Below are 72,089 nucleotides of genomic sequence, written 5' to 3'. Positions count from 1 at the left end.
AACTCTCCCAGAAGAGAGAGCAGCAGGGGAGTGGAGCTGAAGCCAATTCCCCGCCCAGATCCGTGAGAACTGCTCCGAGGTATTGCATGCAGCCCCGCCACAGTCCATGGGTGCTCCTGTGGGCAGCCCCCGAGCTGAAGGAGGCTGGGTGGTGCAGAAGCCCACGTGAAAGCAGCGAAAGGGGGGCAGCGGGAGGAGATGCCAGGTCCAGGTGGGGAAGCAGGAAGACAGGCGATGAAAGGGGACGGGACTATTACAGCCTCGGGGTAGAAGGCAGAAAGCTCCCATTTCTCACAAGATTGCGTCACTTACCCCAGAATGAACAATGTCCTAAACACACAAATAAGGAGGAGCAGTTAATATCCAATTTCATAAATAATTATTGAGCACCTTTGACATGCCAGACGCTGCCTGAGGTACTGGGGTAGAGGGAGTTACGGGGGAAATGTGAAGATAAATAAGTCATAATCCTTATCCTAAAGGAGCCCTCCGCTGCACACATGTATAATTCAAGGCAGACGTGCCAAGTCTTAAAAGAGGAAGCAATGTTTATCCCCAGCTGGGATACATCAGGGAGAACAAGGCATTTCATCTGCATCTTGAAGACAGAGGAAGATTTCAGCTTGCAGAACAGCGGGGAGAGAGTAGAGACTTTGCAGACACAAAGAACAGCTCAGCAAAGGCAGGAATCAGGGGACCGGGGTGGGTTCCTGGGACAGCAAGCAAGCTGGTTAGTGCGGCGGGAACGGAGAGGGCAGGCAAGAGAAGGGGAGAGGCACGGCCTGTCTCTGACTCCCCACCATGCTACATGCACACACACATGTGCACACACATGCACACACGTACACATGCACACACACACACGCTCTCACACACATTCACCCATGCACATTCACACACACATACACATGCAAACACACACGTGCTGTGACATTCACCCATGCACACTCACACACACATACACATGCAAACGCACACGTGCTCTCACACACATTCACCCATGCACATTCACACACACATACACATGCACACACGTGCTGTGACACACATTCACCCATGCACTCACACACATACACATGCAAACGCACACGTGCTCTCACACACATTCACCCATGCACACTCACACACATGTACACATGCAAGCACACAACACTCACATGCTCTTGCATGGACACTCCCACATGTGCACATTTTCCGACATGCACACTCACACTCTCACACACGCATTTACTTGATCACACACACTGATCACAATGCACATACACACTTGCATGCACACATGTACATACTCTCACACTCACACAGCACACTCACTCAATACACTTGCTCACATTGACACATGTACATACACACACAGGCATGTACTCACAGGCACACACCCTTGTTCACACACACGTGCAAAGACTTACATTTGCACTCACACACACATGCACACACTCATTCACACACTGACCACTCCTGCATCTGGGGAGCGTCCAGGCTAGACTGGCACCTGCAAGCTGAGTCCTACAGCGCAGGTGAAAAGGCACAAGCTCTGTGGACACACTAAGGAAATCCCTTGTTAGGAGGCATGAAGATGAAAATCTTAGGTCTTGGGCCAGTGTGACACATGCCTGTCTTTGTTGATACCTGGGAAGGAAACAAACAGCACGGAACATGAACAATCCCCTTCCACAGACAGCACTTCTCCTCCAGGTAGGGGCCTTAGAACTCCCCTGCCCTTTCACTACCGAGCCCTGGGTCTGAGGAGCTCACAACAGATAGCAGAGATCGGCTGAATGACAGACACGAGGGGACATGCAGTGTGACAGCACCTGAAACACAGGGCCTTCCAGGTCCGGACTGTGAACTCCTGAGCTAGACCACCCTGAGGGGCTAGGTACCCCAAGGGGCTAGGCGACCCCCAGGGGACAGGTGACCCCCAGGGGCAAGATCTGATTCCCACGACTCTGCTTCCTTCACCCACCTGGGCTCTGTGAGGTCTGGACCTGCCACTGGAGGGTCTCTCGGCATTACAGGCACCCACCTTACAAAGTCCTAGACACGTGAGTGGAGATGCATCCACAAAGAAATGTCATGTCACTCCTCCCCATGACACACTGCACACAAAACAGGCCCAGCTTACATAAACATGCTTTTCCATACATTCAAGAGCAGACGCACAAAATACTGAAACACAAATGAGTTCAAACAATTAGACAATGTAAAGCAGAGAAATATGACCCAGGAAGAACAGAAGCAGTCTCATGTACACATGCCAAAAGGCTGCACAAAATATTGTCAGATTAAGTGCAGAATATAGTAAATATATTAAATAAGGGTTATACCAATAATGCAGGCATGATTCCCATGCAGAAGACATTATTGTGATTTACCTCATTAACATATTAAAGGAGAAAAAACATATAATCATCTTAACAAGTGCAAAACAAAGTGTTTGATACAATTCAAACTCTATTAGGGATTAAAAAACAAAACTCAGGGATTTAAAAAAACGAGACCTTCTTTAATGGAGGAAAGTACAGCAACTAATAACCCAGAACAAACATCATAGTTAATGTTGAAACTTCAAAATTCGGAAGGAGAAAATAATGCTTTTTGTAAATGTTTTCTTTTTTTTTTTTTTTTTTTAAAGATTTTATTTATTTATTTGACAGAGATAGAGACAGCCAGCGAGAGAGGGAACACAAACAGGGGGAGTGGGAGAGGAAGAAGCAGGCTCACAGCGGAGGAGCCTGATGTGGGGCTCGATCCCATAACGCCGGGATCACGCCCTGAGCCGAAGGCAGACGCCCAACCGCTGTGCCACCCAGGCGCCCCTGTAAATGTTTTCTTATATAGTATTAGCCTTGTCTAGAAGGTTCTAGCCAGCTCAGTAACAAAAGAAATAAAAAGATAATTGGAAATAATTAAACTATCATTGTGCATAGGGTTATGATTATCAATATATAAAATCAAAAGAATTTCCAGACACCGTATTAGAAGTGAAGAGTTAAGCCAGGTTGCTGAAAGCAAGACTAGTATAGCAAAACCAGGTGCGCAGGCAACAAACAAATAGAAAGATGCGGTTTTTACCAGACACTACTTATTTCTCAAACATTGATTGGGACACCTACAGAGACCAGATGCCGGCTTAAAGAGGGTTCCACTGGCTGAATTTGGGATGACCTGAACAGCGAAATGAATAATGATCAAGTGGATTATATTAAAGAATGAGGAAGAAGGTCTTCAAGATAGAAGAATGCTAACCAATGAATAAGGAATAAATTATAGAAACAGAAAATCACTACTTTGTCTCTGGCACAGTAAGGATTCAAACAAGATTCAGCAATGGCCACCACAAGCATTAGGTGAAGACTCTGGTGGGAACGAGATACTCACAGTGCCTCAAAGAATCACCCCCAAAATCACTTATAATGGATAAATCTAGAAAATGCAACTTGACCAAGTGGTCAAGCTTCACACCCCAGTAATGGAACAAACCACATGCCTCCTAGTATGATGCAAAGCGAAGAGGCTCACCACCCTCCTCCCATGCAGGACCCTTGTCGAGTGAATCTGACAGAAAGCCAGAAATTCAACAGCCTCAAGAACAGCCAGGTTAAGGAAGACCAAGGTCCTGTGGCAGTGCAGTTCCAAGTGTGACCCCCCCCTTTTTTAAAGATTTTATTTATTTATTTGTCAGAGAGACAGAGCGCGCACAAGCAGGGGGAGTGGCAGAGAGAGGGAGAAGCAGGCTCCCTGCTGAGCAAGGAGCCCAGTGCAGGGCTCGATCCCAGGACCCTGGGATCATGACCTAAGCCGAAGGCAGAATCTTAACCAACTGGGCCACCCAGGCATCCCAAGTATGACCCTTAATAGGCTTCTAAATCAGATAAAGGGGGACTAAGCAAATACTATGATTAGATAATCAGTGACATTTGAATGTGGATTATATGTTGGATAATAGTATTATATCAATGTTAAACTTCATGAGTGTGACAATCATTTGTGTTTGTTTTTTGTTCTTAGCTAATACAACCTGAAATGAAGTGGCGTGATGTTGGTAAAAAAAAAAAAATGTGTATATATATATATATATATATGTGTGTGTACATATATATACATATATATACATACATATATGCACATACATATACATGTGTGTAAGTATATATATACACAGACACACAGACATATATATACACACATATATATGTAGAATGAGAGAGAGAAAGTAAATCTTACAAGATGCTAACAGCTGGTGAGCCCAGGTGAAGGGCATGTGAGTGTTCACTGTGTCATTCTAGTAACTTTCCTGTAGATTTACAATTTTTTACAGTAGAAAATAAAAAGATGCTACCTAAATCACAAAAAAATAATATCTCTAAGTAGTAATTTAATAAAAATTTCAAGGACATTATAGAGCAAATTATAAAGCCTTATTGAAAAACATAAGAGAAGTATAAAAATGTAAGTATATGTATGTTGACAAAAACTCTCTTGAACAAACTCTCATTGGGTTCTGCTGAGCCCTCTTCTTGATGAGGCCCCAACCTCGGTCTATAAAGACCTGAACAAACAGAAACATTGTTTCTAACAGCTCAAGTCCATGTTCCTAAGATGACCCCAGCCTCTCTTAAAATGCCTGAGAAAATTCAAGGCAGCCAGAAGGATCCACTGTGTTGCAGCTGACAGCTGAAGACAACGGCCATCTCCCCATCTCTGTGTAAGGCAGAAGCCTACCTTCAATAAGAACTGGTAAACAAGCCAAATGGGTTTCACATGGACGACCCCCCTTCCTGCTTTTAATAATTTTTCTTTTCCCTGACTCCACTGAGCCTCCACTCACTCCATCCCCCCACTGCAAATTCTCCCTTTACAATGCCTGGTCACATGCTGTGCCCAGCCATACACCCCACCCGCCATCATGCACCGCACCCAGCTGTATGCCACCAGCCACTGCCGGCATAGGACTCATGGCCCAGCGCCAATTTTGCTTACACTGCCACCAGCTCCCAAGTTCCCTGGCAGGCACAACCCCCTCAGAGCTGCCTGCCTGGATCCCACTAACAGCACGGAGAGCAAGCACAGCCCACAGCAGGCAGAGAGTCAGTGCAGACAACTACACTGAAAGGAAAAGTGCCTCAGACACAACAGCAGGACATAAGCAGCACACACAGGCTACTCTCCTGACGTGCCAGGTTCTGGAGAAGGTGAAGGGGAGACACTATACTGCAGGGCACTCCAGGACCTCTTCTTCAGAAAGTTGCTCCTTTTAAGAGCAGAAGACATAACTGACTTTCTTAACAAAGAGGAATAGACACAGAGAGACAGACAAAATGAGAAGACAGAGAAATTTATTCCAAATGAAAGAAAAGGACAAGGCCATAGCCAGAGATCTGAGCAGAACAGATATAAGTGATAGGCCTGATAGAGACTTTAAAGCAGTGATCATAAGGATATTCACTGGACCTGAGAAGAGTGGAAGACATGAGTGAGACCCTTAACATAGAGATGAGGAATAACAGAGATGAAGGGCTCAATAAATGGAATGAGAAACATGCTTGATGGAATGAATAGCAGGCTGGAAGAAGCAGGGGAACAAATTAGTAAGGGAGAAGACACAGTAATGGAAAGTAACCAAGCTGAACAAAAGAGAGGAAAAAAGAATTGCACACAATGAGAACAAACTTAGGGAACTCAGTGACTCCATCAAAGGTAATACCATTTTTAGTATAGGAGTCCCAAAAGAAGAAGCGAGAGAAAAGGGGGAGAAAATTTATTTGAAGAAATAATAGCCAAAAACTTCCCTGATCTGGGGAAGGAAACAGATATCGAGATCCAGGCAGCACAGAGAACATCCATCAAAACCAACAAAAGCAGATCCACACCAAGACATATTGTAATTACATTTGCAAAATATAGTGATATAGGGGAAAAAATCTCAAAAGCAGCAAGATAAAAGAAGTCAGTAACTTACAAGGGAAAACCCATAAGGACAGCAGGAGATTCTTCAACAAAAACTTTGCAAGCCAGAAGGGAGTGGCATGATATATTCAAAGTGCTGAATGGGAGAAATCTGCAGCCAACAATACTCTATCCAGTAGGGCTCTCATTCAGAATAAAAGGAGACATGAAGAGTTATCCAGACAAACAAAAACTAAAGGCGTTTATGACCACCAAACCAGCCCTGCAAGAAATTATTAAAGGAGACTCTCTGAGTAGAAAGGAGAGACCAAAAGTGAGAGTACAAAGATAGGAAACACAAAAGTGGTAAAAACGAATATTTCTGTAAAACATCAGTCAAGGAACACACAAAATAAAAGGATGTAAAATATGATGCCATATACCTAAAGTGAGGGGACGAGAGGAGCAAAGAATGAGTCCAAACTTAAATGAGCATTAACTTAACATAGACTGTTATACGCAGGAGAAGTTATATACAAACCTATGGTAGCCACAAATCAAAAACCACTAAAAATATGCAAAGAATAAAGAGAAAGAAATCCAAATACATCACTAAAGGAAACCAGCAAACCATGAAAGAGAGAAAGACAAGAAAAGATCAGAGAAAATATTCAGAAACAACCATAAAACAAGTACTAAAACGGCAATAAATGCATAATCTATCAATGATTACTTTGAATGTAAATGGACTAAACACTTCAACCAAAAGACCTAGATAACAAAATGGACAAAAAAAACAAGACCCATCTATATGCTGCCTATAAGAGACTCATTTTAGACATAAAGACACCTACAGATTGAAAGTGAGGGATGGAAAAACATCTATTGGATAGATGGATATCAAATGGATATCAAAAGAAAGTGGAGTGGCAATACTTAAATTGGACAAAATAGACTTTAAAACAAATACTGTAATAGGAGACAAAGGACACTATATGATAATAAAGGGAACAATCCAACAAGAAAATACGATTGTTAAGTATTTATGTATCTATCATGGAATTACCCAAATATATAAAACACTTAATAACAAACATAAAGGAACTAATTCAATAATATAATAATAGTAGGGGACTTTAATATCCCACTTACATCAATGGACAGATCATCCAAACAGAGAATGAATGAGGAAATAACGGCTTTGAATGACATATTGGACCAGATGGACTTAACAGATATTTCAGAACATTCCACTGTGAAACAGCAGAATACACATTCTTTTCAGTGCACACGGGATATTCTCCAGAAAGATCACATTTTAGGCCACAAAACAAGTCTCAACAAATTCAAGAAGATCACAGTCATACCATGCATCTTTTCCGACCAAAATGCTATGAAACTAGAAATCAACCATGAGAAAAAGTCTGGAAAGAACACAAATACATGGAGGTTAAAGAGCATGCTACTAAACAATGAATGAGTTAAACAGGAAATCAAAAAAGAAGGTAAAAATTACATGGAAACAAATGAAAATGAAAACGTGATGGTCCAAAACCTTTCAGATGCAGCAAAAGAGGTTCTAAGAGCTGGGTGTTTTACGCAAATAATGAAGCATGGAACACTACATCAAAAACTAAGGATGTACTGTATGGTGACTAACATAACATAATAAAAAATTATTATTAAAAAAAAAGAGGTTCTAAGAAGGAAGTTTGTAGCAATGCAGGCCTAACTCATGAGGCAAGAAAAATCTCAAATAAACAACCTAACCCTGCACCTAAAAGAAATAGAAAAAGAACAAGCAAAACCCAAAATCAGCAGAAGGAAGGAAACAATAAAAATTAGAGCAGAAATAAATCATATAGAAACAAACAAAAACAATAGAACAGATCAAAGAAACGGGGAGCTGGTTCTTTGAATAGCTCAATAAAATTGAAAAATTTCTAGCCAGACTTACCAAGGAAAAAAAGAGAAAGATCCCAAATAAATAAAATCACTAATGAGAGAGGAGAACTAACAACCAACAGCAGAGAAACACAAACAATTACAGGAGAATATTATGAAAAACCGTATGCCAACAAATTTGACAACTGAAAAGAAATGGATAAATTCCTAGAAACATATAGACTACCAAAACTGAAACAGGAAGAGTAGAAAATTTTTAACAGACCAATAACCAGTAAAGAAATCGAATCAATAATCAAAAATCTCCCAACAGACAAAAGCCCAGGACCAGATGGCTTCACAGGGGAATTCTACCAAACATTTAGAGAAGCGTTAACATCTATTCTTCCCAAACTATTCCAGAAAATAGAAGAGGAAGGAAAACTTCCAAATTCATTCTGTGAGGTCAGCATTACCTTGATACCAAAACCAGATAAAGACACCACTGAAAAACAGAACTATAGGGCAATATCCCTGATGAACATGGATGCAAAAATCCTCAATAAAATCCTAGCAAACCAAATCCAACAGTACATTAAAAAATCATTTACTAAAATCAAGTGGGATTTATTCCTGGGTTGTAAGGGTGGTTCAATATTTGCAAATCAGGGGCACCTGGGTGGCACAGCAGTTAAGCGTCTGCCTTCGGCTCAGGGCGTGATCCCAGCGTTATGGGATCGATCCCCACATCAGGTTCCTATGCTATGGGCCTGCTTCTTCCTCTCCCACTCTCCCTGCTTGTGTTCCCTCTCTCGCTCGCTGTCTCTATCTCTGTCAAATAAATAAATAAATAAATAAATAAATAATCTAAAAATATATATATATTTGCAAATCAATCAACGTGATACATCACATCAATAAGACAAAGGATAAAATCCTTAGGATCATTTCAATAGTTGCGGAAAAAGCATTTGACAAAGTACAACATTCATTCATAATAAAAAACCATCAACAAAGTGGATTTAGAGGCAACATAACATAATAGAGGGCATGTATGAAAAACCCACAACTAACATCATCCTCAGTGGAGAAAAACTAACAGCTTTCCCCCTAAGGTCAGGAACAAGACAGGGATGTCCACTCTTACCACTTCTATTCAACATAGTACCAGAAGTCCTACTCTCAGCTATCAGACAAGAAAAAGAAATAAAAGGCATCCAAATTGGTAAGGAAGAAGCCAAACTTTCACTATTTGCAGATGATATGATATAATCTACATAGAAAACCCAAAAGTCTCCACCAAAAAACTGCTGGAACTGACAAACAAGTTCAGTAAAGTCACAGGACACAAAATTGATGTATAGAAATCTGTTAGCATTTCTATACATCAATAATGAAGCAGCAGAAATAGAAATTTTAAAAAATCACATTTACAATTGCACCAAAAATAATAAGATATACAGGAATAATCCTAAGCAAAGAGGTGAAAGACCTGTAGTCTGAAAACTATAAAACACTGATGAAAGAAATTGAAGACAACACAAAGAAATGAAAAGACATTCCATTTTCATGGATTAGAAGAATCAATATTGTTCAAATGTCTGTAGTGCTCAGAACAATCTACACATCCAGTGCAATCCCTATCAAAATACCAACAGCATTTTTCATAGAACTAGAACAAATAATTCTGAAGTATGTATGGGACCACAAAAGGCCCCCAATAGCCAAGTAATCTTGAAAAAGAAAAGCAGAGCTGGAGGTCTCACAACTCCAGATTTCAGGTTATATTACAAAGCTGTAGTAATCAAAACAGTATTGTACTGGCACAAAAATAGACACAGAGATCAATACAACAGAACAGAAAACCTAGAAACAAACCCACAAATGTATGGTCAAACAATCTTTCACAAGGCAGGAAAGAATACACAATGGGAAAAGGACAGTCTCTTCAACAAATGACTCTGGGAAAACTGGACAGCTACATGCAAAAGAAAGAAACTGAATCGTTTTCTAACACTATACACAAAAATAAATTCAAAACGGATTGAAGACGTAAATGTGAATTCTGAGACCGTAAAAATCCTAGAGGAGAACACAGGCAGTAACCTCTTTGACATCAGCCATAGCAACTCCTGAGTCAAGGAAAACAAAAGCAAAAATAAACCAGTGGGACGACAACATAAAAAAGCTTCTGCACAGCAAAGGAAACAATGAACAAAACTAAAACTAAATCTAAAAGTGAAATCTAAAATAAAAATCAACAAAACTAAAACAATCCACAAAACCTACTGAATGGGAGAAGATACTTGCAAATGACATATCTGAGAAAGGGTTAGTATCCAAAATATATAAAGAACTTATAAAACTCAACACCCAAAAATAAATAATCCAACTTAAAAATGGGCAGAAGATATGAACAGACACTTCTCCCAAGAAGATATACAAAGGGCCAAAAGCCACTTGAAAAGATGTCCAAAATCACTCATCATCAGGGAAACACAAATGAAAACTACAATGAGTTACCATCTCACACCTGTCAGAATGGCTAAAATCAACAACACAAGAAACAACAGGTGTTGATGTGGATGTGGAGAAAGGGGAGCCCTCTTACACTGTGAATGGGAATGCAAACTGGTGTAGCCACTCTGGAAAACAGTATGAAGTTTCCTCAAAAAGTTCAAAAGAGCGCTACCCTATGATCCAGCAATCCTACTACTGCGTATTTACCCAAAGATACAGAAACACTCATTCAAAGGGATACATGCACCCCAACATCTATTGATGTTACCAAACCTCAATGTTTAGAGCAGCATTATCTGCAACAGTCAAGAAGCAGTCCAAGTGTCCATGGACTGATGAATGGATAAAGAAGATGTGGGGTGTGTGTGTGTGTGTATACATACACACAATGGAATATTACTCAGACATAAAAAAGAACGGACTCTTGCCATCTGCAACAACATGGATAGTGCTAGAGTGAAATAAGTCAGTCAGAGAAAGACAAATAACCATGTGATTTAACTCATATGTGGAATTTAAGAAACAAAACAAATGAGCAAAGGGGTAAAAGAGAGAGGGAGAGAGACAAACCAAGAAACAGACTCTCCACTACAGAGAACACAGTGACATCAGCAGAGGGGAGGGGGACGGGGGAGGGGGAAACAGGTGATGGGGGGGAGCGGCCCCCGCCGTGGGGAGCAGCGGGTGATATACGGAAGTGCTGAGTCACTGCATTGTACACCTGAAACTAATATAACACTGTATGTTGACTAACTGGGAGTAAAACAAAAACTTTTTAAAAAAGAAAAGAATAGGGGCGCCTGGGTGGCGCAGTCGTTAAGCGTCTGCCTTCGGCTCAGGGCGTGATCACGGCGTTATGGGATCGAGCCCCGCATCAGGCTCCTCCGCTGGAAGCCTGCTTCTTCCTCTCCCACTCCCCCTGCTTGTGTTCCCTCTCTCGCTGGCTGTCTCTATCTCTGTCAAATAAATAAATAAAATCTTTAAAAATAAAAAAGGAAAAGAACAGAAATCTAACATACAACAAAAATAAACAAACAGGAGAAACTGCTGGTCACCTGGAAGTCGAGTTCAGCTCATGCTGGACTCTTCCCTTAGGCACTAGTGTGTCACTGATTAAAATCTGTCTTGTCCACTTTAATTAGTGTCCAGCTTTGTTTGTCTCTGATGAGATGCGCATATTTAAGAAGGGTCAGCATCACAGACACGGCATTAATTCTAAATTAATGCAGAAGTTCACTGCAGTTCCTATTCAAATCCTATGGAATCCTCATAGAACTTGATGAGCCAATTCTAAAATTTATAACAAGGACTAAAGAGCCAAGAATTGCCAAGAAACTTGGAACACAGAGAAGTAAGTGAAACCAGGGGAGAGGGGCCCCTGCCAGTGGCAGAACACGTCATCCAGTAAACCGGGGTGTAGGCCCAGGGCCGACCCACGGACCCCTGCCCCGGGAGGGAAACCCAGGCCCATGGGACACACACAGAGAGCTTGATACATGGCAGAAATCATCAAGAGTCAGCGGGGAAGCAATGGGCCATTCAACAAACAGAGCTAGGATGACTGTTCACATATTTACCAAAAAAAAAAAAAAAAAGATTTAGATCTCTACTGGATACCCTGTGCAAAAGTAAGTTCCAGATCCATCAACTACCTTTAAGGGAGAAGCAAAACTGTATACACAGTTGAAGAAAATATAGAATTTCATTATGGCTTTAGGATAAGAAAGGGTTTCTTACAAACAGATGTAAAGAAAGCACAAACCAGAGAGAAAAACTGACCTCCTTAACTTTTAAAATTAAGAATGTCTGTTGTCTGAAGACACCCTAACGAGAATGAAGAGACAATGCATAACGGGGGGCCAGGTCTCTGTAGCGCACACATCCAGGCCACCGAGAAGCAGCATCTGGACGCAGGAAGTACTCCTGCAGGTCAACAACTAACCGGGAATCGGCAGGGACAGGCCCGTCACAGAAGCAGAAACACAAGGGTCAGAAAAATGAGAACAAAACCAAACCTCAACTCCATTACTAATTTGGGAAAGCAAATTACAGCCTCAATACGATAGGCTAAAATCTGGCAAAATCCAGCACGGACAAAGACGGGGTGTCAGTCAGTGTTTGTGGCAGTGCTGAACGACCCCAGTCTCCGTGGCGTGGGGACGCTCACTGAGCGCTCACTGGACACGCCAGCGGCAGCCGCCAGCTTCCCATGAGGAGACCCAGGCCGGGGAGGGTCTGTGGGGGGCTGGCAGGTCTCAGCGCTGAAGGAAACTTGATCCTCCCGCGGGCGGACCACACGGGGGTTCCACTCGCCTTCCACCAGCCAAGCAAGCCACAGGCTGAGCCCGACAACGTGGCAGGGAAGTAACTTTGCCCACGGGGAGGCCCACTCTAGGCACAAGACCGGTCTCAGGGGGCAGTGGCAGAGTTCCTAACTCAGGGACCTCTCCAGGGCTGCCCAGCTGCTAGATGCCAGGCAGGAGCAGCGGGCACTGTGCCCGGATGCCACCCCTCCTGATGCTCCCGGTGACAGCCATGACTCTGAGCATGTGCGAAGGGAAGATCCTGGAAGGCTCACCAGGATTCTTTGGGTCCCGGTGTCAGGGGAGGCTGAGACAGTGTGTGGGGGGATGGACACTTTCCCTCCAGGCCCAGGCACAGCCCCCAAGACAGAACGACTCTGCAGTGCATGGTGGGCTCTCGGGGTCAAGTGAAAATACACACCACTGTTCTTAGTTTCCATTCACCCATTTCTGTTCGGTGCTAGACCTTCACTTCCCCCTCTAAGCTGACAATATAAAGAGATTTAGAGGCTGGTGGGTCTGGGCCACTGGTCCTCCCAGGCTATCTCTGGGCACACGAGGGGAATTTTAGGGCCACAGGAAAGGATGGGGAGGTGAGGAAAGATAAACAGCACAAGGGGATGCGTGAAGGAGGAAGGAGAACATGGACAGGCAGAGCAGGAGATCCTGACCCAGGAGACTCTGTGGCAAGGCCACCGGCACACAATCGTCAGAACGCCACGTCCGAGCTCAGAGAGCTTTGTGTGTTTTACTCCTAGATGCCTCTGACCTCCTGGACTGCTGTGACCTCAGCCTGCCCCTGCCCACTGGCCTTTCCACCATCCCCTCGACTCGGAGCCAGAGGGACTCTCAGGACTGGGCACAACTTGGCAATGACATGTGTTGGCATGCTGAGTGATGTTGACCAAAAACTGCTAATTGTTTATGGTTTTTCCAAATGCATGAACCGTTGGGTACCAGAGAAAGGGAACAGGATCAAGGAGCATGAAGAAGAGTCTTCTTTGCAGCAGAGCAAAGGACACGGGAGGGCGCAGGGGACAGAGGTGGAGGGCACACCCTCCTTCTGGAGGCAGGGGCTCAGGGGACTGGAGGGTTCGGGAAGAATGTGGCAGAGTGGGTCAGGGAGTCACGGGGTCGGGCATCCGGGCCGTCGGTGGCCCACGTGGACAGATGGTAGGGCCTTTATCCACGGGGGTCCTGCTCCTCTCCTCACCCCCACGGCCTGGCCTTTTCTGACACAGTCGGGTCAGTATACACTCTAAACCAACGAACCCTCGCATCAGGGTCTTCTCAACCACCTTCAGTGCCCTTTTCAACTTTAACGCACTTGTAATTGTGATTGACAATCTTCTACCGATGACCATAGCCTTCTCCTGGCCATCGACTTCACATAATGAGATCTGGAAAGACTCATGTGCATTCAGAAGAGAAGAATTTGTAAGAAAATAATTGCCTACAAATCCATCATTGCCGTTGCATGTTTTCCCTTTGCTGCGGCCTGGACTCCAGAATAATTATAACGGAAGGAAACATATACTAGAACGACATAATACATTTAAAGGAATTTTTCAAAAGCTAAATAAAGCTGTGGAAATGAAAGAGAAAAGACGTTTGACAGACTTGCCCCAGGTGGGAACAGTGTCTGTTTCTCCGAGAATCACGGAGGAAGGTGAGCGGCTCAGGAAGGGCTCGCTACGTATGTGCTCATGTTTGCTTCACGTATTATCCCAAATGCCTACATCTCAGCAATAAAGGCTTTTCTTTCCTGCCCTTGGCTCAGAACTAAAGCCCCAAGGCAGTCATTGGAAAGACTAAAATAAAACAAAATTTACATAAACAAACTCGGCTCCCGCCAGCCCAGAAGCACAGCCGCTCAGCCTCCGTCATGGACAGTGTGATAAGCGTGGCCTCCAGCGGACCAGGGAAGAGCACAGGGAAGGCCCGTGTGCAAAGCTCAGGCATGTGCCTCTGGGGGGGGGGGGGGCTACAAAAAGGCTCTGAATTTGGGACACAAAATTTCAAAGAGACAATGTGATCTGCCCCAAACCCTGCTCATGGGTTCAGAACTGAGTCTCCCTCTGGGACCATTTTAATAGTGTCTACTCGTATTCCCACGCCCAGGGCCCTTCCCACCCGCCCTCTCTGCACACAGCTACTGGAGTGACATTTCTGACTCAACAGAGGTCCCCGCTCGGACACCACTGTTACCCCTAGTTGTGGGTTGAACGGGGTCCCCCGAGAAGCTGACAAAGTCGTAACCCCAGGCACTCGTGCGTGTGACCATAAGGTCTTTGCACGTGTCCTGGAGTAGGGTGGCCCTTAATCCAGTCCAAAGGTATCCTTCCAAGAAGAAGGACATTTGGACGCAGAGACACACAGGAGGAGCACCGCGTGCCGACGAGGGCAGAGCCTGGAGGGACACCGTGATGCTTCCAGAAGCGAAGGAACACCGAGGGTCACTAGTAAACCCCCAGAATCTGCAGAGGCTGGGACACTCTCCCTCACGTTCCCCCAAAGCCTCAGATGGAACCAGCCCTGCTGGCACTTTGGCCTCCGACTTCCAGCCTCCAGACCTGTGAGCATGTGCACTCGTGGTAAGCCACCCAGCTTGTGGTCATTTGCTCCAGGAGCCCCAGAATCTAACACTGCCCTGAATTCATGCGGTCTAGACACTTCCAGAGCCCTGGTGGGGTGAACCCTCATCCTTGGAGGCAGGAGCAAAGGACAAAGGAAAAGTGTGGGGGACAGACGATTGGAGGGACCACTTCCAAGAAACCCCACTCTGTGTGAACCATGGAAGCCGCTCCTTCTGGAGGGAGAAGCTGAGTTAGACACTCAGGACTTCGGACAGTTGCTGGAAGAATGTGGGAAATAGAGTAACAGCCTCGTGGGATGGAGCGCACCCCCACAAACAGGCAGAGTGGTTGGGGTTGCCTGGGGCAAAGAAGCAGCGCTTTGGGCGGGCTTGGCCCCGGAGTGCACAGTGACATCCGCGAGGGCTCAGCCACTCTGGCGGGCACAGCTGTCAGCTCTCATAAGAACCACCGTCCGCACTCCTTGCCGCAGTCCTTGTTCACACATAGGATCCTAGTCCTCAGCCTGGACACGTCCCGGCCACCACGGCACGCACTGGCAGGCTTTGCACTGGTCGTGAGTGGCCAGATGACCACAGAGAGCCCCAGGGGAGGAGGGTCAGAGGTGATGTCCCAGGTCACCTAACTGGGTAGCACTGATAGCAACAGCAACCGTGAACACTCATGTGCTGCATTCTATGCGCCAGGTACTCTTCTAAGCGGTTTGTGCGTTATTAGCTCATGTAACTCCCCTATAACCTTATTACCGCCCCCACCTACGGAACAAGTCACTGAAATATTGAGGGTTAGCAACGTGCTCATGGTCCCACTACCAAGAATGTCAGAGCTGGGATTGGAACCCTGGCGTCCAACTACTGGAGGCTGTGCTCTCCACAGGGCACAGACCCAAGATACTTGCTGATAGTCTGACTTCACCAGGGACGTGCCCAGCAGGTGTGTATGGCATGGTCCCCCAGGTCTCCCAAAGCCATTTGCAAAAAATGCTATGGGTCCTGGGATGGATGCAGGCAGAACAGGACAAAGGCTCCCCTAGGGTTGTTGTGGTGACCCCAGTCAGGACATTCACCGTCACCCAATCACGGTGTCAGTGGAGGCCATGTGGGGAGCAGTCCTTAAATTGCAAGACCAGAGGAATCAATGGGGCCCACTGGGGAGTCACACTCCCACCTCTGCCCAGCAGCACCACAAGGCTCCCCCACCTCAGTGTCGTGGAGGCCAAGTGGACAACCTGCACTTTTCCCCCCACTTGGCAGGAATGAGGCGGCACTTCCCTCCTCCCATCACAGCACACAGAAACAGAGACTTAAACAAGATACAGTACCACACCATGGTAGCCTAGTCGTCCAGGTTCCAGTCATACTGAACACCAAGAATATCTCAGCCTGAATGAAGAGACACAATGGGCAGACACCAAAACCAATATGACCAACATATTAGAATTATCTAACGAGGATTTTAAAACCACCATGATAAAAATGTATCCACAAGTACAGCTACACTAGAAACAAAGAGAAAAATAGAAAGCCTCAGCAAAGGGACAGAGTTCAGCGCAACAAGAAAATAATGATGTACCAAGACCAACTACAATTTATTTCCAGAATGCAAGGCTGGTTCAATATTCAAAAGTCCCTCGGTGTTGGCCATCTGCATGTCTTGCTTTGAAGAAATGTCTGTTCATATCTTCTGCCAATTACCAGAGGAGAGGTGGGTGAGGGGACAGATGAACTAGGTGATGGAGATTAAGAGCACCCTTACCATGAGGAGCACTGAGTCATGTACGGAATTACCGAATCAGTCTATTGTACACCTAAAACTAATAGAACACCATATGTAACTATACTGGAATTGAATTTGATTTTGTTTTTTTGTTTTGTTTTTTCATAATAATTTTTTATTATATTATGTTAGTCACCATACAGTACATCCCTAGTTTTTGAATTTGAAAACTTAGTAAAAGAGGCGCCTCGGGGGCTCAGTCATTTGAGTGTCTGACTCTTGATTTCGGCTCAGGTCATGATCTTGGGATTGTAAGATTGAGACCCGCACTGGGCTCCACACTCAGTGAGGACTCTGCTTGTCCCTCTCCATCAGTTTCTCCCACCCCTTCTCTACAATAAATTTTAAAACTCTTCAAAAAAATTAAGTAAAAAACAAGAACACCTGTGCACCAAACACAAGAGTGAATTCAAAGTTCAATAATAAAGATGCGAAAAGTCTGTCAGTTAGTAAAAACAAAAGAAAACAAAAAACCAATGTAATCCACCATATTGTCATGCTAAAGGATAAAAATCACATGGTCATATCAATCAATGTACAAAAAGCATTTGAAAAAGATTGCACCCATTCATGATAAAAACTCTCAGAAAAGTAAGAATAGAAGGGAACTTCCTCAACTTAATTATCAACATCTACCAACAGCCAAAGCTAACTTCATACTCACTGGTGAAGGGCTGAACGCCTCACTTGTCACTTTGGGAACAAGGTAAAGATGTCTGTTCTCACCGCTCTGACTCGAAACAGTGCTGGGAAATCAGGCCAATGCAACGAGGTGAGAAAAGGGAATGAAAGCATACCAACCAGAAAGGAAAAAATAAAATGGTTTCTACTTGTGGATGGCATGACTGTCTGCACAGAGTCCCAAGAAATCTACAAAAAGCTCTAGAACTAAAAAGTGAATTGGGGAAGTTCCCAGGAGATGGGATCAATGAACAGAAATCCACTGTATTTCTACACACCAGCCATGAAGAGATACAGAGAGTAAAACGCAGTACTACGTACAATTACTTTCAAGGTGAAATGCTTAGGTGTAGATCTAACAAAACCCTACAGGACTTGTGTGCTGACAACCACAAAATACCGAAGAAAGCAATCAGAGAAGATAAACGTAATGGGAGATGCACCACGATCACGGATTGCCAGGTACGACACAGCGAAGACGTCGGTCGCCCCCAGACCAACATATGGATTAATGCAATGCCCACCAAAACTCGTGTATGTGTAGACAAGATTACTCTGAAGCTTACATGAAAAGCAAAGGACTTCAGAAGGAAGGAAAAGAAGGCTGTGGGGTGCCCGCTCGGGGAGGACAGAAACAGGATGAGGGCGACACTTCCCCCGATCACTCCAACCGGCCAAGAACACAAGAGCTACAATGCAGAGAATTTCCCGCACGTCCCTGTTCCTGAGATGGATGTCAAGGACATACCGTCCTTAATGATATTTCAAGAAGACCCATTAGAATCGTTTAAATATGTAAGGGCCATACCAGTAGCATAATTTATTGATTAAAATATGTAAACATGTGCTTTATCCTCTTAACATAGCAACTAACATCTGAACTAAAGCAATATAATAATGACAAGGAGAGTGGGAATTTTTAGTGCACAAAGGATGAGCTCTGGCCATCCAGGGAATTTTAAGGAAAAACCCACACCAGGCCACGTGAGGCCTTACACATCAGGGTAAGGATTTGGGATTTTGTTCCAAGTGTGAGAGAGACTATTAAGAGGGTTTTACGAGGGGCAGTGATGGGAAGTAATTTACATTTTAAGGAGATAATTATGGTTCCTGCGTGAAGCACAAGCCATAAGTACAGAGGGAGAGTGGGCAGGACTATCACAGGGCCCAGCACTCCAGCGAACAGTGGTCAACAGCAAGGGTGGTTTGTAAGCAGATGGCTGGTCGGGTCGGGCCAGGAGGACCGAGAGAGACTGAGTGGAGCTGAGAGAAAAGGGGGACGACAGGGTGGTTCTCACGTTTCCGTGCTGTGATCTGGCGGCCCATGGTGCCGCCAACCAGGATGTGGAAAGCAGCAGGGAAGCATCTGAGTGGGGTTTTCAGATGTGTTCTAGGCGCCAGGTGGGGAGCCCTTGAAGCAGGCAGCTCAGGGGAGAGTCAGGGCAGACAGACACGTGGGGACCATCAGTCTGGATCCCGCAGCCCTGGGAGCAAACGGTATCCCCCAAGGAGGGGGACAGCAGATAGGGGACAGGACGCAAGACTGAGCTCAGACACAGGGGCCCAGAGTAGACAGGCTTCCCCAGGAGGAGAGCAGGCGTACGACCAAGGGTGATCCACCCGGAGCCTCACTCTAAGGCCTGCGGGACTAGGGCCCCGCAGTTACCACACACAAGCCAGAAGGTCAGAGCGTACTTTTTTTTTTTTTTTAATAATGATTTTTTATTATATTGTGTTAGTCACCATACAGTACATCCCCGGTTTTTGATGCAGAGCGTACTTTTTCTAATAGAAAAATAGTTAATGCCTCAGAAGCTTTAGTCACATCAATTATGCTGCCATAAAAATAAAGAGGTATATTCTAATTGCAGTTTTTTTAAACTTTCAAACTCAAATGATCTAGTATGATATACAGAGTGACTTCTGTGATATTACAAATTAACCGAAGAATTCCAAAATATTTATAAGGACTTTTCTTTGTCTTAAATTTAGGAATTCCAGCTATAACTGCCCTCATAAAGCTTTACGCGCAGAGTAAGAAGGTAAACTTGGCTTAGAGTTTGGTCAAAGAGAAGGCAGCCAACAAGCCGCCTTGATGACGGCTTCTAAAATGTCATCAAATGACGAACAGCCCCAGGTAACGGAGGCGTAACAGGAGCTGGGAACACACACGAGTGCGGAGGAGGAAGACGGACACGCAGAAGCGCACGTTCACGGGCTGAGAAAAAGGCAGACAGAAGTTTACACTGTTGCTCGCAAGCACGACTGAGACAGAACAAAGCGGACAAGGGTGCTGAATGGGATTTACAGGCGCCTTTCCTCCCAGCTCCTCAATTACAAGAGGAATCCCTAGGACCAAGCAAGAAATAAAGGATGACGTTATCAGGAGCGTGCTCCACGGGAACACCAGCCAGGCTCCCGCGGCTTCTGCAGACGGGTGCAGAAATGCAGCGCCATTCCCGCCTGTTATGCGGCCTCCTCCTGCTGACGGGAGCGCCTCCTCCACCCACATCACAACATACGTGGCACTCCCGGCCCTCCGCAACTGGGGCCATGCTCACGTAGTCCTCCCCACCACACGTCCTATGTGGTAACACACGGGGGCAAGTCAGTTCACTGCTGAGCCAGGAAAGGGCCCTGAGCTTGAAGTTCCCCTGTGACCACAGCCGCTGGTGAGCTGGTGACCCTGGGAGAAGTCAGCCCCGCGGTGCACGTGCTGCCCTCACGGTCCCCCTCGCCGGCCCTTCTTCCTCCATGTGACCCAGGGCCACGCTCTCCTGTCCAGCCCCACGGGCACTGTCTTCGTTCCATCCTGACCACCCACCACCTCCGGCCACGGCATGCAGCTCTGAACGTCCTCGGCCAGGCCACTCCCTTCCTCATCCGACACCACCCGACAAAGTGACCTCTAGGAAATTATCCAATCTTGTCACGCCTGCTTACTGCCCCCCATTGGCTCTGCTTCCCCCCAAAGGGCCGATGGCAAACTCATGCTGTAAGGGGCCAGAGAGGAACTTCTGATTGTGTGGAGTGAGGTTCCCTTTGCAGCCTCCCGGCTCTGCTCAGCAGGGTGAGACCAGCACCCCGTGTGCCAATAAAACTTGATTTACAGGAATGTGTGTTGGGCTGGATTTGGCGTGTGGATCGTCACCCCCAACCCAGAGGATAAAGTCTCGTGTCTCCGTCACGGTGCGGGAGGCACTGGTCGCATGGCCTCGCCTACCACTAACGGCTACAGTCCCACTGCGCACGAAGAGCAGCCGGATGACCTGCTCCCCTGCCTCCCGGCCCCTGCGTGATGCTCCGGGCTTCAAAGTCCCTCTTCCTCCTCTCACCTCACATTTCCCTCTCTGCCTCCTTCCACGCTACACTTCTAATCCATCTGAGAAACAGCGCCGATCCGATAAAAACCAATCTCGGGCATCACTTGAACGTCACTGGGCTCGCCGAGCCAAGTCTGCGGGATCACTCACGTGGGAAGCAGTCCTGGGCGCCGGGGATCGGCGGGGGGAGGGGGCAGGGGAGGAGCCGTTTAAGGGCGTGGCACTGGAGTTGCTATGACAGGTGGTCAGGCGGGGTTCCACCGGGACCCCCGACAAGTGTCACAGAATTGTGTATCGCAAGGACAAGGGGCAGAAGTGCGCCCTATAGCCGCCACCCAGCAAGCTGGGCTCCCCACGCAGGTCCTCCTAGCTGCTCACGTGCGTGCTGGGCCCCCTCTGACACCGGGGGGTGGGGGCGGTGTCATCACACCAGCAGGTGCCCAAGGGGTGCATGCCCTTGCCTTCGCAGGTCTTCCCACGCAGCTGCAGACGCGCTTCTACCCTGGGCACTGAAACACCGGATGGGCGCCCCAAGTCCGCGTACTCTTCCTCAGCCCCCCACGGCAGCGCCTTCACCGTGGGAGAGTCAGACCCATCCCTCTTGCCAGGAGAGTAACTCTCTTCTTTGCCTGTTGCTGGCAGGGGACGGGAGGTGAGGTCAGGAGGTGCGGAGACCCTCGGGGCCGCAAGTCCAGGTGAGCATGACCGTGCTGGGTGTTTCCTGCAGAACAAAGTGAACCAGGTGGGAGGAAGTGACAGGGTCACTCGGCAGTCCGCCAGAGACACTGTGGTGGTGAGGTCGACAGCAAGCAAGTCCTGCCGGGAGCAGGCAGAGTCCCCGGCCCCTCCTGCTCCTGCCCAGGCTGGTGGCAAGGCCATCCTGCCCTGAGCTGTGAGGCTGGGGGGGAGGGGCCCACAGCCACGCTCTAAGGCGGGCTCAACCATCCCATTCACACACATAAGGATCCAATGAGGCAGGTAAACTGAGCCACGTTGTACAGAAAGGGAAACTGAGGCATGGCAAAGTAAAGTACGTGGCAGAAACCTGATGCAAATCTGGGTTTCTGTCTCCAAAGCATGTCCTCCCCCCGTGATAACCCACGGCCGGGAGAAAGACAAGCCCAGACGAAAGGCTGACGTTCAGAAGAGCTGCATGGATGGCTCCTGATTAACACAGAGCACAAGGTCACTCCGGCACCTTCTCAAACAATTTACTCTTCCCCAAAGACAAGGACTACAAAGGGCCAATCCTAATTTAGCGGGATGAGAGCTTATTCCTCGTGGCAGAGGCCAAAACCCCGCAGAATCCAAGGAAAATGAAGCCCATTATGAAAATGAACTTGAATCTAAAACACGCTGGTAATCCCCCATGTTGGTACCTGGGATTTTTTTTAATGCCTTGACATCCTCCTGCGGGGATTTTCCTTCGTGACCGTGCGTGCTCTCATGTTGCAAAAGCACGTGAGCCCGTGTGCTGCCCCGTCCGCCTCCAGCAGCTTCTCGCAGAGCGGCTAAGCGCTTCTGAGTCGCGAACAAAGAGCCTTCGGTTCTACAGAGAAGGGACGGGGCTTTATGCGACTGAGAGATTTGTGAAAGAGCAGATTATAGGTCTGAAATCATAACAATGTGAGGATTTTTTAAAAACCTAAGGAATTAGCTTTATTCTTACTTCACCAAGACATTTTTTAAGAAATTTTGAGTCTGAGACCCCCAGTGGTGAGAACGAAGATGGGCCCGTTGTGGCACGGGCTGGCTCATTGGCAGTGTGTCCACACTGAGCCCTCGCCACATCCAATCTTTTTAGCATTTTTTAAAAAGATTTTAACTATCTTTTAAGTCATCTCTACACCCAACGTGGGCTCGAACCCACAACCCTGGGAACCAGAGCCGCACGCTCCACCTGGCCAGACGCCCCTTCCTAAATCCAGTTTTTAAATATCCACTGCGTCCTTTCTCAGGCAGGGCTCCACGGGAAGATGAAGCACCCAGAACACGCCTGGACGACCGTCCTCCCAACTGGCCTGGGGACGGTGCAAGTCGGTGCTATGGGTGTAGGGGACACGTTCAGTCAGGACAAGCCAGGGAGCTCAGGGCACCGGGGCTTCACGCTCCCGCCCTGCTGAGAAGGTCAGGGAGCTGGAGTCCCTGTGAGAGTAACTGTGCGGGGCACACCAACGTTCACCGAGGAGAACACAGACGTCCTTGCACTGTCTCTGCGTCGTCACACCCCCGCCCCTTGCACTTGGTCACTGCACCAAGGAAAAGCCTTGAGGGCAGGAGGCGGCAGGAGGCAAGAAGGTGTTTCTTAGCGCCGCCTAAAGGTCTTTTGCTATAACAAAGGTCTTTTTTTTTTTTTTAAGATTTTATTTATTTATTTGACAGAGATAGAGACAGCCAGCGAGAGAGGGAACACAAGCAGAGGGAGTGGGAGAGGAAGAAGCAGGCTCACAGTGGAGGAGCCTGATGTGGGGCTCGATCCCATAACACCGGGATCACGCCCTGAGCCAAAGGCAGACGCTTAACCGCTGTGCCACCCAGGCACCCCATAACAAAGGTCTTTTGTTATAAACAATTAGAGGGGAGCCTGGGTGGCTCAGTCGGTGAAGCATCTGCCTTCAGCTCAGGTCACGGTCTTGGGGTCCCAGGATCAAGCCCGTGTCAGACTCTCCACTCATCAAGGAATCTGCTTCTCCCTCTCCTCCCCACCTATGCCTCTGTTGCTATCTCTGTCTCTCTGTCTCTCTCTCTCTCTCTCTCAAATAAATAAAATCTTTAAAAAACAATTTAGAAAAAAATACACGATGTCCTCTTTGCTGACTTTGGCTTTTAACGTACGCTCACCTCCAGACCATGGAACAGAACTCACGAGAGCGCAGGGGGACTACGATATTGGAAGCGAACAGTGTGGTGATCTGATGCGCGTGCCCAGGGTGAAAGGAGTCTCGCCCTCAGGGTAAGGCACACATCCATCCCCTCACACTGCCCCCTATGTGTCAGCAACTATACTCCCCGTGGTACACGTTAGACCCTCGGACCTCATTCATCTTACAATGGCATGTTTATACCCTCTTACCAATCTCTTCCTATTTCACACACACACACCCAACCCCTGGAAACCACTTTCCTACTCTCTGTTTCTATGAATTCAACTGTTTTTTTAGATTCCGTGAATAAGTGATAACATGCACTACTTGCCCTTTTTGTGTCTGATTTATTTCACTTAGAATAATGCTCTCCAGGGCGCCTGCATGGCTCAGTCAGTGAAGCGTCTGCCTTTGGCTCAGCTCGCTCTCTCTCAAATAAATAAATAAAATCTTTTAAAAAAAAAAAAGAAGAAGAAGAATGCCCTCCAGTTTCACCCATGTTGTGGCAAATGACAGGAATTCCTTCTTTTTTTTAAAGATTTATTTATTTGAGAGAGAGAGAGAAAGAGAGCAGGGGAGGGGCAGAGGGAACGGGAGAAGCAGACTCCCCACTGAGCATGGAGCTCAACACAGGGCTCCATCCCAGGACCCCGAGATCATGATCTGAGCTGAAATCAAGAGTCTGATGCTTAACCCACTGAGCCAGTCAGGCACCCCAGGAATCCCTTCCTTTTGAAGGCTGAGTAGCACAGTATCTCCTAGAGACAACGGCCCCATTTCCTTTGATAAATACCCAGAAGTGGGATTTCCAGATCACACTGGCAGCCCCTGCCGTCCCACGAGCACCCTCGCCAGCACCGGTCAGCTCTTGTCTCCATGACACTGGCCATCCTGACCCGTGTCAGGTGGTGTCTCATCGTGGCTCTGACTTGCTTTTCCCGGATGACGAGTGACGCCGAGCATCTTCTCACGAGCGTGTTGGCCGCCTGCGTGTCTTTGGAGAAACGTCTGCTCGGGTCCTTCGCTCGATCTTGAATTTGTATTTGTTGGTTGGTTGGTTTTTGTTCTTTATGCTCTTGAGCTGTATGTGTTTCTTGTGTGTTTTGGGTAGTAACCTCTAAACCGAGAGATGGTTTGCAAATACTGTCTCCCATCTTGTAGGTTGCCTTTCACGGTTGTGGGCAGTTTCCTTTGCTGACTGGGAGCTTTCTGGTTTGACGTGGTCCCACTTGTTTATTTTTGCCTTTGTTGCCTTTGTTTTTGGTGTCAGGTTCAAAACATCATCCCCAAGACTGAGGTCAAGGAGCTCACCCCGGTTCTCGTCCAGGGGTCCCACAGTTTCCGGTCTCACGTTCGAGCGTCTGATCAGCGGTGCTGCAAAGTGGCACTCTGGTTTTCGCGTGGAGGCGGAACCAGCTGACCGGCCCTCTGGTGGTGGAAGTCTTCTCGTCCCTCCTCTGCACAGACACCGGAGAGCAGGTGGGATGAGGAGCAGCTGCTGGGGGCAGGGAGGCGCCAGGAGGAAGCACCCTGCCTGTGGATGGAAGGGAGCGTTTGGTTTAAAGCCGGATTCTAGCGAGACAGCTCACTCATTTACTCACCAGCACGTCATCACCTGGGGTAAAATGTCAGGCTCTCGTTTCCTTTCTTCTATGGGTTCTTCCACAGCTCACACACCCATCAGCAGCAGGAAGTCTGAGATGCTCTCCTGAAGGACGCCAAGGCCTTACAGGAGAACGGAGTCCACTGCTGAGCGCCAGCTGCCCCCTGGGCCCCACCTGGTCCCGATCCTGTGAGGGTCACACTTCTGCCCTCACTTGGTTTTCCATTCTTCAACTAAAAATCCCAGAAAATTGGCTGGTCCAAGAGAACTTCCTGAATCCCCAGGTATCCACAGCCCTGGGAGTGAGCAGAGTCGCTGGTGTGGACCTCCCTGTGCTCCGTGGCCAGACCACTGTGGCCACCTCGTTGCCGGCACAGTCCTGCAGAGAGAACCCAGCAGAGCAGAAGCCAAGGCAGGACCCCTTCCCCTCCAGGGGGTCAGGCTGAACTGTCCGACCCTGGCACCAGCTCCACCCCCGGGCGCACGGTTAGAAACGGGGCACGATGGGCCCACACATGCCGCGCATCCAAGAGAAGCCCCAAGCAGCTTCATCAGAACAGACAAAGATGCTCTCGTGCCCACACAGACTTGGTGGCTCCAGCACACAGCAGGGCACAGACAGCCACACTCTTCCACTTCTCCAGTCACGGGAAGGGAAGGACTGACTGCTGATGCTTCTGGAAACCTCATCTGCGGAGCACCCCTCATAGTCGTGCTCTCGGGAAACAGGCCCCTGCCGCGGTCCAGCCACCCCACAAGGCTCCACCACACCTGCCCTGCCTCCGGAGTCCCCTCGGTTTAGAACAAAAACACAAGTATGCTCCCAAGGCGCCACTGGGGCCTCCTCGATTCATCACCCAACATTTACTGAGCACCGAGGGTGTGCCAGGCCCTTCCTAGGCTCTGAAGATGCAGGACCCTGTCCCTGCCCACAAGTAGCCTACAGTCCAGGAACAGAGACACGCTCAGTCCAGCCAGGTGTCCCCAGCAGGGGAAGGGGGCATGGAGACGGCGTTGGGAGGGTCCAAAGAAAGAGGGGGGAGAAAAGGACAGAGACACAGAGAGACAGAGACAGAAACAGAGAGAGAGAGAGAGATGCAGAGACACAGAGACTGAGAGAGAGGGCAGCTCTGCCTGGGAAGGGCTCTGGAAAGGTAGCAGAGAGGAGGTGACCCGAGGCCTGGGAGAAGCAGCTGGGCCCCGTTCTTAGGTCAGATCTTCCAGGGCAGGGTCATCAAGCACTATTCAGGAAGGGGCTCTGGAGCCTGTTTGGCCAGGAGACGGGCTCCTCTGAAAACCACGGGCAGAAGAAGAACGTTTGCACCTCGCAGGGAAAGTGAGCAGACCAGGAGGGAATGGAGTAGAGTCCAGAAGCAGAGAGACAGGAGCCATGTGACCCCAGTGCATGGCCCGCGAGGACCCAGCCTGGTGCAGCCTCCCCTGACTTTCTGTGGTCCGTGACCCTAAAGGCAGGGCCGTGTGGGATGAACACAGCCCCAGGGGACGCTCTGTACCTTGGGAACGGGAAGCCACGCTGTCATAAAGGTGTCTCAGACAGCCTCTGTCACGGCTACTTTCCCAAGTTCGCTTTACTCAAATCTTGCAGAGGCCAACACAGCAGCACAGGGCGAGTAAGGACAGGGGTCCCCCACGTCAGTGTGAAGAGCCACGTTAAATTATTGGGTAAAAAGCTAAGTATAAAACCTAAGAGCCAAAACTGCAAAATTCTTACAAGAAAGCACAGGGGTAAATCCCCATGACTTTGGATTTGGTGACGGTCCTTGGCTGTGACACCAGAAGCATAAACAACAAAAGGGAAAATAGATAAATTAGACCCGATCAAAATTAAGAACTTACGTGCTTTGAAAGACACTTGAGAGCACGGAAAGATATGCTGCGGGATGGGAGGAAGTATTTGCAAATCACACAACCGATAAGGATCTAGTTTCCAGAGTATATAAAGAGTGTCCACAATTCAACAACAAAACACAAATAAACCAAATAAAGAGGCAAAGGTTTTGAATAAACATATCTCCAAATAAGAGACTCGAACAGCCCGTGAGCAGATGAAAAGATGCTCGGCAGGCGCTGCTGTTCCTGGAGGTAAGAGCCACGCCGTAGGCAGACAGGAGGGAGGCCGGCAGGTGCGAACAGCATTGCCCTCCTTCCTCCTCCCACCTTGGAGGGAGGTCAAGTGCTCTGGCTTGGGGGCTATCAGGCTGATGGAAGCCACCTGTGGAGTCAGAGGGCTCTGAAAGGAGGCACGTGGTTCTCAGCCCATTACCCTGGACATGACGTTCGGCACTGATTCATAACCGAGCACTGGATTTGGAGTTAGCTGGGCTTCTGTCGTCTACTTAGCAGCACTGCCACCTGGGGGGAGTCTTGTTTAAGCTTCCCGGAGGCCCGATGGTGCGTGCATACAGAGGGAGTAAGGGGACATGCACTGTGAGGTGGGAAGATCCTCGGAGAACGTCCAGGGAAGCCCCCTGGGTGACAGCCCCCGTCCCCACAGAGCCAGCTGGCCATGCAGTCAGCAGGGAGGACGTGACACAGGCAGCTGCAGGCCCCTCGTCCACGCCACCTCAGAAGGTCTGGAGAAGACCGAGAAATACAGCGCCGCAGCTGCCTGGTGCCTTGTCCTGCGCAAATGCCCCAGTTCTTCCCTGAAAACCAGAAGTCTCTGCAAAGCCAGATTTGCCGAGCAGGACCAGGTTATCCAAACCAGAATGTAAGTTCCGCAGAGCAAGGGTGTTCCATGCCTTTCCCACAGCTCTGTCCTCCGTGCTTAGAACAGTGTCACATAGCAGGTGTTCAATAAATACTAGCCAAATAAATGAACATGTGAATTAAATATGAGTGTGTATGTATGTTACAGTCTGTGTGTGGTATGGTGTGGGGGGGGGTCTCTGGGCTACGTGTGTGGTGTGTGCATGTGGTCTGCCGTGTGTGTATATATATGAGTGTGTGCTCTGTGATATGTCTGTGTGTATGTGTGTCTGAGTGTGGTCTGTGTGTGTATTACGTGTCTGAGGGGTATGTCTGTGGTGTGTGTGTGGTATGTGTATACGTGTGTGGTGTGTACACACGTGCATCTGTGTACATGTGGAGTGTGTACGTGTGTGCATGTGTGCCCGTGTACATGTGTGTGCGCCTGCGTACATGTGTGCATGTGGGTGTGTGCATGTGTAGGTTTGTGTGTGTGTGTGCGGAGTGTATTTATATACGTGTGCACCTATGTGTATGCACGTGGGGGGTGCGCACGCGTATACACGTGGGGGCGCACGCATGTATGCATGTGGGGGGGTGCACACGTGTACGCACGTGGGGGGGTGTACGTATGTGTGTGGGGTGTGGGGGGTGTGCGCGGAGGCACAGCAAGCCCTATCTGCAGGCTGCTTCTGGGAGGCCACGTCCCCATGGAGGGGACCACCACCCCGAGGGTGCTGGGTAGTGTGGGCTATGGTGGTAAGACACACAGGCCGCACGGAACGACGCCCGCCACACACTCAGGGTGTAGCAGAGGTGAGCACAGTCATCATCACCACCATTACTGCAGGCAGGGTGGGGAGCGCCCAAGCCAGGCACGCTGCGCACACCTGCACGTGCTGTGTGCCCGGTTCCCCGCACCCAAGCCCCGCAGGGTCCCAGCACAGCCCAGGCCCACACCCATCCCCTGGTGCGTGGGGTGTACAGCGCGTCCCCGCCCGCGAGCATGCCCCCCCCACCAGAGCATCAGGAAGGTTCGGGCCAGGTGCGCGCCGGGCAGGCTGCGGAGGCGGCGTGTGGGTGCTCTCAGCCGGCAGCGCCCACGGCCCCTCTGACGGTGCCTGCGCGTCCAGCACGAGCACGGTGGCCCGGGACCCGGCCGGGTGGACAAGCAGGGCAGCAGGCGTCAGAGCCCGCCCCTGGGGAGCGCCAGCCCAGGTTCTGCGGCTTGCGCTTCCCTCCTCGCCTCCGCTCCTCCGATCATCCCTCGGGGCTCCTTCATCTAGTTCTAGGCCAACAGCACTCTTGAAGGGGAAGGAAAAGACTGCGTCCACATTCCTTCAACAACAGAGGCTCCATAACGCGGTAAAGACGTCCCTTACTGCTGTTTAGGTGTGCCTTACACACTGCATTCCTGAACCCCTTGGTTTCCTTTCTCCCGTTGCCATAGCGATGCTTCAGTCAGGGCTGTCGGATACAGGAATAGATCAGGAAACACGGCTGTGCAGCCTTCTTGTCCAGGGGCCCCCACACGGCAGGATGGCCGAGCCTCTCATTCAAACCCTGCCTCACTCCGCAGGCACCGGTCAGCTCAGGACATGGCCTCCACTCTCAGCAGGTGCGGCTGCAGCCACAAAGCCAGCTTCGGTGGGACCTCCCTCCTTGCATGGCTCCTGGGGGGGGCCCTCCAGCTGCCAAGAACACTGGCCCCACCCCCCGAAGTAGCACAAACACTGCCTCATCCTCTGCCTCAGGCAAGCACACCAAGCCTCTCACACTAAAAATCGGGTAACTGAGGCCCAGATTTCCCACGGGTTAGCCGGAGCCACCCGCTGACCCAGCAGTGGAGCGGGGACCGCATGACCCACCTGCTGACCCGACTCTCGGCCTCACAGTGGCCTGTCCCTGCCTGCATGCCCTCCTCTTCTCCAAGCTTATGGGTCTTCATAAATATGGAGTTACCAGGGACAGCCGGGGTAGGTATTATCCCGCAGCTGTGTTTTCATTTAAAGATACATAGTGAAGTATTTACAGGTGAAATGGTATATCCGGGATGAGCACAGAAATAGTCTTGCAAAAGAAAAGAGAGCGGCACATAGATGGCGTAAGGCGGACAAAAGGTCGGTACTGACTGGAGGCAGGTGACAGAGGTGGGTTATTAGGCTGCTCTCTCTCCTTTTGAGCATATTTGAAATTTTTCATAACATAAAGTTTAAAAAGTAGGCAACACATCCCCTAAAATGACAGTACCTCCAGGGTTGTTGCAACCGTATTTCAAAGCACGGACACTCACATTTACCGAGCACCTACTGTGTGCAGGCTAGGCCGGTGCTGGAGAGCGCAGACAGCCGAGGAGTGGTCCCTGACTTCACCTCCTTCACAGGGCAGCCTGGAGGGGAATATCAAAGCAAGAGTGCTTTTTATGTCAAATAGAATGTCTGATGGAATATGGCACACAGTAGCTCATCTGCTGACTTTTATTTCGTTGCTCTGGTCAGAATTCAGAAAGAGGTGGCGTCTGTTGGGGAGTCTTAGGAGGAAGATGTGGGAGCCCACTTGCGAGGAGATGCAGGCTACGTGAGGAGGAGCGGGTGGGGGGCAGGGCTCTGCAGGTGCAGTGGGCCAGGGGAACCAGCTGGGGCCCTGGGGGACTGCAGGGGGGAGGAACCCAGCAAAGGCCAGCCAGGGAGGCTGCATTCCACTCATGAAGGTGCTGGAAAAAATTTTATCTTCCAAGGAAATAAAAATCAGCCCTCGGGTGACCAGGAACTGGTCCTTCAGTACTGATTCCTAGCCTGGCGTTAGGACTCCTTGTTATGCCCTCAAGACTCCAAGACATGAAAGTTGCAAAATGAACAAAATGAAATTTAATGCTCCATATAAGGCCTTATCATTACAAAAAAGTAGAAAGTACAGACCAACAACAAAAAAGTCAAGTGAGCAACCCCAGATCTCACTGCCCTGCAAGGATGTTCCAGTGGGTGTATCTTAACAAAGACGGCCTCATAGAGTCCATGCAATTTATTACCGGCTTTTTTCACCTAAAATTAAGTATGAATGTATTCCCATAACACATGTGCACTTTGCACTTCCCTTCAGGTAAGGAAGAAGGGTCACCAGTCCAGCGATGAAGATTGGATCGTGTCCGTGTTTGCGTCTGGCGGACAAAGGAAGTCGAGTGGGCACAGAGCAGGTGGGCTGGAAAGCACCTGCAAGAGCCTGCTGCCCAACCCGCTCGGTGTGCACAGGAGGAAACGGAGTCCCAGGCAGGCAGATGGCTGCTGAGGCCACACAGCTGCGTCATGAGAGCGCTACTCCCGGTGGCGGGGGGCCCTTGGCCCAGGAGCATGACAAGAGTTTGCCCTCCTTTTGTTTCAAGAACAGTCTGAAAAAGGGTGCTGGTCACATGTGCTATCGGTATGTTTTACTCAGAGAATTCATGTTTTAGAAGCTCGCTCTCCACCAGCCGCCAGCAGCACCTTGAATTTTCCCAATGAGGCACATACTTAGCTGCGAAGTGGATGGAACCCAGCTACTCAGATGGGGCTTAACTCATGAAAACAGAGTTTTAGGGAGAAGGATCTGGTGGTGTCTCTTATCTCAGAAGCACAGACGGGCTTATGAACTTGCCCAAATCACACACGTGTGTCAGGAAGGAACCGAGAAGCCAGGCTGCCCGACGCCCGAGCTCGGCCAGGACCTCTGCCCCGCGCACACGTCCCTCCCTCCAGGAAGCTTAGCAAGCCGTGGTCCTGGTTTGGTCTCTTCAAAAGCTCTCCCACGAGCATTTTACCAGCCTGCCAGCGTGTCACGGCCCCGCAGTAACCATCCGTGATCGTCTGGAACAGCACTGCCTTCCCATGTAAGCTGTCTCCGGGCGCCTGGGGGGCTCAGTCAGTTAAGTGCCTGGCTCTTGACTTCAGCTCAGGTCTCATCTCAGAATAGAAGCTGTCTTTCTTCACAAGACACAGTTCGGGCCCTCAAGCCACATTTCACCGCTCAAAGCTATCAGCCAAAAACTCTGCTTGAGGAAATGTTACTGCACAAGTGTCAAACTGTGTCCCCAAGGTGAGCCACTGGACACCCTCGTCCCTCCCCTCCTCACCAGACAGGCACACCCCTTCCCTGGTACGTACTCTCGTGGCAGTGGTGCTCAGAGAAGCAACACTGAGAGAGAACCACCGAGCAGGCAGGGGGGACGCAGCAGCCACGGGCAGCCTGCCCCACCCAGCCCCGCTGCCCCCGCCATCTGGCTAAGGGCTCCCCTCCTCCCCATCCGCACCTCCCACGGTGCCGGAGCGGAACACGGATTCGGCAAACAGTCACATCCTGCATCACACCCTTCCCGGTGGCTTCACCTGTGTGATTGTTATTTACGGGGCTTTCAGGGAAGGGACCACATCCTGTGCTCTGGCCAGCCACACGTCCCATCCCCAGTGCAGGGCGCCCTGCACACCCGCCCATCGGTTGACTTCTGCCACTGAACCCTGAGGACTCATGACTGTGAAAATCCTTTACTCCAAACCAAGTAAGTGTCCTTCTTTTCTGCTTACAAAATTCTTAATGCCGCACGGGCACCCCAAATTTGAGAATTTGGGGCCCACTCCTCAGACTCCTTCTTTCTAAATTCCTAATTTTACAAAGATGACCCCTTTTGAAATAAGGAGTGTGGTTGTCTGTCCAGGGTCTTTCCTTCGGGGAATGCCCCCTCCTCTAGTCTAAAATGATCCTGCCCCATTCATTTTGTTCAAGTGTAGTCTCCCTTGACCCACCCCACTCCACACCCCCACACACGACCCAAATCAGGCCAAGAAGAGCCTCCCTCAGACTCTGGCCGGGACTGGAATGAAAAGTTGCCTCCCATCCCATGTTTGCCAGCCTGAGGCCATCTGGCTGCCACGCACCAGATCCCGATTAAGAAGGAAGCCCAGCAGAGGCGAGCAGAGCCTGGAGCGGGTGCAGGGGATGGGAGGTGCAAGGACTGTGTCAGGTGTGCCCTGAGCCCATCCGCCTCAGATATCCTGGGTTTCCTGACACTTAGGTGACATGGGGAATGCCAGCTGGCATGGTGTTCCAACAAGTGCAGGGCCCAGTGGTGCGAATAAACCACGCCTGAGATTACCGGAAAGATTTGTGTCCTCTAGGACGCCAACACCAGGAAAATGAGCAGCTTATTCCAACGACGCCCTTTAAGACGCCCAGATATCCACAGGGTGACAGTTTCTGGGAAGTAAAACAGTGAGGACATCCTCAGGTAGGGTTTTGATATGCTTTCCTAGGAGGGTTTCCCAACAGCCCCTGTGTTTCAAGTTAAACTTGAAGTATTCCCACGAAGGTCACTTGAGCGAGGACTGGTCGGCCTTTTCCTCTCTGTCACCCAGTATAATGGGGTCTGTAGCTGACAGTCCCGTGTGCTGGGAATTCACAACCAAGAGAGTGGAGACGAAGAGCCATGTTGGAGAGGGTGAGGGGGGCAGATTCCGAGAAGCTTTGCCAGACCGATTCCAGACGCTTCACCGTGACATCCTCTCCGTCCCCAGCCAAGAGCACGGACATTCCTCTTCTCCCAATTCCTATAACCTCGTACCTTCCATAAGGTACTTATATTTCCAACTTTGCATTTGTACTGTTGATGTGGGACAGGTGTCTGATTGAGCCTCCCAGCAGCTAACACAGCGCCGGGCACGTATGCCCTTGAGAGGGAGGGAGGGACTCCACACGCAAAGAGCACTGGTATTTATGTAAACGATGTATTTGCAACAAAATCCCTAAGCCCAGTACCGACACACACGGCGAAACGTGCCCGTGATTCTCAAGAGAATCAACTACACCTTCAGTAGGTAACCCTCGGTCATCCGCTCGGAGGAGCCTGCCTCCTGGAGCGCTGGGAAGCACAGACGAAGCCAGGGCCGGACTCACAGCTGCGCAGCCGGAGAGTCACAGGGGTAAGGCTCGCCCTGGTGACCCGGACGTCCCAGGAAGCTCTAAACACAGGGCCTCGGGGTGTCATGCTTCACTGGACCCCACCAATTTTGTAGCCGGTGCGCCCATAAATTTGTATTCGTGACACAATTCCCTTACCGCTGGGGCGAGACCAGCCTTGGGCCGTCAGGCGTGGGCAGAAGCAGGTCTAACCTGGACCGGGCGCAGGGGAGGAGGGCCGGCTCGGACACTGCTGCCCTTCCCAACCGGAGGCTGTCAGGTGGGGGTCGCACATGGGTCATCTCTGCCGATCATGAACTCTCGTTAGTCGCAGAAATGTCTCTGATGAAAAAGAGAGGAGCAAACCATTTCCTGTTGAGCGTTAGTATTTAGTTAATGCATTTCTTCTACACGAAATCTGAGGGAGATGCAGAGGGAGAAGGGTTAAAAGTCATCCTAATAAAAGTTGTCTCTTGTGTTGAAAGGGCAGGAACCACAGGTACTGTTTCTTTCCTCGGGTTCCCAGACGAGGCCCCGAGATCTGGAGCCTCGCCTCAGGATCACTGGTCAGCCAACAGTAGGCCAAGAGTCTTGCCACCGACATTCTCAAAAACAAGACCCACAATTTCTACTGCTTCCCTAAGAGGGAGGGGCTGGTGCCTCTAGGACTGCGCTCATCATGCGATATCCGGGGGCCCTCTGGTGTCCCAGGCACTGCCCCGGCATGGCACGGCCGGTGTGACACAGTCCAAGTCTCTGTGGCCCAGGAGCAGTCTGCTGGAGGTTGACGGTCAGCAGGGACGTGGACACTATCCCCCAGCTGACGACCAGCACCGTGAAGGAAATGGAAGGGCAAGCGGAGGCAGAGTGATGGGGACATACGGTGGTCTGGCGTCTGTGGCTGGGAGGACAGGTCACTTGCCCCATGCTCCAGGGCTGTGTAAACAACAAACCCCAAGGCACGTGGTCTGCATTTCTGCAACCTGAATGGAGGGTAAGGACCCCTCTGCACACAGGCAGTCACCTGTCCCAGGCCAGGCTTATTGCAGTGGACGTCAGCCCCCGGGCAAGGGAGATGGGGACAGCCCGTCCTCCCACAGGGATCACTCCTCTGACCACACCGTCTTCACAGTCCCCCGTACTTGGTGTTCATGTGCTTACTGGAAATTTAACAGCCCTCTGGACGTCAGGTTGATGGGCAGCATGATGGGAAGGAGGAAGGTCTTTCCCAAGGCAAGGAAGGGCAACATGCCCAGGAGCAGCCCGACCTCGGGGAGAAGAGGGCTTCGGTGGAGGCTCAGCAGGGCCCCCACACACGCACTCAGTCCCTACAAATGATTCCGCTGCGCGACGCGCCTCCTTTGCTTTGCCGTAAGGCTTTGTTCCAGACACGCTATATCAGTTATCTACCGCCCTGACGCTGCTGCATAACAAACAGCCCAAACCTAGCAGCCTCGACAAAACCACTGAGACTCCTGCTCACAGTCTCTGTGTCCACAGGGCAGCTCTGCTGGTCTCAGCTGCACTTGCCCATGCTCCGGGGATCCCTGCCGGGATGTGGCTCGCCTCTGACAGCCCAGCACGAGGACTCCACTCCCCCCAGCAAGCTACCCAGGCATGTTCTCGCGGCAGTGACGGAGGTCCAAAGGAAGAGGCAGACACGCATCTGTGGACATCAGGCTGCTCTGTCCCACTGGCAAAGTGGGTCAGCTGGTGACCAAGGTTGTGTCAGAGCAGGACAAGGCTGCCCAAGGGCACAGCTCTAGGGAGTTCAGGAAAATGGAGGCCGTCCATGCAATGCTCACAGGCCACAGAGGGAACAACCACACCCAGGCAACAGGTTCATAGAACTGGCACCGAGGATGACCCTGTGCGCCATTCCGGTATAAGCCAGCAGGCACTTCTTGTGTGGGAAAAGGGCCTGGGGGGCCAGACAGCTCTGAGGCAGGCAGGAGGGAAAGGGAGAGTCCAAACGAGGAAAGCTAATCAGGGAGAAGACAAACAGCAGGCGCTCCTAAGTGTCCGAAACTTGGTTTACTTGCGGTAGCAGAGAGGCTACTCATACCTGGCCAGCCTGCCTTCCTCCACGGCATTCCACACACGAAATACCAATGTGTGCACACACCCATACTGTGTATTTGCATACAGCTTAACTGATAAGAACACCTGCTTTGGAGTCCGGCTGCTGGGTTTGAATCACTTTGGCCAATTTAACTTCCCTGTACTTCACATTCCTCACCTGTAAATTGGGGATAAGAATCTACCCACCTCAAAAGGTTATAACAAAGCTGATATATGACATGAAACATACTGACCACAGTGCTGCAGTGCAGTAGACAGTCAGCAAATGCTGAGTATTATCATTACTTAGATCATGATAATGGTGGTGAGGGCGGAGACGGTGATGAAGGTGATGGTGGCGATGATGGTGATGGTGGAGATGGTGTTGATGGTGATGATGATAATGATGGTGATGGTGGTGATGATGGTGGTGATGATGGTGATGGTGGAGATGGTGGTGATGATGACGGTGATGATGGTGATGACGGTGATGATGGTGATGATGGTGGTGATGATGATAATGATGGTGATGGTGGTGATGATGGTGGTGATGATGGTGATGGTGGAGATGGTGGTGATGATGACGGTGATGATGGTGATGATGGTGATGATGGTGATGGTGGAGATGGTGGTGATGATGACGGTGATGATGGTGATGATGACGGTGATGATGGTGATGATGACGGTGATGATGATAATGATGGTGATGGTGGTGATGATGGTGGTGATGGTGGTAATGGTGATAGTGCTGATGGTGATGATGGTAATGACAATGCTCCTGGTTGTCATGGTGATGTCATGATGGTGTGCTCCTGGTCATCATGGTGATGGTGGTGATGATGTTGCCATGTGGCTTTTCACTCTTCAACTCCCTTATCACTTGCCTCCACTTTTCTCGGTTGTTTGCTCTACTTCTAGTTCTTAAAATGTTGGCATGTGTTTTCTAAATGAGAATGTATGCACGCTTTTTTTTCCCAATGGGAATGCAATACCACTAACTAATGAGCAAGAGATGCAAAAATGCTCATCTTTTCATCCAATGTAAAAGATATTATAAAAGTTAAAATATCATCTCAGCAGAGTGGTTCACCCAGCAGTCCCAAATTAGAGATATGGGGCTTGCAAGATACAAAATGCCAGGCTGTTTGATTCTGAACACGGTGAATTATTTTAGGAATCATCCCATACAGATCCGAGGTATCTAAAGTGGAAAAGATAAACCGCATTGCCCGTGATCACGAACAACGGGAGAGCTGTATGGGCATTTACACAGCCACTTTCCTTTTAATAGAACGGAACAGGCATGGTGCTCAGACCTCAACATACGGCTTGACAAATATGACACACTTGGAAGGACTTCCCGTTTTTGACAATCTTTCACTGTTAGCAGTTCAGTTTCTATGGCATGTTTAAAGGCGGTAACTAGTACTTTACTCTACCTCCAGGTATTGTGGTTTCTGCTGGGAACTGGCTTCAGAGGAAATGACACACTGTCATTTCTGAATCACGCAGCCTACACCTAGTCCACCAGAACCTGTGGGTCCAGCCACGGACATCACGTGACTGCAGTAACATGTAGATGTTTCACGTGGGGTCTGTCCAGGCTCTGAAAGAAGTGAAAGTTGGTGTTGGCATCTCTTGACTCGGCATTCAACAAATGCTTCCTGAATGCAAGTTCAGAACCAGCCTCTTCAGTAGCTACTGGGAGAGCAAAAAGGAATAAAACCCCACTCCGCCCCCCCACTCCGCCCACCCAATCTAGAGCGGAGGGCAGGCTGCCAGCGGACAAGAGTGCAAAGGATCCAGCGGAGTGCAGGACGGTCCGCAGAAGCACGACGTACAGCTTCTGCTGTGCTCCGGACCATCGGCCCCACAGGCAGCAGCCCTGCCTGACGCCCTCAGCACAGAGCAGAGCCTCCAGGACCACAGGCGCTGGGCTTTCAAACACAGAAGGAACTGGCTGCATTATCTGGCGAATCTGGCCACCCAGTAGAGAACGCTATTTCCTCACTAACTTCCTCAATCTAGCTTCTCAGGGAGTAAAAAGAAGCATCTTCTAAAAACAGCAAACAACAATAGCAGGAGCAGTCTTGATTGTATTGGTTGGGATCCCAGCAAGAAACGACCGGCACACTCCAAGTGGAGATGAAAAGGAGACCATCAAAGGCACTGCTTACAACAGTGTGGGTTACAGGAATATAGGGCTGAAGGAAACAAAATAAGACAAGGAAACACAGGGGGCTAGGGACCGTTTCCCCAGGCCTGGGGCGAGTTACCAGGCTGCAGGCTGCCCAGTGAGAGCAGGGGCCCTCAGGGGCCCAGACTGGCTGCGAAGGAGTGGGAAGGACAGGTGTCCGCCTCTCTCCTCCCACTCAGCGCCAGCCCGCCCCTGGAGGGCAAGGAAGGAGCCAGACAGGTACAGCCCTTCCTGGTCCACACCGACATAGAGCCAGCTGAGGACACACAGCAGAGCTGAGGGGAACAAAGGAAGTTCTACCCATGAATGCAGTATGACGTCTTAAAAGTCTGAGTCTCTCCACTGCCCAACGCTGAGCTTGGCTGTGGGGCACGGAAAGTATCAGGAGACGACTTCTCAGCCTACAGCCCAGTTGTAGTGGGAATGAGCATGACAGCCGGCCTGCACCGAGTTCCCTCCACGAACTCACTGCTGTCCTTGATGGGGATGCGTGTAAGGGGGGCGCCAGCCACCATCAGTCACCTGCCTCCAGACCAGCCGGTCCAGAGCTACTGTTCCTCTTCCTCGCCTTCCAGAGACGGGACGACCCAGGGCATTTTCCAGGTGCGTGTGCACACGCGTGGGTATGCTTCGCGGAGGATATCACAGAGAATACCAAGATCATTTAATTATTTTCTATGAAAAATTACAAGTATCCTCAGACCAGGTAGCTTTATTGACTTGACATTTATTTGCTAAAATATTTAAATGGGCCAAAAAGACAGATGAGTGGTTGAAAGGCATCAATTAGATCCATGGCTTTGATCTCTCGCGTTCTTTCTTACTGCCTGTCTGGGGAAAAATAAATTCTTTTCTTCATTTCTCCTTTTAGGAAAGAACATAATGAATGAAAAGCTACAACAGGGAGGGGAGAGGCCGGCAAGGCCTCCTGAGAGGCAAAGCGGGGGCAGGAGCACATGGAGGCGAGGGTCCGCCCCCAGAGCCTGTGGGGAGGACAAGCCAGATTTGGGTTAAATCAACCTAAAGAACGGTGAAAATCAACTCTGAGGTGGCTTTTATCTTTTCCTAAAGAAGTCCTCCAGAGAGACACTCTTTATGTCGGGTGATTTTCTGTGCTGCTGGGTCCGACCTCCCGGCTCTCCCTGGGTCCATGTCTGCTCTCTGTGGGCAAAGGGGCCGGCGACAGAGCCATCCCAGGAGGAAGAGGCACAGAAGCACGAGGGGCTGGTGAAAAAGTAAGATACGGTGTCGCGTGATGGTGACACCTACTAACGCAATACGGAAGAGGAAAGAACAACTGGGTTAGAGAAAAACACTATTTTTCCCAGACTTTTTTTTTATATTAACCCAAACTCCTACACTAGTTAACTACAAGGACAATTGGATCCCAAGGCAAGCAAACCATTTGTCAGTGCAGGGATAATTTTTCTTGAGAACACTTAAAGCAATTTTAAAAAGTAATAAAGTATTGAAGGGGAATTGTTGGGTCAGAAATCAGACTTTCCAGAAAATGCATCGCATCTCTGTTTCTTTACGTTAGAGTTCCAACTGAATCCACATAAAGACCACCTGCTTGCCAACGTTGCTCTTTCGGGAACTTCTGTGCTCGTGCGACCGTGGTCGGGAGACAAAAGTCCTTGCGAAGGGGCTAATGTGGGCTCGGCCCTCACGTCCCGTCCTGCAGACACCTGTCAACAGCAAGAGGGCAGCCAACCCGCCTGCGACCCCTGATGGAAGTGGCACCAGGACAGCCACGATGGGAGCCCCGGGACTTCCTGGGGGCACAACGTGCTCTACACCGCAGGCTCCGAGGAGCGGCAGAACCGCGACCTCACCTGGCTGCCACAGGTCAACAAGGGGTCTGGCTCCTGGGAGGGTCAGATGAAACCTATGGAGCGTTTCTGTCAACTCCGTGGTGTTGCAGAGCACAAAAGATGATTCTATGTTCTCCGTGCACTGTGATCAGCTCTTTTCATAAACACAAGTCCTCGGCAAGGAAGGCAGGATGTCTCAGAAATGTCTCTGGAAGGAGTGACACAGAGACAGACGAAGGAGTGGAACAGACCTCCGGGCCCAGCCACAGAGTCTGTGTGCTGTGAACTCGGGCAGGCTGTCAACTGCTCTGTGCCTGTCTGCCCCTCGTGAAACGGGGGTGATGACAGCTGGCCTGCGGGGTTGCTGGGAGAGCGAGCGGAGGGGCTGCATGTCAGGGGGTGGCTGACATGACCACGGAGAGGCACTCTGGGCTCAGGCTCGGACTCAATTATGCACCTTTGAGGAAATGTCTCAGTCCTCTGCTCTCCCGCGAATACAGCTTTTGTGAGGTACATGTGAACTTACTAACCCAGAGCGGGCACCGGTCAAAGGCTGGTCTCCGTGGCCCCCGGAGAGCCAGGCTTTAAAGTCTCCCTGGGGATATGAAATGCGCCAGATCAAACACCTAGAGGCCCGGGTTCATGCTGGCTCTGCTGTCACCAGCTAGCAAAGCATCTCAAGGACATCCCTGAAGATCCCCGAGGCGCCGTCTCTGCCTCTCCCGAATGACGGGGCTGGAAGGCGTGATCTCTACAGAATTCTCTGATGTCAAAGACCCTCTGATTGCACGCTGTCAGGCAGGAACCTCCAACTCCGTGCGATCAGACGGGAAAGGCGCGGGAGCAAGCACCGCTCGTCCCTCCCCCTCGGTATTCCTCGGGAAGATCGGATGCGGCCTGTGGAATCCAGCCACCTTCCCACGGCCTCACGACACAGCCATCTATGCCCAGATGTGGCCCTGAAGTCGGCTTTGGGAGCAAACACAGTTGAGTCTCACCCAAGGCTCAGCCCCACAAACACGTGCAGGTGCTTTAGGAACAGGAATGACAGATTCTGCTACAAAACCCGAGCCACCATCTCCAGATTCCAGCCCTACATCCTAGAACAGCTGACCACCAAGGAATCCATCCAAACTCATGTAAGGCTAAAACATGCAAACTTGGGGTCTCAAATCCCTGGAAGCCAACACCCTCCAGAAGGTCCCCATGGCAGGTCCAAGAAGGCCCCACGGATCTCACAGACAGGGTTGGGCTGGGCAGAAGATTGGCTTAGTCAGGCCTGGAGTGATCTGTCTCCAGCAGAGAGGCCAGGACAGCAGCCGAGGGCTGGAGCGGGGGACAGCCACTCAGTCCAACACCAGCGAACAAGGAAAGAGCATTCAGGAAGAGAACAAACTTTATTGACCATCTGTGAGGTGAGAAGCACCTGGGCAAGTCCTTTCCATCTGTGATATCGTTTGACTCTTGTGTTACCCTCAGAACAAGCATTAATGCCCCGAATGGACAGATAAGGAAACAAGACTGTGTTAAGTGACTTCCCTGGGGTCACAAGTAGTCAGTGAGCTAAGTGAGCAAAGACTGGAACTCGCTCCACCATCCACGTCCCGTTCAAGTTCATCTCTGCTATGCTACCAGCCAACCCCACTTCCAGGTACCCGGCTTTCTATTAGGGATTCCCCAAAACTTAAAAAGAAAAGAACCTGTGGGTACCTCCAGCAAACTGTAGGTATCTCACTGGAAAAACACCATCAGGCCAACCCCGTAAAGCAAGAACAGGGCATGCACCAGCCAGCGTGCTTTTCTGAACAAGGGTCCACAAACTGTCATATGCACCTGGAGGGAGGAGGCAGGACCCCAGATGAGGGGTCCAGGAGATGCGGATTCTAGTCCTGCAGCCACAGCTGTGGCCGGCGGCAAGTCCTGGACCGCTACCCTGCATTCTGGTCTAGCCACGTCCAGGAAACCTGTGGGTGTCCCCCAGGAGCTGTGCTGTGCTGTGGCCTCTCTACACAAAACCAGTTGTTTGTTAGGTGCTTTTTGATAATAAAATTTAACTACACGCTCACTCATTCTGGCCAATGAATATATGCAGTTGCACACAAGTCACTGTCCCCTTCGTGGACAGACGTGGTGTCGCACAGGCCATTCCACTGCTCAAGACCACGGGGCTACCGTTAATGCTGGAACCCGACGTGTCCAGTGGCCACAAGTCCTCAGTGTAGAAGTCAAGGTGCCCCCTGGTGTGGGCTTGTCGTGGACGGTGTGGCTGTGTACCGCCCCCCCCCCCCGGTGCTGGCGTTAGGAGCTGTGACCTTTGGTAGGTGACTGAGTACAGACGGGGTCCCAAGGATGGGGCCTGTGGTGGGACCAGCGCCCCATGAGAGGAGGGACACTAGCGTTCCCTCTCGCCATGCAAGGACACAGGGAGAAGGTGGCCGTCTGCGAGCCGGGGAGAGGGCCCTCGCCACAGACGGAGTCTGCACCTGGATCTTGGACTTTCGGCCTCTGCAACAGTGAGAAATGAATACGTGTTGCTTAAACCCAGTCTGGTCTTTCTGTTACAGCACCTGAGCTAAGACGAGGTCTGCCCTGGCTTTTTGCCTGAGCCTTCCCCCAGCCTGCACTGGGACCTGTCTACTCGGGTGCCCCCAGCCACGCCTGACTCCCCTGCCCCTGGGCCTGCTGCTCATCTGGCCCGCCCACCCTTGTTCACCCCCTCACCCCAAGACAGACCTCCTGCTGGTGAAATGCCCCAGCCTCACGCAGCCCGGTCGGCATGAGCTCCCAGAGACCTGCCACGTGGTGCTTTTGCTGTCCTGAGCCCTGCAGCCTTGCACGAGCCAGCATCCCGGCAAACACCCAGGACAGTAACGAAGGACCGGCAGAGAGTAAGAAGCTCGAGGTGTGCGTTCAGGTCAAGTGGGGGTAGCTGACCGCCTGCGCCCTGGCCAGTCCACATTGCCCCGCAGCCAACATGTGCCCAACGCACATAAAATCACAAAGAGCACATTATATGACACCAAGGAAATGGTTTTTTAAAAATATATGAATGATGGGGGCGCCTGGGTGGTTCAGTCTTAAGCATCTGCCTTCGGCTCAGGTCATGATCCCAGGGTCCTGGAATTGAGCCCCACCGCAGGCTCCCTGCTCAGCGGGGAGCCTGCTTCTCCCTCTGCCTGATGCTCCCCCTGCTTGTGCGTGCTTTCTCTCTCTCTCTCTCTCTCTCTCAAATAAATAAAATCTATATATATACTCGAATGAAAACAACACTTTAAAAGAGAAATATCTATTTTTTTCTCTTTCTGCGTATTCTAAATGTGTTTGCCTCTGTGTGTGTGTGTGTGTGTGTGTACACGCATGTGCATGCATGTGCATGTGTTTGGAGGGAGATGTGCAGACATGCAAACGCACACATGGTGCCTGGAAGCCCACCACCAGGATGCCGGTAGCACTTACTGACTGCTGGGGGCAGTATACTGGTTTACTTCTATTTCTTCTGTTGGCTTGCCTCTGTTTTCTTTTTTTCTTTTTTAATAATTTTTTAATATGTTATGTTAGTCACCATACAGTACATCCTTAGTTTTTGATGTCGTGTTCCATGATTCATTGTTTGTGTATAACACCCAGTGCAGCATGCAATACGTGGCCTCCTTAATACCCATCACTAGCTTGCCTCTGTTTTCTAAACAGACAGTAAAGATACGCATTGCTTTTGTAATTAAGTCTTTAAAGAGTTGATTCTGTTTATTTATTTTCTGGCTTAAAGGGAGATAGAAGGAACCAGGGAAAAGGAGAAGTACAAAACCGACACCATCACCCCCAACCTCTCAGCACTTCTCCGCACCTGGCCGCGCAAGCCCCTCCACACCTCTGGCTCCTGACCTGTTCTCTGGGGCGCAGCCCGTGGGCACCATCCCTGCAACAAGCTAGGATCATTGGCACCTCCCGGCCTCTCTCCACTGTGCTCCCACTGTGGGAGCTGAAAGGAAAGTATGCAGGACACGCGAGCTGATCTAACTAGGGCACCACCGCCACCGCCACTGTGGGACTTGAAAGCTTTCACAAGCTCATCCCACCCCTAATTTCTACACCTGAAAGTTTCAAATGTGCACACATTTCCTTCCCATTTCCTCCAAAAAGGCCTCTCTGAGTTTACTACTACCTACACTGAAAAAGAACATCAGTAATGAAAGCCAAGCATTTCCACCAGCACGGTGTCACTCACAGCAACGGAGCAGGGAGTGGTGACGAGCACAAGCCTCGCAATCAGGCAGACCTGGCCTCCCCACCGACCAGCTATAGTGGGCCATGCATGACTGACTTAATCCCTTGACACCCCAGTTTCCCCGCGTGTCCAATGCAAGATAGTTCCTACCTCGAGGGGTTGCTTAAATTCAACGCGAGAATATAGGAGCACCTATTGCAAGGGGCCTGGCACAGGAAAAACCGTCCAATCCTTGCTAACGATCCACTGTGGCTCCCTTCCAGAAAACCTGGCTTTGTTCTCCCAATCTGTCAAAGATGGATGCTTCATCAGCTTCCTATTTTGAGAGGGTTTTCAAAGGTAATTCCAAACTATACAGGAGACCGTGCGAGTCTCAGCTCCCTCGGCACATGAGATCCTGCAGCTGGTGGGGGATTTTCCCCACGGTAAATATTTAAATGAATAACCACATTCTAGCCACTCGGGAAAGAAACAATTTAAGAAAAGTCTTCGAGGAATTTTCTCTAAATGAAAAGGAGCTTTTTCCTGACCACGTATCTCTATGAGCGCTGACAGCCCCTGATGGGGCTGCTAGTAATGAGGGGCAGAGGGTTGGTGCCAGGTTACGATTCGATTCAAGCCACACTGAGCTCCCTGTGCTGGGGACACATCTGTGCTGGAAAGCCACCACAGACGTGCCAAACGGGACACACAGGACCCATGTCTTCAGTGCCTGCAAACAATAATTTAATATGTTCACAGTTCCCATTCAGATGAGAATTTCCAGACTGAAAGCTATGCAAAGGAATTTGCAATTCTTCAGGGGCTGCTCTCCATATGCGGACCAGCAGGTACGGAACAGTAAGAGGAATAGAATAGAATTTCTGTGTATTGTGATCATTACCAGATTCCCAGACTCCACAGAAAAACTGGATTTTTTTTTAACTGCAGGAGACTCTCTGAGGAAAGTCTTTCACTCCTTCGGTCTGTAACCATTAGCAAGTGCCCACTATGTGGCCGGCACTGTTCAGGGACTTCCTGCATCACCCTCTGAACTGCTATAGTCTCTACCTCCAAGATGGGACCCTGGCACTCTGAGGGCCTAGGGATTATTCAAGACTCCCACAAGTCTGAGTTGTGTTGGCTGAAACACACATGACAGGTGAAACGCACACTTGTCCCAGAGGTGCTTGGCCATTGAGGATTCAAATCTGGGCCCCCGTGACCCCAAGCCTGCTGCTGTCCCCATCACATAACTCTGGTCCCTTCAAGGCTGAGCCAAAGGGCAAGTGGCCAGGGTGCTTTTTACTGTCCCTACGTCCATCCCATGCCAGCTGTTTGCCAGCGTGGACCGTCAGCTCCACAGATGGAGGGGCACACATGGGCTGAGTGAATTCAAGGTGGCATAAACACCCATCACAGACCTAGGAGGACCTTTCAAGATATGCTAGTTTTTTAAAATTAATGGCAGATGAAAGAAAGTGAATATATGAGAGATTAAAATAGTAAAGTACCTTCAAGGTCATGCAGTCCAACCCTCCCATTGCACAGTGAGGAGACAGAATCCTCAAGAGGGCAAGTGGCTTGCTTTAAGCAAGTTACTCAACCTTGGCACTTTGCCAGGCTGGGCCTGACAGTTCTTTGTTGTGGGGCTTTCCTGTGCATTGCAGGATGTTCAAATAGCACTCCTACCCAGTTGTGACAACCAGACATGTCTCTAGACATTGCCAAATCGCCCTGGGCACAAAATCACCCGCAGTTAAGACCCCTGGATTAAGGCAACACAGCTGTTGGATGACAGTAAATAGGGCCTCAGGGCACCAGTCTGGAATGTTAGTATTCAAAACAGAGCTGGTCTAGCATCTGTAAAAACATGCCTACAAATCAACAAAAACAACAACAAAATCTAATAAAGAGGCAGAAGACTTCAGAGATTTCTCCAAAGAAAACATACAGATGGACAATAATGTTGTGAAAAGGTGCTCAACATCACTCATCATTGGGCAAGGCAAGTCGAAGCTGCAGTGAGACACCACCTCACACCCATTAGGATGGCTACTCTCCAAAGAGGGGAAGGGGAAGGAAAAAGGAAGGGGAAGGGGAAGGAGAAGGAGGGAGGGAATGAGGGAGGGAGGGAGGAAAGAAGTGTTGGCAAGGATCTGGAGAAAATGCACTATTGCTAAGAATGCAAAATGCTGCAGGCACTGTAACCAACAGCAAGTCAGTTCCTCAAAAAATTAAAAAAACAAGTACTAGATGACCCAGAAATTCCACTTCAAATTATGTACCTGAAAGAACTGAAAAGAGGGTCTCAAAGAGGTTTGGACACCCATGTCCATAGCAGTGTTCCTCACAATAAGCAAAGGTGGACACCACATCCGTGTCCATCAACAAGTGAATGGATGAGCAACATGTGGCCCATCCGTACAATGGAGTATTATTCAGCCTTCAAAAGTAACGCTATGACACGGAAGAGGACATGATACTAAGTGAGATAAGCCAGTCACAAAAAGACAAATACGTATCATGCCACTCATATGAGGTCCCTAGAGTCGTCAGATCCACAGGGACACAAAGCAGAACAGAGGTTGCCAGGGTCTGGGGGAGGGGAATGGGGAGCTGCTGTTTCACAGGGACGGACGTTCAGGGCTGCAGGATGAAAAGTGCTGGAGATAGTTGTACAACAATGTGAATATATACTCGATACTACCGAACTGCACGCTTGAAAGTGGTTAAGATGGTGACTCTCTGTCGTGTGTATTTAACCACAGTTGAAAATAAAATGAGAAGCAGGGCTGGAGGTAACGTCACGGGGGGACAGAAAGCTGTTTTTGTCCTCCCTTTCCCATCTCTGGGCATTCAGCAGGATTTCAAATGGCCACTCTCTCCATGAAGCTCCCCCTATTCCACTGCACCCCAACCCACTGCTCGTGATACTTTGCTCTTTCCTGTAAAGCTTTGAGAGGAAATACCAATGATGTACAATATTTAGGGATCTAGCGAATCTTCAAAACACAATTACTGATTTATTAGGTATTTTGTAAATCTTGAGTATCAACAGGCAGGATAAAGCCCCTGGACAAGAAAATTTAAAAATAAAACAAAGAAAAATGAAAACCTCTTCTCCTAACCTATGGTCTCTGAGTTTTGAAGATGATAGAAAGAAGCAGAAACAGCAGAAGAACTGATAAAATATTTTAATGTTTTTGTTTATAGCATCTTTTAAAATTTTTCTTTGAGTTAGGTTTGGCCCAGAACATCAGCTGATTCCCACAGAATGATCATGCCGGTGTTTCTGAAAGTGTGAGCCCTGGCCAGCCCACCAGCATCACCTGGGAACCTGTTAGAGATGTGAATTCTCAAGCACGACCCTTGACCTACCAAATCCTAATCTCCAGGTGTGGTGCCCAAAGTCTCTACTTCAATAAGGCCTCAAGGTGATCCTAAATTTTGAGAACCATTAAATTGCCAACTAGAAAATCTCCTAAGAGTCTTCCAACCAAACAGTTTCTTACTGTGCTCTAGGTGGGTACAAGGAGCCACAAAAGCTATTTAAAAAAAAAAAAAGAGAGAGAGAGAGACAACATAAAACACCAGGCAGTCATAATAAATACCATGGGTAATTGTTACCCTACATGTTAACTCACACTCTAACACTCATTTGCAAAGGCAGGCTTCATGGGTCCTCCTGTGCTCTAGGAAAGCTATATTTGCTTATTACTCCTCTGAACATTCAGAGAGCTGTGACCAGACCTGCTTTACATCAACTAAGGTTTATTTCATTTGCAAGGCTACTTGGATGAATGCTATTGCTTCTAGCCAATGTGCACATGTGGAACACCAAAAACAGATGCCTGACAAGCAGGAACCACAGCATTCCCACAAGAAACTTTGTGGGGTGTATGGTCCCTGGGTCCACATTACTCCTGCCTGCATCTATCTCTTCAGAGATCTCTACCTACCTCCACCAATTTGGGTGCAACTATGCACAGGAAATAAAAATGCAAACGGTTAGTGTGAAAGTATACATTCCCATGAGCTCTCCACTATGGCAATGGGGTGTGGGAAAGGGAGCATCGCCAGCTTTCTGGGGGTGCCGTAAACTCCATTCAGTAAATGTCTAGATTCAGGTAGTGGATATTTTAGTTGCCTATTCAGAAGCATCCCCGATCTTTCTAAGCAGACTTGTGTTCCATCCAGATCTCCACCCTGCCTGTGCAGCCACAGGCTCAGGGAACACAGACTCCTCTTAGCTCTGGATTGTCAAAGCCAGGTGGGGTCATCAGGCCTGGTGATTATCCAGGAACAGGCCAAAGAACATGTGGATCAAGCCAGGCTGGCGGAGACAACTGCCTCTCATCTGCCGAGAGAAATAAGCCTGAGTCCTCTCCCATTAAATTAGGGGCTGGTCTCAAATGTTAAGGAGATAACAGGAGAACTGGCTCACAGTGATTTTTCGGGGGGGGCGGGGGGGCGGGTAAATTACTCAGCCTCTCTTTACTTCAGTTCCTCTTCCCTAAAAGTGGGTATAGTCTTGGTACCATCCTTAAAATGAGTGAGGATGAAATAAAGTCGTGTGGATGAAGCCCACAGCATTGTGCCCGGCACGGTGTTTAGTTAGGGCTACTTACTGCAAACATCACAGCACATGATACACCAGCCAGAGCAGCTGTCCTGTGCATGTGCAGTAAGAGTTGGCTCAGGAAAGGAGGGGGGATGGGGCAAGGACAGAAGGAGGGAGCCAGAGAAGAGAAGTAAAGTGGCAGAGAGGGAGGCCCTGGGCCAGACATGCTAGTCTCAGGGCAGGTGACTCTGGCGCCGAGGGGCAGCAGGAGGGGTGCCCAGGCATGAGGACCCTGGGTTCTGCCCAAGCCTGGCCTAGGATGAGTCTGGCTCCTCTGTCTGTCTTGCCCTCTGTGTTCAATCCCTCACCAGATCCTGCTGCTTTCCACTATGACTGGAAATGGTCTCTCTTAAATTAGCCAGTGTCCACACGTGAGGAGCCACGCTCCTGGGACCAAGGGCCCTAAAGCAGCTCTTCCTCCAGGCAAGTACGCTCCAGGCAGGCAGCCAAAGGGCTCTCCGCCCCTCCCTCCCTCCCCCCTTCCTCTCTCTCTCCCTCCTCCCTCTCTCTCCCTGTCTTCTCCCTGTCTCCCTGTCTCCTCCTTCTCTCTCTGTCTGCTCCCTTTCTTCCTCCTCCCTCCCTCCCTTTTTCTCTCAGACCCTTCTCCAAGCCATTTGTCTCCATTTCTCCCTCATCTAGCCTCTCGCTTTCCATCCTTCTCATCTGACTATTGAAAAGTTGAGAGCAAAATTTATCATTCAATTTTAGCATCTAACTCTAAAATCCTAAAAGATATTTATTCCTCCTGTTCGTGATTATTAGTCTGTTATTTACTTACTTATACTATTACAACTGTTATTCCATATATGATTTAATATTCTAACCTAACTTGAATCCTTTATGGAGTTTGGAAAATATAAAGAAGTAATAGCTTAGTGTTGAATGCAAAACATCCCCCTGAACCTATTTAGACACCGAGAGAGAGAGAGAGAGAGAGAGAGAGAGAGAGAGAGAAGGAAGGAGGGAGGGAGGGCGGGAGTCATGATATGGATGCCTCATGATTTTTTATTCTGTCCCTAAAACTTACAGCTTTTAAAATATTGCTGGTAAACTGAGGGTTCCACATACAAATGCCCTCAGGTCTTTCTCGATTAAGAAATTCTATGACCGGGGCGCCTGGGTGGCACAGTGGTTAAGCGTCTGCCTTTGGCTCAGGGCGTGATCCCTGCGTTATGGGATCGAGCCCCACATCAGGCTCTTCCACTATGAGCCTGCTTCTTCCTCTCCCACTCCCCCTGCTTGTGTTCCCTCTCTCACTGGCTGTCTCTATCTCTGTCGAATAAATAAAGTCTTTAAAAAAAAAAAAAAGAAATTCTATGACCTTCTTGAAATGGAAGGTTTTGAAAGAAAGACACATAAAAGCTGAGGGAAAGCGTTCTCTTTGATGGTGGTGAGTGCAGTTTGAGTGTAACAGAACTTAATCCTATGGGGAGGGCCCGGCTGGCCAAGCCCCGAGCCTTTCCTGCACCCGCGCCCAGCTTGAGCACTGCACCACAGGCATGGAGCGGATCGGAGGGTATTGACTGAAGACCTTTCATGAACTCCAGACATTCTGCCATCCACAGCAGAGCAAGGCCGCTGAAAATCAATGACAAATCCTGGGGGCCGAGAAACACTAGGAAGGGAGCTGGCTCTATTTTGTATTTTCAATTATTGTTTAACTCAGAAGGGGAACTAGGTTACTATGAACATTTTCTCAAAGAAAAGGAAAATCTAATCAATGCAAATAGCCAATCATTACACGGAAAGCAGTCTGAAATACGTTCTGAGCGACCGGTCAAATGGAAAGGCCCCTTCGTCCTGTTCCAGGACAACCCATCACAGGGCTCAGCGCCCGTGGGCAAAACACTTTTGGGCTTTGAATATTGTCGAGCCACAACAGAACTAATTTCTTCCTAGACCATACAGGCCTCATTGATTTTGCAGCGGCAGAAAAGCAAACCTTCAGCAAAACCAAGTACTATGTACCTTTAATTTCTTCTTATTAAACACATGGATTTTACCTACACCACAAGAAAGGCCAGGGAGATCATCCTTAGAAGAATATGGGGATTGTTTGTTCCAGCTCTGTGAAAAATGTCGATAGTATTTTGATAGGGATTGCATTGAATGTGTAGATTGCCCTGGGTAACACAGACATTTTAATGATATTTATTCTTCCAATCCATGAGCATGGAATGTTTTCCATATTTTTGTGTCTTTCTCAATTTCTTTCATAAGTGTTCTGTAGTTTTCAGAGTACAGATCCTTTGCTTTTTGGTTAGGCTTATTCCTAATTATCTCATGGTTTTTGGTCCAATTGTAAATGGCATCGATTCCTTAATTTCTCTTTCTTCTGTCTCATTGTTAGTGTATAGAAATGCAACTGATTTCTGTGCATTGATTTTCTATCCTGCCGCATTACTGAATTCCTGTATGGGTTCTAGCAATTTTGGGGTGGAGTCTTTTGGGTTTTCCACATAAAGTATCATGTCATCTGTCAGGGGAAGGTTGAAAAAGAAAAACTTTTTCACGAAAACCTAAAGTTCACATGGCATCACAATGCCAGACTTCAAGCTGTATTACAAAGATCATCAAGACAGCATGGTACCGGCACAAAAATGGACAAATGGAACAGAATAGAGAACCCAGAAATGGACCCTCAACTCTATGGCCAGCTAATCTTCGACAAAGCAGGAAAGAATATCCAATGGAAAAAGGACAGTCTCTTCAACAAGTGGTGTTGGGATAATTGGACAACCACATGCAGAAGAATGAAACTGGACCATTTTCTTACACCATACACAAAGATAAACTCAAAATGGATGAAAGATGTGAGACAGGAAACCAACAAATCCTAGAGAACACAGGCAGCAACCTCTTCAACCTCAGCCGTGCCAACTTCTTGCAAGATGTCTCCAAAGGCGAAGGAAACAAAAGCAGAAGTGAACTATTGGGATTTCATCAAGATGAAAAGCTTCTGTATGGCAAAGAAACAGTCAACAAAACTAAAAAGCAACTTACAGAATGGAAGAAGATATTTGCAAATGACATATCAGGTAAAGGGCTAGTATCCAAGATCTATAAAGAACTTATCAAATTCAATACCCAAAAACCAAATAATCCAGTCAAGAAATGGGCAAAAAACATGAACAGACATTTCTCCAAAGAAGACACACAAATAGTCAATAGACACATGAAAAAATGCTCAACATCACTTGGCATCAGGGAAATACAAATCAAAACCACCATGAGGGGCGCCTGGGTGGCACAGCGGTTAAGCGTCTGCCTTCAGCTCAGGGCGTGATCCCGGTGCTCTGGGATCGAGCCCCACATCAGGCTCCTCTGCTATGAGCCTGCTTCTTCCTCTCCCACTCCCCCTGCTTGTGTTCCCTCTCTCACTGGCTGTCTCTCTCTCTGTCGAATAAATAAAATCTTTAAAAAAAAAAAAAAACCCACCATGAGATACCACCTCACACCAGTCAGAAAAATTAACACGACAGGAAAGAACAAATGTTGGTTAGGATGTGGAGAAAGGGGAATCCTCTCACACTGTTAGTGGGAATGCAAACTGGTCCAGCCACACTGGAAGACAGGTGGAGGTTCCTTAAGAAGTTAAAAAGAGAGCTACCCTATGACCCAGCAATTGCACTACTAGGTATTTACCCCAAAGATACAAATGCATTGATCCGAAGGGGCACATGCACCCCAGTGTTCATAGCAGCAATGTCCACAACAGCCAAACTATGGAAGGAGCCAAGATGTCCATCAACAAATGAATGGATAAAGAAGATGTGGTTCATATATACAATGGAATATTACTCAGCCATCAGAAAGGATGAATACTTACCATTTGCAATGACGTGGATGGAACTGGAAGGTATTATGCTAAGCAAAATAAGTCAAGCAGAGAAAGACAATTATCATATGATCTCATATGTAGAAGAAACAGTGCACAGGATCATAGGGGAAGGGAGGGAAAAATAAAATAAGATGAAATCAGAGAGAGAGACAAACCATAAGAGACTCTTAACTCTATGAAACAAACGGAGGGTTGCTGGAGAGAAGGGGGTGGGGGATGGAGTAACTGGGCACATGATGTGATGAGCACTGGGTGTCATACACAACAGAGGAATTACTGAACACTACATCTGAAACTAAAGATGTACTATAGGTTGGCTAATGGAATTTAAATTTAAAAAATTAAATGATTTATACAAATTGAAAAAAAAAAAACCAAAAAGAAGTATACAGGGAAACCAACAATGTAGGGGACACCATACTCATGGGTCAATACTTGCAGCCTTAGAGAAAACAGGGATGTGGGGGCTGTGGTCTGTCTGTGCCTGCCGGGCCCTGGGGGGCTACTGCCTCTGGTATGGATCAACCTCAGGGGGTGCTGTCCGCGAGGTGGTCTGTGTGCACGTGTCCCTGGAGTCCAGCAGGGCTCGGCCTCCACAGCTGGACACTGAGGCCTGCCACCACCAACCAGGACAGCACACACTTACACCAGTTCATCATTCCTGTTGCTTAACACCAGCAGACACTGCCAGTGCTAGGGGTCAAACAACTCCCACTGGGAGGGGTTTATGGGCATCACAGCAAAGCAATAGAATGTGTACAGATAACTATGTCCACAGCGGAGTAAGACAAGAAGGATTACCGGGGAAACCTGAACAGGACAGGGAGAGGAGCAGGTGAGCGCTGTGGGGTCTCCCCAGCCTGGAGCTGCTTCCCGGCAGTTGGGCACAGCCGCCACGCACCAGGGGCTGACTGCAGGCCCCCAGCCAGTGCACAGCCACATCTCTCAGCTTGAGGTTGTCTGTCTGGGAGACGAGAAAGTGCAGAGTGCCGAGCTTATCCTGGGACCTGGGGCCGAGGGTAGTGCCGACCTCCGTGTGCACCTGCAAACGCTAGACAAACGTCTCCTACCTTCCGTGCTATTGTTGATTCTACCTGGTGACACAAGGCTCTCTCCTTGAAGGGAGTGGCATTTGCTCTGGGCCTTGACAGACGAGCAGGCCTCAGACACATCAGCCCCCAGAAGGGGCACCTTGGGGTGCAGGTCACAGGTCACAGGCTGAGGGCAGGTGAGAGCCGGAACTCAGGTTACAGAGGGGAGGCGGCCCAGCTAGGTGAGGCCTGGTGTGCCAGGTGAAGAACTCTGAACTTTAATTCTTTGCAGGGGGAGGGGAGAGCAAAGGGGCAGGACTCTCAGGTCACCTGGAGACAGCCCCGCCCACAGGGGCTCCAGCTGTGATCAGGGAGAGGCAACCTAACACAACCACTGGGCTGAGCACACTGTCCAGAACGATCCAGAACCACCACACTGGCCATCAGTGCCACAGGGTTCTGTGCTCTGGAAAGAACTGGGACGTGGACCAAGCCTTGAGGAGGCCCACCCCACCTGGAGAACAGCCCACCCAACAAACCTCCCTCACAAATGGCAAGGGACGTTTGGGCGGGGGCATGGGTGCGAAGCCCAGGGCTGGGAGGGGACAGAGCTGGACAGCAGGGGCTACAGGAGGGGGCAGTCGTGTGGACACAGTGGTGCTCTGAACCCGGAAATACAGGAGGGGCCAGGGTCTGGGAGCCGGGGAGGGCAAGGGCAGAGGCCAGGGGGCCGGGGCCGCACAGAGGGCTAAGTGAGGCCACCATGTGTGAGGCTTACCCCAGCCCAAGGGGGCACCAGAATCCCCACCCTGTGCCCCTGCCTATGGGTCAACTACGGGCCCCCGCCAGGCGGCACAACAGGCTCATTCCATGCTCTGAACACAGACAGACACGCAAGTGGGAGGGAGAAGGACCTGCAGGGAAGGAACAGATGTGGGTCCAGGCGTGCAGGCCTCCTGAGGGACACAGCACTCCATCATGACGAGAAAAGGAGGTGCAGGGTCAGAGGGCCCCTGCACAGGTGTGGGGTCTGCAGCTTGGGGCCAGGTCTCAGAAGCATGGGACTGGGTCTTTCAGAGCAGGACGGCACTGTGCTCACAACCCAAAGTAATGAGCTCTGGGCCCAGACCTGAACTAGCAGGGTGCCCTGACCCTGTGGAGGGCGGGCGGGAGCTCTTCCAGGCCAGATGAACCTTGACCCTGAGGCACCCGGGGCAGACTCTGGAGGAATGCAGATGCCTGGGCCCCAGAAAACACCCGTCAAGCTGCAGGGAAAGCCTGCAGAGAGAGCTGGAGGCGGAGCAAAGGCCTGGCACCTGCCCCTGGTCCAGGGGTCGAGACACACAGCCCCTCACGCAGGGCGCTCCTCCGTGGCACTCGTGTGACAAGGCCAGGCGATGCTGTGCCTGTTGTGGAAGCAGACACACATCCCACACAGCTCTGAACCGTTGTTCAGTTCAAGCCGTTGTCCTTGAGATGACATGTGCCCTTGCTGAGAAGGAAGATGTTTCTTTTTTTTTTATAATAATTTTTTATTATGTTATGTTAGTCACCATACAGCATATCCTTAGTTTTTGATGTAATATTCCATGATTCATTATTTATTTATAACACTCATGCAGTATGTGTCCTCCTTAAGGAAGATGTTTCTGACGTGCTGGCTGCTGCCTTTCAAACCCCTCTGGAAGTTGCACTGGGGCTGGAGGCTGGCTGGAGGCTGGAGGTTGGCTAGAGGCTGGAGGCTGGATGGAGCTGGAGGCTGGCTGAGGCTATAGGCTGGATGGAGGCTGGAGGCTGGCTGGGGGTGGAGGCTTGAGGCTGGCTGGAGGTTGGCTGAGGCCAGAGGCTGGATGGAAGCTGGAGGCTGGCTGAGGCTAGAGGCTGGCTGGGGCTGGAGGCTGGAGGCAGGCTGGAGGCTGACTGGGGCTGGAGGCTGGCTCGGGGCTAGAGGCTGGCTGGGGCTGGAGGCTGGCAGTGCCTGCTGTGAGATGCTCCGGACAGTGTGGTGGGCTGAGCACAGCCACCATGACGGTGCTGTCACTGCCCCTCAGAGAGGCTCAGGCACATCTGATCCCGTTTCTGACACTGCTGTCTAAGGCCATCGCATAGACTCCGTTGGGGGTGTTGTTGTTAAGAACCCAGGCAGGACCTGCCCCAGAGGGGGAAGTGATACTTTGGAGCTCTTATGACAGGGGTTCACTTGGTTTGATGTGTTTGCACACATTTAACTTCCAAACTGATGCCAGCCATGGGTGCAGGCCTCAGCGCCCAGACTCTGCAATCTGTAGGATGCTGCTTTTTATAAAGAGTGTTCGCCAGGCCCTTGGTTTGGTAGGGACATTTCTAGGCTAAGAACCATGAACCCTAAAAAGAATGCGGTCCGTGTGGGGCCTGGAAGCCGCAGGGCCGCCGACAACCGCGGGGCTGGTGAGGGTCCTGCTGCCTCTCAAGGATGAATTGTTAACGCTGCTTTTCCTCCTTTCTGACATCCACACGCATGCCTCCACCCCGGCCTCCGCACCTGATGAGACGCCGGGCGCTTCATAAGGCTCTGGAAGTCAGAGCATCACTTGTCGGGGGCCCGGTGCCCCCGTGTGTTGTTGACAAAGGCGCAGTGACGTGATGGACGTGGTGGACGGCGCGTGAACCAGGGACGACGCAAACTGCGATGGCGCCCACTGACTTCACAGCTAACGTCTGTGGTCTCCCTGAGGCCACACTCCCGGATCTGCTGCGGCCTGACTCACTAGAGGCTGACCACGAGCCGGCACTGGCCCCCACCCCTCCCACCTCCTCCCCACCTTCTGCCTGGGGGTGAGCCTGAGAGCGATCTTCTTTCTAGAATGGGTCTCTGGTCGGATCACTGAAAAAGTCAAAGGTGGCAGAAAATCATACAACGAAGCAAACCTTAAACAATTTTTTCTTTGCTTCCTTCCCTTTGCTTAGCTCAGAAAGCTGATCTTATTTTTATTTCATTTACTAGTTTTTTTCTTTTTACCTTTCGAGCTCTTCAGCCGTTTCTCACTTTCTCGGCAGCTCCCCTGCCAGGGACCGAATCCCGTTGGCGGCTGCATCCCCGGGACCAAGAGAACCTGGCCTGTGATCGCTGCCCAGTAAAGACGGGCAGAAGGAGTGGACGGGCCAATGACGACTTCCAGGAGTATTTCCTCCTCAGAGCATTTGACTCCAGTGGTAACCAAAACTCCCAGTTTGCCCTGTCTTCATATGCCCCCTCTGTTTGTCCCACGCAGGAGTCGTCCCCGTCAGATCAATCCACGGACCCGACCAGCCCCAGGAGCAACCTGTGTTCAAAAGCAGCTCCTGGACAGCTGAGACCGCGAGCCCCAGGGCACGGGGCCATCAGTCTGGGTCCCCACTCCACCATCCCGAGGGTGGAGCTTCTGGGAGCAGCCCTCCCATCTATGTACCTCCGTAAGACCCCGGCTCATCCGTGGTTAGGAACTACTGACTGGGGGTCCGTGCCAGGCCCGCAGCCGCCAGCGGTGTGACGTGGGGTGAACCACTCACTCTGACGTCATGATCTGTCTCCTCTCCCCCTCCCCCCCCCACACCCCCAGGCAGCCGGGTGGTTCTGTCCCCGATCTTGGGCTGTGAGGGAACGGGTGGCCAGGACGGGGCTCAGGTGGGTAAGGGGCAGCCAGGCAGCTCCCGTGTCCCCCGGATCGCGTTCCCGTCACGCCACTTCCTTCTGGGAAGCGGACTCCTGCAAGGAGCAGCTGGCTCACATGTCAGTGGAAGGACGGAGCGCGTGGTGAGGCTGGACCATAGCACTGCGGGGTTTTCCATCGTGGGATCATTCATGATCCTGCCTCTTCCCATTACTGAACATAATCAGGACGTGTCCCTCATTTTAGCACAGATTACCCCAAAGTCACAGATAATTAGCAAATCAAGTACTATGCAAATCAAGTGCTAATTCCAAGCAATTAAAAGCTGAGTCACAACTAAACCGCAGTTAATTTGAAATTTTACTTTTTACATAGTGCAAAATAGCGAAGGCCTCACGTCAAGCAGACACACAAAGACCAAAGATGTTCTCTTTGTCACTGCAAACAGATGACCGTTTGGTGTGACTGTGCATGGCTTTCAGGTGATGCCTAGCGTCCGTGAAATGGGGTCACGTCCGCTCCTGTGTCCTGCCTGAAATACATACCCACAGCAGCGAAATGGCAGCGGAGCCGGGAAGACGTGAGGGGAGGCCGCGTGGCCAACACTCAGGATGGAGAAGCAAGACTGAAAGCATCGCAGAAGGGTCCGTGAGGACCAAGGAGACACTCGATGGAGAGGGACGGCCCCAAATCCTGAACACCTGGCCACCCCCACCCCTGCCACGAAGGAGGCACTCTCCTCCATGCACCCTTGATGGCCCTTTCTGACCCTTTCTAAGCCTACCAAGAAAGCCAGGGGCTCCAGCAGCAGAGCAAAGAGGAGAACAGCCACTCACGTCCCCCCGTGGACAGGATGCAGGTGCGCCCCCCGCAGACCCCAACTGCAAGGGCCGCTCCAATGGCCAGGAGGGAAGGAGAGACGCAGGACCTGGTGAGCCCTTGCTGGGAGAGCTATTTCCTTCTGTCTGGGCTACTTTTTAAAGTCCCAGTGCTTTTTATGGTTCTTCTTAACTGCGGGTGGAAATGAAGCACAGAGGTCAATGTCACACGCACACACAAAAGCTTCAGAGGACAGAGAGACCTCAATGTCATTCTCGGCGTGGGAATGGAAAGACAGATGGCCCTTCTGTGACAGGCCGTGGGTAATTTGAGCCCAAGATTCAGGCCGCGAGGAGAGGCTATCACCAAAGAATAAATCTGAGTCAGCGGCAAAGTAATCACTTTGGATTAAGGGCACTTCTCCAGGGCCCGAAGGAACAAAGGCTATTCCCCAAAGCCCACAGAATAAATACCAGTTGTTTTTCACGATGAGAGAGGCCTGCAGAGGGACGGTGTGCACCTGGACCAGGGGCGGACCAGGCTGCCCCCACCCGCCATCCCCTGTGACCTTGGAGCTGCACACCATATGTGCTGGGCTGCCCTCTCCCTTCCCTGCATGGGGCAGGGGGTGGGGGGAGAGTGCGGCCTGTGGGGGTGGGGAAGCTTCCCCAGGCTGGAGCCTCCAGGGAGGCCCACCTTACCCAGGACCATCAGACCAGTGGTGGAGGAGGAAAAGCAGCTACTGCCCCTCCACTCCCCACGCCCCCTGCCCCCACATGGCTCCCTGGGGCCAACACCTCCCATCCTGACAATCAGCACCTTCTGGTTTTCCTCAAAGTACCGTGCACTTCCTTCAAAATAAGACCTGATTGAGCTCAGTGCCCAGGCTGCCTGCCCTGCACCTCACACCTGAGTGCAGGACTGAGCCCACCTATCCTGGGATCCCCCCCATCCAGGGATGGGACTTCCTGCTGCAACCTGTCTGCCCCAAACCTCCCGCAGCTCACCCCCAAACTGGAAGAAGCCCCTTCTCCAAAAAAGGCATCATGATGCAGCCGGGGTCTGCCCTCAGTGTGGGCGGCTCCTGGCGCTCAGCTCCAGGGAAAGGGCACCCCTCACGGCGGACGGTCGGGGAATCAGCAGTGTTCCCTTGCGCGACCAAAGCCTTTGCGTGCAGCCATCTTTCTGGAGACCTTTCTGCACCCGGGGCCTGGCCCTGCCTTCTGGCACAGAAGCCTGAACACGGTGGCGTCGCCTCTGGCCGTCTCAGTGGTCTTTGTAATGGGCTAGACCCGACCTGTGCTCCTATCCCCACGCCCCGCTCTTCTCACTCGTGAACGCAGTCAAACCCACCCACAGAGAGGCGCTCGCAATTAAAAACCAAATGCAAGGCCTGTGCCAAACAAATCCTGGGCCTTCCCTCTCCTTTCCCTCTGCCCGCCCCCCCTCCCCACCAGGTACCCCCCCCAGGGAGGGAGGAGCTATAAATAAGGCAAGCCTTCTCTCCTAAAAGCGAAATGATCTCAAGTCGATATGCTTTTGATGGTTCTCCCAGCTGCCCCCTCTGTCAGGCTGTCAGAAACCCTCTCTTGCCGCAGTAAACGCCTGCACTGAGCCTGGACCTCACGCCTTCACGCCAACAGCACCTCAGAGGCTGCTCAGGCCCCCACGCAAGCCGCGACACAGTCAGGAACCGCAACACAGTCACGGCCTCCAACACTCTGTTTCGTGAGCACGAAGAGGAAGGGCTCAGTCTACATCGCGTCCCAGCTGCAGGTGTCCGAGGGTCCCTAGGACAGGCTGGGTGCAACAAGCAAGCCTGATCACTTCCTGTCACCTCCTCAGAAGCCCCTGACGTTTCTGCACAGCCCAGACTTGGGAATGAAAACTCTCCTTGTGGGCATTTTTCTTGCTCACTCCCTTCACCTTTGTAACATCTTCATGTCTAACCAACTGAGAATTATTTATCAAGGACAATGTATTAATAAGCACATGACCACATTTCAAGTAAATTATAGGTAAAGAAATTACAGGGTAGGTGTAGGAAGAGAAGTAAAAACACTTTTTGAATACCAAATTTATTTTTTTTAATTTTGAACGTGATTTACTTTTTATTTTAAAAAAATCTGCATGCCCTCCAATCCATCTGTCCGCCACTGCTGGCCATCCCATCCGCCCAGCCGAACGCTTGCACAGGACACTCCAGGCCCGTCCCAGCCTGGCCACCAGGGCAACGTGTGGTGGGAGAGATCCCGGACCAGACGGGCTGTGTCCCTGAAGCATGGGGCACATGTACACAAAGACCAGCATCTGCCCCTCCCTGCAGACCCCGGAGGTGCCAGTTGGGCCAGAGCACCCCGACAGCCTCCCTGACTCCAGTGGCCATCAGAGCGCTTGGCCACAGGAAAACAACGTCTTACTCTTTGCTTTCTGGCCCCCACCCCCAGAATAGCAGGTGTGTAGGAGGAGGACCTCCAGCCACAGTGGCCTGGGGGAGGAAAGCCAGGATGGAATGTGAGGCTGAGGCCTTGCCCTAGACAAGCCTGGACCTCTACAGACCTGAGTGGGTGACACTTACCAGGACGGGATCATCTGTGGCACGGAGATGACCCAGAGCTGTGAGGTCAGCCTGCAAGTTCAGGTACAAGGAAGAAAGCCAACCACCCAGAGTGCTATTAAAAGAATCTGCAGATGCCACCCAGATGGCCACGGATAAGGACTGCAATGGAATATTATGCAGCCATCAAAAAGAACAAAATCTTGCCATTTACAACGACGTGGATGGAACCAAGGGTATTATGCTAAGTGAAATAAGTCAATCAGAGAAAGACAAATACCATATGATTTCACTCATACGTGGAATTTAAAGAACAAAACAGATGAACACAGAGGAAGGGAGGGAAAATAAAACGATGTAATCAGAGAGGAAGACAAAGCATTAGAGGCGCTGGACTCTAGGGAACAAACTGAGGGTTGCTGGAGGGGACAGAGTAGGGGAGGGGATAACTGGGGGATGGGCATTAAGGAGGGCACATGATGTGATGAGCACTGCATGTTACCTAAGACTGATGAATCACTGGATTCTACCCCTGAACTTAAAAAAAAAAATCTAGGGGTGCCTGGTTGGCTCAGTCGTTGAGCGTCTGCCTTCGGCCCAGGGCGTGATCCCAAGGTCCTGGCATCGAGCCCCACATCGGGCTCCTCCGCTATGAGCCTGCTTCTTCCTCTCCCACTCCCCCTGCTTGTGTTCCCTCTCTCGCTGGCTGTCTCTATCTCTGTCGAATAAATAAGAAATCTTTAAAAAAAATCTATAGAGAAAATAATACTGTTTCCTGTTCATTTGCCACTTATATGGCCCATTAAAAAATCAGTCAGACGCTTAGGAAAAACGACACACATGCATGAAAGCACAGAGAACAAGAAAAAACACACAAGTACCTCCCATGCAGCTCTGTCACGTGGCACATGGCTCCTTTCATGCTTTATGTTTAAAATTTTAAGCGTTTATTTAAATGATAAAAGCGAACGTTTACCGCTGTATTCACCTCTGCGCATCCCTAACCCACCCTCCCTCAGAAGCAAACACCGCCCAGAATCCGTCCTGCTCCCAGCGTGGTCCTGTCCTGTTACTGTACATGCGTGAGATCCCGCCACAGGGACGCTGCCGTAACCAGCTGTCTGCGGCTCCTCGTCAGAGGACTGAGATTTACGAACGTCCCCACACGGAGAGAGAGAGAGAGATTTTAGGGTCGTTCATTTCAATTACTATAAAATTAATCTCCAATATATCACAATGGATTCATTTACAGGTTAGTTTGGCCTTTGTGGTTATAAGCAATTTTGCAGCACACGAGTTTATGCCCGTCACCTTGTGCATATATGTGTAGTTTCCCCGCAGGTACGAACCCAGGAGAGGAGACAGGACTGCCTCTATTCAATACCGCCAAGCCCACTTCCAACCACGAGTTCTCATGGATACCTGCCAACAGTGACGGGAGCCTCCCAACATGAAGCCCCCGTTGTCTGGGAATAATCCCCTTCTTCTCAGAGGTCCAGGCCATATCACCTTTGTGCCTTCTGTTTCTCATAAAATGGGCCTTCCGACCCATCCTTCAGGTCGACCACTCTGGAATTGACTTAACTTCTTGTATCCAACTGTCTACCGCATTCCTATCTAAATATTTCAACAAAATTTGTTTTATGTTATTAAACTTATTGGTGAAATTGTAGTATTTTATTTTCTCAAATGTATTAATAAAGTTTTATTCCTTAAGGTAATTTATTTAAATACCCCTTTTCCTAGACCGTCCTCTGATGACTCACGCTGACTTTATTTATTTATTGAACAAATGCTGACATTGTGTTACTGTGTGCCAGGCACTGTGCTAGTCACTAGGACCACAGATGAAAGAGACGACATTCCTGCGACACAGGGCCTACAATTTAGTGGGGAACTAGGTAACAAAAAGCAAGCACATGAATTAACACTGTGATTTCAAGTGGTGATAATATAAAACAACACAGAGTAAGAAGAGAGTCACAGAGATTTTTAGATGAAGCATTGAGAGGTTCCGATGAGCTGTGTATGGGTAAGAAAGAACTTGCCAGCAGAGCCCACGGCAAGAGGGAAGAGCCTATGTCCAAGCAGCCTCAGCGTCATCAGGTAACATGGAAGAAGGGCCACGTGGCCAAAACGAAGGCCGGGAGAAAGCAGGCCGGCCTTGCAAACCCAAGTATAGCCTTTCATTCCCTCTAAGTGGGACGGAAGCTGTCGTACGGTCTGAATAACAGAGCAACGTGACAGAAATATGATTGGAAACGTTATCCTGCTCTGCAGAGGGCAGACTGGGAAAGGGGCACAAGCGGGGGCCATCTAGAGGCCATCTGGGGCCACGGCCATGTCCAGACAGACACAGTGACGGCCGGACGCGAGGGGTGGCTGTGGGGTTGTGCAGGGTGCTGAGGCTGGGAGCACACTTGCACAGGACCCGTCAGTGGAGTCCCTGGATCTCTGCCTCCCTTCCGGAGTTCTCAATTTTCTAGAATGACTAACTTCCAGAGAACATCGGATCCTGAGAAGCTTCTGGTGCAGATACGAGCAAGGCTTGCTGCTCCTCCCCAGCATCTCCGTAGCTTCCTGTCTGACAGAGAGCTCCTGCCTCATGGGCCCCCGGAGACCTCGCCACGTGGACCATTGAAGAGCTTGTGGTCCGTCACCGCCACCTCCTTGAAGCTCACGCTGATTTCCTAGTGTTGCCGGGCCCAGGACCAGCCTAAGCACCGCTGCCCCCGGAGGCTACCCTCTGCTCCACCGTGCAAGGGCTGCTGGCCTCACACCTCCTGGGGCGGTGGGGCCCTCCTCCACCTGGGGCCAAGCCTGCCCCACACTCGGCAAGTGTTTTCATCCAACATTCAGAACCTTTCAGACGATGATCGATACAGAACTCTCTGGTTTCAGCCAATGAGTAATATGGCCTAGAATTCACAGCCTTGTTCACATGAAGGGATAAAAAGTTCATAGGAGCTTCCACCTGACCCTCTTCTGGGGTATTTTCCCATTTACAGTCTTTGACACAAGAACGACATGTGGATGGTGGGCGAATACAGAGGCATCTTTCCGGTGACCCCAAATTCATATCCCATAAACCAGTAGCAGGAAACCAACGCCGTCGTGTGACCTGCACTGCTGCTGGGAGAGATGCTGTGAGGGTCTGGCAGCCCAAACCAGAACATACGCAGGTGACCCACGTGGCCTCCCGCAGGCCAGGAAGGGCCCTGCAGCTCCCAGCCAGACTGCGGACTCTGGATACGGAGTCGGCTTTGTGCATAATTCTGACACAGTCAGCCACCCCGGCCCTGTGCCTGGGAGCACACTGTTCATCCCTCCCGCTTTTCCAGCCAAGTCCTGGGCAAATGTAGGACCTTGAAGCAAAGACACAAGACAGGAAGTCCGGAGTCCTGGGCTTCATACTCGAAGCTCTCGACTGCGCATTGGTGACCACTGATTCTCGGGGGGGGGGGGGGGCACACTACGATATCTAGCAGCACCCCGGCCTCTACTCACGAGCACCGGCAGCACCTCCCTCTCTGAAGCCATGACGATGGGAAATGTCCGCAGAAATCGCCAAGGGGGCTAAAACGTCTGGTCGAGAACCACTGACCCGGTGAATCATGGCAGCCTTGGGTCTGCTTTTTCCCGTTGGGCCCAATGAGTCTAGAGTGGCCCCCCAGCTTGCCTGACTCCATCAGCCCAGGACCCCAACACCCCTTCACAGCCACTCTCTCCCCTGAGCCACCAAAGCCCCCTCTCATTGCCCCAGACGTCAGTTCCCAGATTGTGGCCAGGGGGTACCTGCTTCCACCCAGGGGGCCAGCAGGGACACGGGGCCCCTCCCAGGACGTGCTGTGCTCACACGGACATTCGGGTCTCTGTCCTCCCAGACCCCCCCCCCCCCGCCTGCAGCGGCCACAGCAGAAACGCAGCGACTTACACACACGCTATTAGGCCCTCCTATGAGGTACTGTAGAGCGGCAAGTGTGGGATTATTTCCCATTCTGCTTTTTCAAATGTTTTCTAATTAAAGGATTTCATTTTACTCTGAAAAGTCCTCATTCCTTTTAGAAAAATGTGCACACAAAATGCACAATTGTACAAACATAATCCTGTTCATTAAAAAACTACAATCCTCCAACAAAAGCTCATTCCCTTTCAAGGGTTGTTTTCCTTAACCCTCATGGTGAATAAACATCATTTTTCACCATAAAGAATCTGGTTCCTGTGGCAAATTCTATAACACAGAGAAAGTTATCTGGATAACCTGGGTGGTCAACCAGGAGGTGGACGTGCAGCCCTCGGCACCCCTGGATGGGACGTGGTCTGCTGCCCTTAGGAACAGTTTCTCATGCCCTGTTTGGGGGTTCTCCCTCCACCTCCCCGACCCCTCACCGTGGGGAGCCCCCACTGCACGCCCCTGTGGGCTGACCACCTGCCCAGGGGGAGGGCGAGACCCCTCCGCATGGCTCGCTCCACTGCACACACGCGCACCGACCTCCTGGGATGAGGTGGGGCCCATGCACCACTAGGAAACCGCTCTTGGCTCCTGCTCCTGGGCGCTCCCAGTCTGGAAGGGATCATGTGTGTGGGCGGCCATGCATGCATAAGCCCCAGCAGCACCCCAGACTCCCTGTCACCATCTTCCTCCATGCTGCATGCAGGCGCCTGCCTTCCTCTGGCCCACGGAGGACCCGCGGGAGCCAGAACTGGAAGAGGATCCTCTGTGTGTTGGGCACCATGCAAGCGCTTTCCCTATTCCTGCTCACATGGATCCACACAAGAGCCCTGCAACATCAGATACTGTCTTCGGTCAGTCCGGGTGGGCCACAAAGCTGCGGGTGTAGGCTCCGCTAGAACCAAGATCACGGTCCAGGCGTCTCATCCTTGTGGCCCCATCTGCCAGTTGAAGGTACTCCCTGGGATTTCACTTTTGAAAGATTAGGCACCGGAACTTACAGGTGGGCGGCGAGGACGAGGAGCGCAGAACACGCTCACCCCACCAAGACAGCTCCATAGCCCGGAACCAGACCCTCACGCCTGCAGACCGCGGGCCAGAGCCTGGGGCGCCCACGCACACGCCTACCTGGAACCAGAGCCTGACGCCTACGGACCGCGCACCTGAGCCTGAGGAGCCCACACACGTGCCTACCTGGAACGACAGCCGGCTGTCTGGGGTGCCCACGCACTTGCCTACCTGGAACCGTAGCCTGACGCCTGCGGACCACACACCAGAGGCTGGAGCGCCCACACGCGCACCTGCCCAGAACCAGAGCCTGGCGCCTGCGTACCACGGACCAGAGCCTGGAGTGCCCACGCACGCGCCTGCCCGGAACCAGAGCCTGGCGCCTGCGTACCACGGACCAGAGCCTGGGGCGCCCACGCATGCGCCTGCCCGGAACCAGAGCCTGGCGCCTGCGTACCACGGACCAGAGCCTGGGGCGCCCACGCATGCGCCTGCCCGGAACCAGAGCCTGGCGCCTGCGTACCACGGACCAGAGCTTGGAGTGCCTACGCACGCGCCTTCCGTGTCCGAGGCAGGACCTAAGAAGACTTCCAAGGAAAACGTAGAACATGACAGCACAATGCAATTTAAACATCGAGTCTTCCGTCCCATCCTAGGCCCTACGAAATAACGATGAAGAAACTAAAACGTACGAACACGCCAGACCAGAGAGAACGGTTTGTGGCGGCCGCAGGACTGTCCGCAGGTTCTGTGAAAACAGCAAGCGGGCCGAGGAGGGCGCTGACCTTCCAAAGCCAAGGACCCCGCAGCCGCTTCTGCCTCAGGGAACAAGGAGAAGAGTCAGGGCGGAAAGGCCAGGCCTCGGGCAGCTTCCGCAGAAGCGAGCTGGCAGCGCGTGGTCGCAGGCAAGAGCAGCAAGGTCAGAAACGGCAGTGCCGAGAGTCGTGGACGGAGCAGGTGGACGACCCAGGGGCGCCGCAAACTCACAGATGACTCCCTCCTCCCCCCACCGCACCCCAGGGCTGCACTAACGCACAGGCCCCGAGGGGAAGGGGAGGGCCGGGTGCCCCGGGCCGCCTTCCCGCTTGCACCCCTACCCCCGCAGGCAGCTGGCGGACTGCGCTGGGGACCACGGAGCTGGGGGGGGGGGGGGGGGAGCGCCTGTGCGCGCGAACAGCCGCTGTTCCCCCACAACCACACTGAAGTCAGCCGGTGGGCACCCCCACGCCGCCCGCCCTTTGCTACGAACCCAGGCAGACAGCCAAGCAGAAATCGAGGCCGCGAGAAACAAAGGTGGAGTAGGGATCTGAAGGAAACAGATAATCACACGGAAGAAATTGAGGGAAAAATCACACGGAAGAAAACTCTTAGGCCTGGGGACTGTTGAATTCGTTAAAAAAAAAAAAGGCTAGAATTACAGAAAACAAGGAAAAGAGAGGTCTTTTTAAATTAAGAGAGGTAAAATTAAAGATCCACAGGACAAACAGGGACCTGAAGGACAGGAAATTGGGGAGAGATGACAGAGAGCAGGGAAAATGGTAAAGATTTAGAAGACAGGACGCAGGTCATCTGGTGTCCAAGTCCTAGGAGCGTGAAAAACAGGACAGCCGGGAAGACCGTCCTCAGACAGCTGCAGAAATAACTCGGGAGGGGCGCCTGGGTGGCACAGCGGTTAAGCGTCTGCCTTCGGCTCAGGGCGTGATCCCGGTGTTATGGGATCGAGCCCCACATCAGGCTCCTCAGCTATGAGCCTGCTTCTTCCTCTCCCACTCCCCCTGCTTGTGTTCCCTCTCTCGCTGGCTGTCTCTATCTCTGTCGAATAAATAAATAAAATCTTTAAAAAAAAAAAAAATAACTCGGGAAGTGTCCCCTGTACCCCAGAGGCCCAGGGAGTACCCACAGCCAATATGAGGGGCCCACTAAAAGCTTCCAGAAAGGAAAAACGGGTGACATACATTGAACTAGCACGGGGCTATGTCAGGATGTCACCAGCACTGGGTCTGGAAGACGGTGGAACTTCTTGAACCAGCAAAACCAGCATCGTGCAAATAAGGCATTTCCAGACACGCAAGAACCAAGATGCCAGAGCTCCAGTATGAAACGGCAGGTAAACAACACACAAATGAACCAGGGAAGGGAAGGGCAGGTTTGGGGCGCAGGGGACCCAGCCACGCCCTGGGGCAGGGGAGGAACTCCAGGACCACAGTGACATCGCGTCCAGAGTGGCAGGAGCAGGGGCTGGACACAGTCCGGAGGGGACGGAGAGGCAGGGGGCTCCAGGAGAGGGGTCCGGACTGCACAAAACGCTGAATGGAATATGGGGATATGGTGGCAGTGACGGCAGAGTTTCGCAGCCCCTTCCCGAAATGTCCCCATGAAAGTCAGATGTAGCAGCTAGACCACAGACCCAAAACCAGAGCTCATATTCAAAACCAGGTGCTTTCGTCCCCACAAAAGGGGACGAAGTCAGAACCTAACCCCCAGTGTGCTGGTATCAGGAGGTGGGGCTGTGGGAGGTGATCAGGTCCTGAGGGTGGAGCCCCCGGCGGCCCCAAGAGCTCCCACCCCCACCCCAGGTGAGGGCACAGCAGGAAAGGCCCTTGAGCCAGGAAGCGCCCCCGCTTCCCCAGACACCAGGCCTGCCTGTGCCTGATCCCAGACTTCCAGCCTCCAGTGCCAGCCAAGGGCGGTAGATGCCTGCCCATGGTCTGTGAGCTGCACGCTCTGCGGCCACTGTGAGAGCCACCCCAACCGGATGCCCCCAGCGACCTGTTTCCTAGTTTCCCGGAGCTGCTGTAATGAGCATCACCAACTCAGCAGCTAAAGCAACAGAGGTTCATGTCTTCACAGTCGCAGAGGCCAGAAGCCCCAAATCCAGGTGTGGGCAGGGCTGAGCCTTTCTGGGGGGGCTTGGGGGAGAATCTGTCCCATGCCTTTGCCACGTCCTGGGTGTGGACTGGCTGGCAGCCGATCACTCCAACCTCTGTCCCCACCTCTGTGTCCTTCTGTCCAATCTCCCTCTCTGCTCTTGGGACTGGGGGATGATCTCATCTCCAAATCCCCAGTCAAATGACATCTGCAAAGACTCTGTTCCAAACACAGGGCCTGGCACTGAAGACTTGGACGTGTTTTCTGGGAACATACTTCCACCCACCATATAAGGTTTCCCCACAAATCCCAAAATATAAGTAGAGGAGGACAAACCACTGGCATCTAGCAGCTGTGCATGACCCCAGCATCCATGAGGGGAAAACAGAGGGAGGACGCATCTGACAGGCCTTGGAACAGAGCTGGCACTGGAAACCCCTCTGGCCACGCTATGGCACGGGGCAGGGTCTGCACAGGACAAAAGGGGCCAGTCGGCTCACACCGATCAGCTAGGACTCTCTCTCAGGACAAGGCCACATGGAGAAAGAACTTCTGGAAGGTGGATCAAACTGAAGCAGGACAGGGACACTAGAGAAAAAGGGAAAGAAAGCCCAGGAAAAATGGGCCCTGGGTCAGCCAGCGCAGCAATGAGTAAGGAAATGAGGCACAGCTGAGCACAAGACTGAACCAGACTGTGCGCCGGGGCCTGGACCCATGAGGATGAACACAGACATGTGCTTCCCTCGCGGCCTCCGGGAGCAGCACCTGGCACAGCCGCCGAGAAGCCGCCACACTCTGCTGGAGCGCACATCCCGCCCAGGGTGCAGAGTCGGGGCGGCTGGGGGGACCATTGCCTGTGCCAGCAGGGTGCTTCTGCACACGGTTATACAAGTGAGCCAGGGTGCCTGGGGATCCAACCAGTGGGCCTCACCCACCCTCAGCGAGGACCGCCTTCCAAGTGTGACACCCATCCAAAACCTGCCTGGTTTGTTCACTCTTCAGAGCATGCATTTCTCCTGAAAAAAAAAAAAAAAAAAAAAAAAAGCATTGCTTTTTCCAGAAATTTTAGTTTCTGGAGAGCTGGTTGGTTAGGCTCTTTCTCACTAGTGGGAACCCACATTGGTGGATTTTCTCACATCGAACCCACACCTGCATTCCAGAGACAGACCCCACTTGATAACAATGTACTATACTTACTATACTTTTTATTCAATACTAGATTTGATGCGAGAATATTTCTGATACAGATTTTTTATTTCTTTTCATGGGGACATAGGTCTGTACTTTAATTAGAAGATCTTTAACTGTTACCGATATCAGATCAATACTGGCCTCCCCAAATGTGTTGGGCAATTTTCGATTTCCCTCTATGTCCTGAAAGAGTTTGTATGAGATGGGTAATATTTTATTTTCCATAAGAACTTGATGCAGTGAGCTGGTGAACCACTCTAGGTCCAGTGTTCTCTCCATAGAACGGTGTTTGATGATTATTCCAACCTTTATTAGCTGTAAGGCTAAGCAGACTGTTAATTTCTTCTTTAGTCATTTTTGTCAAATTTTGTTTTTCAGAAATGTTTCCATTTTATCTACGTAGTAAATTTTATCTTTGTGAGGTTGGTCGTAATAGTCTCCTACTTAAAATATCTGCAGAATAAGTATCAATTTTTCCTCGTTCCTTTTTACTGTTGGTATCTGCGTCTTCTTTATTTTCCTTTCTAGAGATTTACCAATCTTCTTAATATTTTCAAAGAACCGGTGTTTGGCTTTCTGTTGTCTCTACTGTCTTTCTGAGTTCTGTTGTACTGATTTCTCCACAGATATTCATTATTTTTACATGCTGATTTCTTGGATCTAACTTGCTCTCCTGTTTGTGGCATCTAATGGAGGAAACTTAGGTTGTTGATTTTAACCTTTCTTCTCATAAAATATGCACTTAAAGCTGTAAGTGCCCCCTCTGGTCTTCTTTAGCTATTTCACACAAATTTTGATATGTTGTGGGTTGATTTTCATTTAGTTTGTATTTTTTTCCAGTTTCCGATGTGGTTTCTTCTTTGATCCAGGTGTTATTTAGAAGCATGCTAATTTATTTCCAATAGTTTAGAGATTTTCTTGATATCTTATTGTTATTTACTTCAAACTTAGTTCTGTTTTAGTCAGAAGACATTCTCTGTTACATATTTTAAAAAATAAAAATAATTTTTAAAAAAATTATTGACACTTTCTGTGGCCCAGTGTATCTTAGTGAACATTCTGTGTCCACTTGGAAAGAACATGTGTTGTGTCGAGTGTGGTGTTCTGTAAATGCCAAATAGATTGAGTCGGCAGGTAACATTGTTCAGATAAATAATATTGGCAAAGTTAACAGCCCCGGATGACGACTATGGATGTGCCCATTTCCCCCTTACAGCTGTGGCTTCTTGCATCATAAACTTTGAAGCTTGGTGGTCAGGCCCATGCACACCCTGAGTTGTTACGTGTCCCACGTGCCCTGCCTGCTTACCAGTACAAAGTGGCCCCCTCACCTCCTAGAACACTCTCGGCCAAGAAGTCCACTTGTCTGGTAATGATGGAGCCATCACAGCTTTTCTATGCTTCTTGTTTGCAGTTTAACTTCTTTTTATTCTTTTACCTCAAACTATTTGTGTCTTCAACTTTGAAGTGCATCTTTTCTAAACAGCATATAATTGGAGATTGCTTTTTTTATCCAACCTGACAATCTCTGCCTTTTAATTAGAATATTTAGTCCAATTAAACTTAATATAATTCCTTACATGGTTGGGTTTAGTGCAGGCCCTTCTCTGTCTCCGTCCTTCTGATGCTTCTTTTCTGCTGCCTTTTGTGTTAATCAAACGTTTCTCAGGGTTTCATTTTATAGCCTCTATTAGGTTCTTTGCTTTTTCTTTCTTTTTAATTATTTTTCAGTGTTGCTCTAGAATGATATACATCCTTAAATGACCGAAGTGCATTTAGAGTCAATGCTGTAACATCCCGCACCTCCGCCTCCCATCTGATGTTTTATATTCGCACGTCAGGCCGCGCTCCTGCCCTACTGCGGTGTGGCCGCCGGAGGCACCCACTCAGCACCCTGCTTCTGCACGGCGCTCTTCAGGCCTTGACTGCCCATAAACTTCCCCTTACGCTGTCATTATTTTGTCCTAAGCGGCCCGTTGTCTTCCAAGGAAATTACGAGGAGAGAAACCAATTTATATTTACCTATTTCCAGTTCTGGTGCTCTCCTTTCTGTGAATTCCTGTAAATTTGTGGTTTGCGTTTCCTTCAATCTGAGGGAGTTCCTTTAACATTTGCTGTAGTGCAGGCCTGCTGGTGACAAATTCTCTCAGGTTTCTGTTTCTCTGTAAATGTCTTTATTTCACTTACATTTTTGAAAGATACTGCATTGAAAAAGAAAATTCTGG

The sequence above is a fragment of the Ursus americanus genome, chromosome 7 (genome assembly GCF_024610735.1).
Source record: "Ursus americanus isolate L20-20 chromosome 7, mUrsAme1.1.p, whole genome shotgun sequence".
Classification (NCBI taxonomy): domain Eukaryota; kingdom Metazoa; phylum Chordata; class Mammalia; order Carnivora; family Ursidae; genus Ursus; species Ursus americanus.
The sequence above is the reverse complement of the archived record's forward strand: the minus strand, read 5'-3'. Positions refer to the sequence as shown.